Here is a 69,123-nt window from a genome sequence, read left to right as displayed (position 1 = left end):
ACGACAGACAGGTACATGGTCCGGCTTTCTGTAGTCCCCACCATGTGAGGCGCTCGACGCCCCGACAGACATGTAGGTACATTCTCCGTGCTATCTGTGGTTCCCCTGACATCATCTGGAGCGCTTGACGCCCCGGACAAACAGGTACATGGTCCGGGTTTTCTGGTAGTCCCCATTGACCATGTGAGGCGCCTAACGCCCCGACAGACATGTAGGTACATTCTCCGTAGCATTCGTGTTCCTCACATCACCCGGAGCGCTCGACGCCCCGACAGACAGGCGCGCGGGGTGGGAGGTGGGGGTAAGGGTGTCAGCACTCTTGTACATAAATATATTAAAGTATTATGTTTGTAAATTTGCATAAAAGGGTGTCCATTGATTTTTCGTAATACTTTATTACGCAGGGGAGGGGTCCATACTTCTGTTAACATCATCATCACCCACCACCCGCTGGGATCAGTGGGCTTCTACTGGCTGGGAGGGACAGCCAGCCCCTCAATGCTTTTCAGGTCTCAGTGTAACATCTTTACCCTTAACACCCTCCAGATGAACAATATCACGGAATAGAAACACATGGACAACATATATTTGTGAGTCAAAGGGTGTTATTATCCCTCATGAGAGGTGTTTAACATATTTAAGCCAGAGAGAAACTTGTGGGCAAATGTGCGGCCAACCCTATAAGTCAGAGGGTGTTCACGACAAGTCGTTCAGCCTTTGCGTAAGATACAACATATATTATAAGTTGTAGCATTGTGACGAGGGGTATCCCGTGTTAGGTTTTATCCACCGAGGCGGGAACATGGTGCTGACTGAAATCGATCCGAACCACTGGTTCAATGACTGCCGTGAGTGCATGCTTTCTTCCATGGGGTGGGGTATAAATGATTTATTCTCCCTCGCAAAGATTTGATTCCTTTGGCGGTGTGCGGCCGTGCACTGGGGTGTGTCCTCCCATTACTCATACGTCCCACTGCAGGGTCATACGGGTTAAAACAACGTATGGTATGGTTGGGCTGGCACCAACAACTGCCTTTGTAATACCTTTGTAAAAAGAAAGTGGAATGGTCCAAGAAACAAAAATACAGCTTCACATCAGTGAACTTTAATAATCTGTCTTCAGCATGATATACTAATGGGCGTCTGACAAATGGGACAGGACCGCACCGGGCATAGATAGTAATTTGTTCTAGGTGACGTGAACCAATCAGAGATATGGACATTCTTACATGAGATAGTATAAGCTCATTTAGGTGAATTTTGCAACCCGCCAACTGTAATCGAATTGTTATTTCGAGGTAAATTTCTTAGTTGAGTGAGTGAGTTAAGATTTAAAGTCACATCGGCAATATTTCAGCCATATCGTGACTAAAACTAGATTCTAAATTTATAATACATGCATATAATATATAAAACCCTGTCAACGAAGGACAGTAAAAGTCCACTAGATTATCACAGATTGAGTTAAAACTAGCTAGCATATATCTTTAAAAGTAGAAAATTATTTCCGGACAATACAATGTAAAATTGGGTTTGCCAGATCGCCAACAACTGGAGTAAATTCCTTTAGCTTTGTAATGTATGATGATAAACAGTTCGAACTCCTAAAACAATGTCTTTCCATGGTAAGGTTTTACAAATAAATGTTTCTGCATTTGCACAGTTCCGTGATTGTAAAATGTTTTGCTTTGCCTAAAATAGTGTTGAATGTATTTGTTGTGTCCTAGTAGTTAAAGTGACTTTGTTAGATCCGTCTCTAAATCACTGACCAGTGAGTATGCAGGTTACTCTGTTTACTACAGGGTGGCAGCCTACACATCTATTTATTCCGGTAAATGTGAAAGCCAATCTCGTTGCTAGGGGTGGGTATTGCAGAGAATTGTCATATTGCGATATGTATTGCACTATATTGCAAGGTGTTTTTTAACCAAAAAACAAACAAACAAAAACCTACTTATGTTCGAGTTAATGCTTGATTTATAAAACAAAAAAAGCAGAAGAAAATCACTATCTTGATTAAGCAATTAAAAACTTTGAATCGTCCCTTGAGCATTTCACTTTACCATTGCATATTTTACATACCACTTCACTCTTTTCTTCTATCCATAGAACTTAGTTTTCCTTCACTTTACTCTTATCAGTAGTTCCATCTAACGTGAAGTTTTCACCCCAAAACGCTGCCATACTGAAGCCTTTGTATTTGGAACCACAATAAATTGTTCGCTGTTGGGGTAGCCTATTTACAACAAACGCATGACTTCCGGTGTGAAAAAAGTACGAAGTTTTCCGAATGCATGTCAAAATACCGGTTATCGCAATACGTATCGTTTTCATGTCTGAACCGGTAAATACCGATAAACCGTTATATTGCGCAGCCCTACTCGTTGCAAGTGTCGGTGCCAATATTTATGTGTTGTACTTCCCCAAGCTGATTATGACGTTTGTACACTAACCTGTTCCGCCATAGCTTGATGTGTCATATCATGTGGCATTTTCAGTTTTCGGAAAATGGAGTTTGACCCATGCAGTCTGTTTGCTGAGTCATGCGATAATCACGAAACCCCCGATGTTGCATAATGTGTTGAAAGTGGTCTTCAAAATTAATGAAATGACGTTTTGGTGAAAGAATATGAGTGAATATTTGTATGCTGTTGAGAAATAGTCGGGACTGGACCTCACAATCCAGTGATTATGAGTAAGGATCCGATATACGATGACACGTGATCATGGACGTCATCCAGCCGTCCACCCAATCCCGTAAGTTGCTTGTTCAACAAAGATAGGCTCCTGTTTGGACCTTGGTTGACCCGGACCCCATACCGTTATTTTCTGTACCGAGAACCAAACTTACCAATAACCTTGTGAAGAAAAGGTATTCATGAAACACAATGCTGCTGTACTATGGAGACACGTTTCCTGGAACAGTATTAATCATAGCAATACTTTGTCTGCTCCTGAAGTGTTACATGTGCTCATTTCGAGGCAATATTAACAAAATCTCAAGTAAACTGCGGTTGTATGTCACGGTTGTGTCTCACTGTCATCCCACTCTACCCCATTCAAACGAAGCATAACCATGTAGATATATATTAAGACATACGTATGACCCATATAATATCTCCAGCAGTACCGTAAAATGCACTTACTGATAAAATTCAACTTTTTCCACCAACTTTAGTTGCTAAGTAGTCACCTCCTTCAAGCTTGGGCTTTCTATAGTTAACTGGTGTAGAAATACAACATGCCGGCTGCGGGCCGAGGTTTAAATATAAGTTGCCATATGAAACACAATTAGGTTTTCCTGTTCAGATAAGTTTTTATAAAGTGAGTTCGTGTAGAATTGCTGTTTTAACTGAGATTCAGTGAAACCTCGGGAGGATTACGAATCGATAGACCACGTGTCAGCCGTGGCTATGCTGTTGTTGAGAATCACTCCACTGGGTATGAATTCCTAAGGCTGGAGACGGTGCATCATAGCTGATATGGGTGTTGTTGAGACTGCCGAGGAACATGATGTACATGGGTGCTGGCATCGACAATCCACGATGACAGTTTAAGGAAAAAAAAGATGAAATATATACAACTTCAATGGATGTTTGCTTTTTGCCGAGATCTATATGGTTTGTACTATAAAAATAACGCACTGACGATAATCTGGAAATTCATATATGTGGACAGTATACGAGGATCTATAGTCATTTCTCCTTTGCTGTCCTATTCATTTTTCATTTAGTTCTGTTTATGTTACTTTACATGATCCCGCCTTGTAGCAACTAGGGAAGCATATGATTTCAATTAAAACTCAATTTCTTCTCTTGACAGACAACCAATGGCCTTTATGAATCTGACGATGAAGCATCTTCTCCAGCAAACCAAATTTGCAGATGAAATACCCGAGGAAGACGCTTCTTGCTCTAACGCCACTAGATCAGCGCTGACTCAAGTTCAGGCTATGTTGGAGGGAAAGGAGTAACATTAATTTTGTCGTCTGCTCTGAGGAAAGTCATCTTTCTGGCACAAGGAGCGAAAACAGCAGGTCTGAATATTGTCCGCAGCGAGGGCTTTGATGAGGCAGATGATAACGCGACGCATGTCTTTGGGAAATCGTCTTCTTTTATCTATGGTAAGAGTACATTTCGGTCCGAACGGGATGTGGTCACCGGCAAAACATTCATTCTTCAGAAGTTCCCATCCGAGATAGCTGTAACACACCCGCGACCTGGAACTGTCGCCGCTCAGAGCAGTGGTTCCGAGACACGAGTCCCACCGTTATCAGAGATCTTCCCCTTCAGTGTCCTCAGCAAGATGGGGATACGCCAGGACCCGTACTTCGGGAGGAGGAAGAAGAATTGCAGACCTGTTCGTCAGCAACAGTCTCGAAAACGTCAAGCGGGAAATGTGTTCGCGTAATCCGATCTAGACACCACCAGACGCCGACTAGCAGTGCCAGGTGTGTTCAGAAGGTGGAGCAGACGGGCCACCCGGACATCTGTAAGGTATGGCGACTCGGGGCTGAGTTCCATGACCTGTACCACAGCAGATACGACACATATCACGGCATTGTCCATCCGAACACACCTGTTGTACTGTACCCTGGAGTCAGGAAGTAAATACATGCGTCTAAACATCCTTCATTGTTTTCTTTGACTTGTTAGGACAGTAGTGTGTGGCCGACAGAAAACACGCACATGTATTTTTCAAGACCAACGTTTATGATGCACTTTCAGGTATTCATCTTGAGGTAGGAACATGTCATAGATTTTGTGCACAAAAAACCTTGAATCTTATTAATGTGAGTGGGTTTAGTTTTATGCCATTTTAGCAATATTCCAGCAATCTCACGGCGATGGACGCCAGAAATGGGCAATGGGTTCATTTGATGTCGTGGGGACTAGATAGTGTATTGAACAGATCCAATCAGTGTAGAATGAATGAGTCAACAGTATTCTGAACTTTGATGTCGGGGACTAGATAGTGTATTGAACAGATCCAATCAGTGTAGAATGAATGAGTCAATAGAATTCTGAACTTTGATGGCGGGGACTAGATAGTGTATTGAACAGACCCAATCAGTGTAGAATGAATGAGTCAATAGTATTCTGAACTTTGATGTCGGGGACTAGATAGTGTATTGAACAGATCCAATCAGTGTAGAATGAATGAGTCAATAGAATTCTGAACTTTGATGTCGGGGACTAGATAGTGTATTGAACAGATCCAATCAGTGTAGAATGAATGAGTCAACAGTATTCTGAACTTTGATGTCAGGGACTAGATAGTGTATTGAACAGATCCAATCAGTGTAGAATGAATGAGTCAATAGTATTCTGAACTTTGATGGCGGGTACTAGATAGTGTATTGAACAGATCCAATCAGTGTAGAATGAATGAGTCAATAGAATTCTGAACTTTGATGTCGGGGACTAGATAGTGTATTGAACAGATCCAATCAGTGTAGAATGAATGAGTCAATAGTATTCTGAACTTTGATGTCGGGGACTAGATAGTGTATTGAACAGATCCAATCAGTGTAGAATGAATGAGTCAACAGTATTCTGAACTTTGATGTCAGGGACTAGATAGTGTATTGAACAGATCCAATCAGTGTAGAATGAATGAGTCAATAGAATTCTGAACTTTGATGGCGGGTACTAGATAGTGTATTGAACAGATCCAATCAGTGTAGAATGAATGAGTCAATAGTATTCTGAACTTTGATGTCGGGGACTAGATAGTGTATTGAACAGATCCAATCAGTGTAGAATGAATGAGTCAATAGTATTCTGAACTTTGATGGCGGGGACTAGATAGTGTATTGAACAGATCCAATCAGTGTAGAATGAATGAGTCAACAGTATTCTGAACTTTGATGTCAGGGACTAGATAGTGTATTGAACAGATCCAATCAGTGTAGAATGAATGAGTCAATAGAATTCTGAACTTTGATGGCGGGGACTAGATAGTGTATTGAACAGATCCAATCAGTGTAGAATGAATGAGTCAACAGTATTCTGAACTTTGATGTCAGGGACTAGATAGTGTATTGAACAGATCCAATCAGTGTAGAATGAATGAGTCAATAGAATTCTGAACTTTGATGTCGGGGACTAGATAGTGTATTGAACAGATCCAATCAGTGTAGAATGAATGAGTCAATAGTATTCTGAACTTTGATGTCGGGGACTAGATAGTGTATTGAACAGATCCAATCAGTGTAGAATGAATGAGTCAATAGAATTCTGAACTTTGATGTCGGGGACTAGATAGTGTATTGAACAGATCCAATCAGTGTAGAATGAATGAGTCAATAGAATTCTGAACTTTGATGTCGGGTACTAGATAGTGTATTGAACAGATCCAATCAGTGTAGAATGAATGAGTCAATAGTATTCTGAACTTTGATGTCGGGGACTAGATAGTGTATTGAACAGATCCAATCAGTGTAGAATGAATGAGTCAATAGTATTCTGAACTTTGATGTCGGGTACTAGATAGTGTATTGAACAGATCCAATCAGTGTAGAATGAATGAGTCAATAGTATTCTGAACTTTGATGTCAGGGACTAGATAGTGTATTGAACAGATCCAATCAGTGTAGAATGAATGAGTCAATAGAATTCTGAACTTTGATGGCGGGGACTAGATAGTGTATTGAACAGATCCAATCAGTGTAGAATGAATGAGTCAATAGTATTCTGAACTTTGATGTCAGGGACTAGATAGTGTATTGAACAGATCCAATCAGTGTAGAATGAATGAGTCAATAGAATTCTGAACTTTGATGGCGGGGACTAGATAGTGTATTGAACAGATCCAATCAGTGTAGAATGAATGAGTCAATAGTATTCTGAACTTTGATGTCGGGGACTAGATAGTGTATTGAACAGATCCAATCAGTGTAGAATGAATGAGTCAATAGTATTCTGAACTTTGATGTCAGGGACTAGATAGTGTATTGAACAGATCCAATCAGTGTAGAATGAATGAGTCAACAGTATTCTGAACTTTGATGTCAGGGGACTAGATAGTGTATTGAACAGATCCAATCAGTGTAGAATGAATGAGTCAATAGTATTCTGAACTTTGATGTCAGGGACTAGATAGTGTATTGAACAGATCCAATCAGTGTAGAATGAATGAGTCAATAGTATTCTGAACTTTGATGTCAGGGGACTAGATAGTGTATTGAACAGATCCAATCAGTGTAGAATGAATGAGTCAATAGTATTCTGAACTTTGATGTCGTGGACTAGATAGTGTATTGAACAGATCCAATCAGTGTAGAATGAATGAGTCAATAGTATTCTGAACTTTGATGTCGAGGGACTAGATAGTGTATTGAACAGATCCAATCAGTGTAGAATGAATGAGTCAATAGTATTCTGAACTTTGATGGCGGGGACTAGATAGTGTATTGAACAGATCCAATCAGTGTAGAATGAATGAGTCAATAGTATTCTGAACTTTGATGGCGGGGACTAGATAGTGTATTGAACAGATCCAATCAGTGTAGAATGAATGAGTCAATAGTATTCTGAACTTTGATGTCAGGTACTAGATAGTGTATTGAACAGATCCAATCAGTGTAGAATGAATGAGTCAATAGTATTCTGAACTTTGATGTCGGGGACTAGATAGTGTATTGAACAGATCCAATCAGTGTAGAATGAATGAGTCAATAGTATTCTGAACTTTGATGTCAGGGACTAGATAGTGTATTGAACAGATCCAATCAGTGTAGAATGAATGAGTCAATAGTATTCTGAACTTTGATGTCGGGACTAGATAGTGTATTGAACAGATCCAATCAGTGTAGAATGAATGAGTCAATAGAATTCTGAACTTTGATGTCGGGGACTAGATAGTGTATTGAACAGATCCAATCAGTGTAGAATAAATGAGTCAATAGAATTCTGAACTCTAATGGCGGGGCTAGATAGTGTATTGAACAGATCCAATCAGTGTAGAATGAATGAGTCAACAGTATTCTGAACTTTGATGTCGGGGACTAGATAGTGTATTGAACAGATCCAATCAGTGTAGAATGAATGAGTCAATAGTATTCTGAACTTTGATGTCGGGGACTAGATAGTGTATTGAACAGATCCAATCAGTGTAGAATGAATGAGTCAACAGTATTCTGAACTTTGATGTCAGGGACTAGATAGTGTATTGAACAGATCCAATCAGTGTAGAATGAATGAGTCAATAGAATTCTGAACTTTGATGGCGGGGACTAGATAGTGTATTGAACAGATCCAATCAGTGTAGAATGAATGAGTCAACAGTATTCTGAACTTTGATGTCAGGGACTAGATAGTGTATTGAACAGATCCAATCAGTGTAGAATGAATGAGTCAATAGAATTCTGAACTTTGATGTCGGGGACTAGATAGTGTATTGAACAGATCCAATCAGTGTAGAATGAATGAGTCAATAGAATTCTGAACTTTGATGTCGGGTACTAGATAGTGTATTGAACAGATCCAATCAGTGTAGAATGAATGAGTCAATAGTATTCTGAACTTTGATGTCGGGTACTAGATAGTGTATTGAACAGATCCAATCAGTGTAGAATGAATGAGTCAATAGTATTCTGAACTTTGATGTCGGGTACTAGATAGTGTATTGAACAGATCCAATCAGTGTAGAATGAATGAGTCAACAGTATTCTGAACTTTGATGTCAGGGACTAGATAGTGTATTGAACAGATCCAATCAGTGTAGAATGAATGAGTCAATAGTATTCTGAACTTTGATGGCGGGGACTAGATAGTGTATTGAACAGATCCAATCAGTGTAGAATGAATGAGTCAATAGTATTCTGAACTTTGATGTCGGGGACTAGATAGTGTATTGAACAGATCCAATCAGTGTAGAATGAATGAGTCAATAGTATTCTGAACTTTGATGGCGGGACTAGATAGTGTATTGAACAGATCCAATCAGTGTAGAAATGAATGAGTCAACAGTATTCTGAACTTTGATGTCAGGACTAGATAGTGTATTGAACAGATCCAATCAGTGTAGAATGAATGAGTCAATAGAATTCTGAACTTTGATGTCGGGGACTAGATAGTGTATTGAACAGATCCAATCAGTGTAGAATGAATGAGTCAACAGTATTCTGAACTTTGATGTCAGGGACTAGATAGTGTATTGAACAGATCCAATCAGTGTAGAATGAATGAGTCAATAGAATTCTGAACTTTGATGATGTCGGGGACTAGATAGTGTATTGAACAGATCCAATCAGTGTAGAATGAATGAGTCAACAGTATTCTGAACTTTGATGTCGTGGACTAGATAGTGTATTGAACAGATCCAATCAGTGTAGAATGAATGAGTCAATAGAATTCTGAACTTTGATGTCGGGGACTAGATAGTGTATTGAACAGATCCAATCAGTGTAGAATGAATGAGTCAACAGTATTCTGAACTTTGATGTCGGGGACTAGATAGTGTATTGAACAGATCCAATCAGTGTAGAATGAATGAGTCAATAGAATTCTGAACTTTGATGTCGGGGACTAGATAGTGTATTGAACAGATCCAATCAGTGTAGAATGAATGAGTCAATAGTATTCTGAACTTTGATGTCAGGGACTAGATAGTGTATTGAACAGATCCAATCAGTGTAGAATGAATGAGTCAATAGTATTCTGAACTTTGATGTCGGGGACTAGATAGTGTATTGAACAGATCCAATCAGTGTAGAATGAATGAGTCAATAGTATTCTGAACTTTGATGGCGGGGACTAGATAGTGTATTGAACAGATCCAATCAGTGTAGAATGAATGAGTCAATAGTATTCTGAACTTTGATGGCGGGACTAGATAGTGTATTGAACAGATCCAATCAGTGTAGAATGAATGAGTCAATAGAATTCAGTGATTCTGAACTTTGATGGCGGGACTAGATAGTGTATTGAACAGATCCAATCAGTGTAGAATGAATGAGTCAATAGTATTCTGAACTTTGATGTCAGGGACTAGATAGTGTATTGAACAGATCCAATCAGTGTAGAATGAATGAGTCAATAGTATTCTGAACTTTGATGGCGGGGACTAGATAGTGTATTGAACAGATCCAATCAGTGTAGAATGAATGAGTCAACAGTATTCTGAACTTTGATGTCAGGGACTAGATAGTGTATTGAACAGATCCAATCAGTGTAGAATGAATGAGTCAATAGTATTCTGAACTTTGATGTCGGGGACTAGATAGTGTATTGAACAGATCCAATCAGTGTAGAATGAATGAGTCAACAGTATTCTGAACTTTGATGTCAGGGACTAGATAGTGTATTGAACAGATCCAATCAGTGTAGAATGAATGAGTCAATAGAATTCTGAACTTTGATGGCGGGGACTAGATAGTGTATTGAACAGATCCAATCAGTGTAGAATGAATGAGTCAACAGTATTCTGAACTTTGATGTCAGGGACTAGATAGTGTATTGAACAGATCCAATCAGTGTAGAATGAATGAGTCAATAGTATTCTGAACTTTGATGTCGGGGACTAGATAGTGTATTGAACAGATCCAATCAGTGTAGAATGAATGAGTCAATAGTATTCTGAACTTTGATGGCGGGTACTAGATAGTGTATTGAACAGATCCAATCAGTGTAGAATGAATGAGTCAATAGTATTCTGAACTTTGATGTCGGGTACTAGATAGTGTATTGAACAGATCCAATCAGTGTAGAATGAATGAGTCAATAGTATTCTGAACTTTGATGTCGGGGACTAGATAGTGTATTGAACAGATCCAATCAGTGTAGAATGAATGAGTCAACAGTATTCTGAACTTTGATGTCAGGGACTAGATAGTGTATTGAACAGAACCAATCAGTGTAGAATGAATGAGTCAATAGTATTCTGAACTTTGATGTCGGGGACTAGATAGTGTATTGAACAGATCCAATCAGTGTAGAATGAATGAGTCAATAGTATTCTGAACTTTGATGTCAGGGACTAGATAGTGTATTGAACAGATCCAATCAGTGTAGAATGAATGAGTCAATAGTATTCTTGAACTTTGATGTCAGGGACTAGATAGTGTATTGAACAGATCCAATCAGTGTAGAAATGAATGAGTCAATAGAATTCTGAACTTTGATGGCGGGACTAGATAGTGTATTGAACAGATCCAATCAGTGTAGAATGAATGAGTCAATAGTATTCTGAACTTTGATGTCAGGGACTAGACAGTGTATTGAACAGATCCAATCAGTGTAGAATGAATGAGTCAATAGTATTCTGAACTTTGATGTCGGGGACTAGACAGTGTATTGAACAGATCCAATCAGTGTAGAATGAATGAGTCAACAGTATTCTGAACTTTGATGTCAGGGACTAGATAGTGTATTGAACAGATCCAATCAGTGTAGAATGAATGAGTCAATAGTATTCTGAACTTTGATGTCGGGGACTAGATAGTGTATTGAACAGATCCAATCAGTGTAGAATGAATGAGTCAATAGTATTCTGAACTTTGATGTCGGGGACTAGATAGTGTATTGAACAGATCCAATCAGTGTAGAATGAATGAGTCAATAGTATTCTGAACTTTGATGTCGGGGACTAGATAGTGTATTGAACAGATCCAATCAGTGTAGAATGAATGAGTCAATAGTATTCTGAACTTTGATGGCGGGGACTAGATAGTGTATTGAACAGATCCAATCAGTGTAGAATGAATGAGTCAATAGTATTCTGAACTTTGATGTCAGGGACTAGATAGTGTATTGAACAGATCCAATCAGTGTAGAATGAATGAGTCAATAGTATTCTGAACTTTGATGTCAGGGACTAGATAGTGTATTGAACAGATCCAATCAGTGTAGAATGAATGAGTCAACAGTATTCTGAACTTTGATGTCAGGGACTAGACAGTGTATTGAACAGAACCAATCAGTGTAGAATGAATGAGTCAATAGTATTCTGAACTTTGATGTCAGGGACTAGATAGTGTATTGAACAGATCCAATCAGTGTAGAATGAATGAGTCAACAGTATTCTGAACTTTGATGTCAGGGACTAGATAGTGTATTGAACAGATCCAATCAGTGTAGAATGAATGAGTCAATAGTATTCTGAACTTTGATGTCGGGGACTAGATAGTGTATTGAACAGATCCAATCAGTGTAGAATGAATGAGTCAACAGTATTCTGAACTTTGATGTCAGGGACTAGATAGTGTATTGAACAGATCCAATCAGTGTAGAATGAATGAGTCAACAGTATTCTGAACTTTGATGTCGGGGACTAGATAGTGTATTGAACAGATCCAATCAGTGTAGAATGAATGAGTCAATAGTATTCTGAACTTTGATGGCGGGGACTAGATAGTGTATTGAACAGATCCAATCAGTGTAGAATGAATGAGTCAACAGTATTCTGAACTTTGATGTCAGGGACTAGACAGTGTATTGAACAGAACCAATCAGTGTAGAATGAATGAGTCAATAGTATTCTGAACTTTGATGTCAGGGACTAGATAGTGTATTGAACAGAACCAATCAGTGTAGAATGAATGAGTCAACAGTATTCTGAACTTTGATGTCGGGGACTAGATAGTGTATTGAACAGATCCAATCAGTGTAGAATGAATGAGTCAATAGATAGTGTTCTGAACTTTGATGTCGGGGACTAGATAGTGTATTGAACAGATCCAATCAGTGTAGAATGAATGAGTCAATAGTATTCTGAACTTTGATGTCGTGGACTAGATAGTGTATTGAACAGATCCAATCAGTGTAGAATGAATGAGTCAATAGTATTCTGAACTTTGATGGCGGGTACTAGATAGTGTATTGAACAGATCCAATCAGTGTAGAATGAATGAGTCAACAGTATTCTGAACTTTGATGTCAGGGACTAGATAGTGTATTGAACAGAACCAATCAGTGTAGAATGAATGAGTCAATAGTATTCTGAACTTTGATGTCGGGGACTAGATAGTGTATTGAACAGATCCAATCAGTGTAGAATGAATGAGTCAATAGAATTCTGAACTTTGATGGCGGGGACTAGATAGTGTATTGAACAGATCCAATCAGTGTAGAATGAATGAGTCAATAGTATTCTGAACTTTGATGTCAGGGACTAGATAGTGTATTGAACAGATCCAATCAGTGTAGAATGAATGAGTCAATAGTATTCTGAACTTTGATGTCGGGGACTAGATAGTGTATTGAACAGATCCAATCAGTGTAGAATGAATGAGTCAACAGTACTCTGAATTAAGATGTCAGGGACTAGACAGTGTATTGAAGTGACCCAATCAGTGTAGAATAAATGAGTCAACAGTATTCTGAACTTTGATGGCGGGGACTAGACAATGTATTGAACAGATCCAATCAGTGTAGAATGAATGAGTCTATAGTATTCTGAATTAAGATGTCAGGGACAAGACACTGTATTGAACAGACCCAATCAGTGTAGAATGAATGAGTCAATAGAATTCTGAAATTTGATGTCGGGGACTAGAGAGTGTATTGAACAGATCCAATCAGTGTAGAATGAATGAGTCAATAGTATTCAGAACTTTGATGTCAGGGACTAGATAGTGTATTGAACAGATCCAATCAGTGTAGAATGAATGAGTCAACAGTATTCTGAACTTTGATGTCAGGGACTAGACAGTGTATTGAACAGAACCAATCAGTGTAGAATAAATGAGTCAATAGTATTCTGAACTTTGATGTCGCGGACTAGATAGTGTATTGAACTGTTCCAATCAGTGTAGAATGAATGAGTCAACAGCATTCTGAACTATGATGTCAGGGACTAGATAGTGTATTGAACAGATCCAATCAGTGTAGAATAAATGAATCAACAGTATTCTGAACTTTGATGGCGGGGACTAGGCAGTGTATTGAACAGATCCAATCAGTGTAGAATGAATGAGTCAACAGTATTCTGAATTAAGATGTCAGGGACTAGACAGTGTATTGAATTGATCCAATCAGTGTAGAATGAATGAGTCTACAGTATTCTGAATTTTGATGTCAGGGATGTCCCTGACTTCCCGGTAACTCACCGTAACTCTGTCACCAAATAAAAACTACACCATTTTCAAGTCAGCATCAGTATTTGGTATGTAAGTTTAATATTTTTCGGTATTCATTGTCACAATGAAATATTTTAACACCATAAAATATAACGGCCATATAGTTTAAACCACCATTGATTTCAGGGGTGATCTTTTAAATTAGAAAAATATTGGAGATCGTCACAATGTGATTTACAATTCGTTTGTTACTCCAACTATAAATTGCTGTACTATGTGTGAGTATAGTGAGGGAATGTCAGGAGGAAACGTGACCATGTGAACTAGAACACGAACAGTGAGAGGTGGTTGGGTTAGTGTTCCGGTAACATCTTGTATTGAGATGTGTTTCTGTCAGTTACAAATGAAGGTCTTTTCTTCACTGCATGTGCAGTTTTCGAACTTCTCTGAAAAGTGCAAATTGTGGCATTGAATTTCCATGTGACTGTAAAGGCGTTTAACATGTGAAAGGTTTTCATCATTTACAAGACAGCAGAATCTGACCATCTCAGTTTCCAGCTGACGAAAGGTCGTCTTCTTCTGTGTCAGTAGTTGCCATTGTTTTCACTTTGAACTGTAGCTGTAGTTGTAACCGTGTGGCCGCAGATGAAGACGTTCGCGTTAGACACTGCCGGAGGAGATAACGCTATGATCAGCCTCATCAACAGTCTCGTCATAGTCTCACTCAGTGACACAACTGTAGACACTCTCTGTACATTCAATATAGGACTCGTGAGCCAATGTCTGCCGCCCAGTTACTTTGATCTTAGTTTGATTTGTTAATCTTGTAAACCACAGTGGAAATTCTAATTTTAAAGATCGACAGTGCGCACTGATGAAGTTTCAGATACAACTGCAGGAACATTCGGGCTAGAACATCGTTCATTGCTAGACACTATCGGTTGGTATAATGTTTGTTAGAATACCTTGAACACGATCAACCATGTTAGATTCTCTGTTTGGGGTTCGAATCCCAGTTCCGCCCTACGTGTAAGTGTTAGTCTGTCAGCGCTGTACCTGTGCTGGGAAATGTTTGCCTGCGGCATGGGAGTTTTGTCCCAAATCATTTTGTCACATGTCCTGTGAAACGGCAGTACTATATGAATTAGAGGTCACTTACCCGTCACTTCGTCTCACTCACTCACTCAAACTTGGGCAAAGTTATCTCTAGTCAGTACGGGTCAACAAATCTTGTCATGCAAAAAAAGGTTCCTGCTTTGCCTATTTCGTTCAGTTTCGGAAATAAATTGTGTGAATACAATAACAAATCAGAACAAACTGCGATATGAGCAAGTGTATAACAATCTAGACACCTATCGTGAAGAAGATAAAGAACACACTTTGTTTGGAGACTTGTTAAACTATTAACGACGACATACTGAACTTCAAATATAAAACGAAAATAATACAAAAAGGGGAAAGTATGACACACATGTGGCAAGTAAATGTCATTTTCGTTTTCACTACGAAAAATGATAAACGACCCTTTAGAGAAAAGCATATAAGATTTATCACCTGAGTCAAGTCCCACACAGAGAAAGGCATCAGGCAACCTTTCACGAGCCGTCAAACTGATCATGCTAGTGTATCAGGTATGTCTGAATCATGAAACATTCCAACTCGTATTGTACACATGATCTTGCTTAAGGAAACTATGGAATGCAGCTACAGAAGTATCTGTGTCACGTCACAACTGCTAATGCAGTAGCAGATTTGTAGTACAGGTTGTGATTAGAGCGCGTCACAGACACTCTAACCTGGTCTACTATAACACGTGGGGTAGACATGTAGTCGAAGCGTCAGCACGTCAGTCCGGACATACCGCGTTAATTTCTCCTCAAGAGAACAGGCCACAAACACCTATTCTCCAGCCAGGCTAACCCTGGATCATTACGCCATTATATGCATATCGACTTCATGCTTCTTGGTGCACACCACCCAATGTCTTATGTTTGTTTTCATGTGCATGTAGCATTGTAGAGATGTACTGTAGTTGACGTGTTTCTTCATTTACTGATCACAATTTCAATGTCCTGATATGACTACAAATTTATGCTAATCAATATTCTTTTAAAATGCCCTACAATGTGTTATATCTGAACGTGCACAGGCTATAAAACCATCTGAATGTTGCCATCTACGCCCAGCGCACTGCCGTCAACGAATCTATATGTTAGATGGTTAAAACACAGTGATTTGTGTAATAGCTTTATTTCAAACAGAAACTTGGAAACGATATTTGATTGTCTCATAACATAAAGTAATTTCTATCTCCTGAGGGGTCAGTCGAAGATATTTGTTGGAAAATAAGATCAAATTACAAGTCATCACAATATACACATCATCATGATTATGGAAACAAAATCCGGCACATTGTAAATTTTATACAAGGAGGCAGATGTGATCTGTACAGCTTGTGTCTGGTCAACAGAAAGTACTCGGGATGGTACCAAGAAGGTTTTCGAGATGGTACCAAGAAGGTAGTCGGGATGGTACCAAGAAGGTAGTCGGGATGGTACCAAGAAGGTAGTCGAGATGGTACCAAGAAGGTAGTCGGGATGGTACCAAGAAGGTAGTCGGGATGGTACCAAGAAAGTAGTCGGGATGGTACCAAGAAGGTAGTCGGGATGGTACCAAGAAGTAACGTTGTACACAACATAAAATAGTCATGTGGGATTCAAGAAAAAGAACTGCGAAAACAGAACAGGGTTAAATATAACTTTTATCTTCTCATGAGTTTCACGTTTGGAGAATACAACCCGTCATCGGGCCTGAGACGATCAGTCGCTCAGATCCACATGATCAACATCTCGTCCAAAACGACCTCCACCAAAACCATATTCTCCGTAATTGCGCTTCCCGAACCTCCCCCCGCCCAGGCCGTAATCGTAGCTCCAAGCGCCCTGCCGCTTCCTCATGTCCGGCACATCCTCAGGTAAAACGTCCTCGGGGTCTTCCGCCACATCGCTTGTTGAGTCTGCCAAGTCCGACGACTGTGGTTTGTCGTCATTTCCTGAGGTAGATTTGAAATGTCCCCAGCTGTGAGAGTCAAGCCTCTTTCTGTGAAGTGATCTGAGCTTGCCTAGTAAGTTGGCTAGGTTGGATACATCGTCGCCTTCATTTACCGGAAGTGACGTCACACACACGAAGGCGAGAATAACAGCCGTCACTGTCGTCATAAAATTATCCATTTCCTGAAATACAAAACACAGATGTAAGATAAGCATCAAATACCTGAACAAATGCTACTTCCTTTCCTCGCTGAAAGAAATAACAATACGATTCCCTAACAAAATCCAGACCTACTGAGGAATCTTTAAAAGGTAGTTTGGAAGAATGTGTGTGTGTGTGTGTGTGTGTGTGTGTGTGTGTGTGTGTGTGATGATGATGATGATGATGATTTTGAGGGGGAGGGGAGCACCCATTTTTCTGGGGAGCTGGGGGTCAGCAATTTTGCACATAAAAGTATGTTTAAAATTATGCTTAGAATTATGGGAAGGAGAAGGGGGGCATTGATTTTGTACATGACATGGGGGGGGGGTCCACTTATTTTGTACGTAAATTTTAGGTGGGGCCATTCACATTGTACATTCTTCTCCATAAAATTCATCATCACCCCCCTTGCCATTAATTATGTACGGTCCCTTAATATCCTTGAAGTACACATTCATCACCAAGTCAAATGTCTACATGACAAGGGAAATGTCTTTATACACTCTGGGTGTCTGGGTAGATTTCCTTAAACAAAATCTAACTGGTCAAGATATATAAGATGCATATACCACTTCATAAGATCAGTTCAGTCTCCTTGTTGGTATAGAGAGACCACATGTCACGCTGGATACGTGAAACGACTGTAACTTGGTACTCAACACGAAGGTCATTTAAATTGAGTTGAGTTGAGTTGGGATTTACGTCACATCGGCATTATTCCAGCCATATAGTGACAAGATCAAGTTTCGATTCATTATCATTTCGTTTAAAAGCTCGACAATATACGCAAAGACGTTTTGCTACAGGAGCTTCTGCTCTCAACCTGTATAATATCACGATGTTGGGTTCCACTCCTACATTACAGACGGGGAGCCAACATAACCCAACCGTATAGCTTCGTGAGTCCTGTGATAGATTGTGGACATATACAAATAAAATATGTCAGTTTGTCTCAATATCGAGCTGGTTCTTTGTGAAAACAGAAGTGTCTTTCAGGCTTGTGCTTTACGTCGTATATTTCATGTAAACTATATTCTCCACAAACAAGTAGGCTTGTGCTTTACGTCGTATACTTCATGTAAACTATATTCTCCACAAACAAGTAGGCTTGTGCTTTACGTCGTATACTTCATGTAAACTATATTCACCACAAACAAGCAGGCTTGTGCTTTATGTCGTATATTTCATGTAAACTATATTCTCCACAAACAAGTAGGCTTGTGCTTTACGTCGTATACTTCATGTAAACTATATTCTCCACAAACAAGTAGGCTTGTGCTTTACGTCGTATACTTCATGTAAACTATATTCACCACAAACAAGTAGGCTTGTGCTTTACGTCGTATACTTCATGTAAACTATATTCTCCACAAACAAGTAGGCTTGTGCTCTACGTCGTATATTTCATGTAAACTATATTCTCCACAAACAAGTAGGCTTGTGCTTTACGTCGTATATTTCATGTCAACTATATTCACCAAAAACAAGTAGGCTTGTGCTTTACGTCGTATATTTCATGTAAACTATATTCTCCACAAACAAGTAGGCTTGTGCTTTACGTCGTATATTTCATGTAAACTATATTCTCCACAAACAAGTAGGCTTGTGCTTTACGTCGTATACTTCATGTAAACTATATTCTCCACAAACAAGTAGGCTTGTGCTTTACGTCGTATACTTCATGTAAACTATATTCACCACAAACAAGCAGGCTTGTGCTTTATGTCGTATATTTCATGTAAACTATATTCTCCACAAACAAGTAGGCTTGTGCTTTACGTCGTATACTTCATGTAAACTATATTCTCCACAAACAAGTAGGCTTGTGCTTTACGTCGTATACTTCATGTAAACTATATTCACCACAAACAAGTAGGCTTGTGCTTTACGTCGTATATTTCATGTAAACTATATTCTCCACAAACAAGTAGGCTTGTGCTCTACGTCGTATATTTCATGTAAACTATATTCTCCACAAACAAGTAGGCTTGTGCTTTACGTCGTATATTTCATGTCAACTATATTCACCAAAAACAAGTAGGCTTGTGCTTTACGTCGTATATTTCATGTAAACTATATTCTCCACAAACAAGTAGGCTTGTGCTTTACGTCGTATATTTCATGTAAACTATATTCTCCACAAACAAGTAGGCTTGTGCTTTACGTCGTATATTTCACGTAAACTATATTCTCCACAAACAAGTAGGCTTGTGCTTTACGTCGTATATTTCACGTAAACTATATTCTCCACAAACAAGTAGGCTTGTGCTTTACGTCGTATATTTCACGTAAACTATATTCTCCACAAACAAGTAGGCTTGTGCTTAACGTCGTATATTTCACGTAAACTATATTCTCCACAAACAAGTAGGCTTGTGCTTAACGTCGTATATTTCATGTAAACTTTATTCTCCACAAATAAGTAGGCTTGTGCTTTACGTCGTATATTTCACGTAAACTATATTCTCCACAAACAAGTAGGCTTGTGCTTTACGTCGTATATTTCATGTCAACTATATTCTCCACAAACAAGTAGGCTTGTGCTTTACGTCGTATATTTCATGTAAACTATATTCTCCACAAACAAGTAGGCTTGTGCTTTACGTCGTATATTTCACGTAAACTATATTCTCCACAAACAAGTAGGCTTGTGCGTAACGTCGTATATTTCATGTAAACTATATTCTCCACAAACAAGGAGGCTAGTGCGTAACGTCGGATTCACCACAAGGACGACTGCTCGTGTGTTTAATGTCACCTGGATTTACTACATTTACGTGGAAGGTTTGTGGATAACGTCGATTATGTCGTATAAACTAGATCTACCACATCACCATAGGTGCATACCACAGGCGTGTTGGTAACATCGATTCACTGTAATCAGAAACATCACGGCGGAGTTCTCAAACTAGCCAGTGCTGACTATCTAAATGGCAGTGTGTATTCACAGCCAATGTTTGTGACCAAATAGTACATTGATTTGTCCCGATAATTCCCCACTTGTTAGAAATGCCATGCCACAGTTGTAGAGGAATTGTGATGAATGGGAATACTTGCATAATTTAACAGGCAACCTAATAATTCAACAAGGTATAATGCATTACAGCCTCGCGGAATGTCATTTACCTATTTGGAAAATACAATATTTAGGTCACGAAATGTGTACATAATGAAATTTGTGATATATTCACCTACTTGTGTCTTGTTTGTATTTGGTACATAGCCCACCCCTGTATTAGGAAACTTTAAATAGCCAGAGTGGAATGAGAAGGAATTTTGAAACTAATTGTAACTAAATAAAATATATGTGGAAATGCCATATGGTGTTGATTTCTCATGGTATGCACAGTTTTTGTAATAGTACATCGAGCAAACTCGACTTCTTGAAACTGCTGATTTTCTTTTTCTAAACGTATATTAACGTTGTAAATGCCATATCAAAAACACGTTTGACAGCATGTGCAAAACTTGCCGCCTTTGGTCGAATCACTGGCTCTTTATCATTGTGGAGTGATGTTGAAAGTGTACTTCGGGTGGGCTTCTGTAACGTAACTAAGTCCACTTTCTGCAAAGCTCCCATACTTGTGCTAATTTCAGACTTTAACTGACAATATATACACACTTTAGTCAAACATGTAAATCGAGCTCTTAAGAGAATTCTCAAAACAACAGGGATGAGAATTGTATGTACATGTACTTCAGATTCTGTTATTCTTAAGAATATTCTCAAACCTTCATTTCGTGTTTCTCATAATACAGAAATTGAAATCCATAAATGTGTATCACTTCTAAATACCATTCAAAGACCATACCAATTTAAGTTGTTCTCATGATCATATATTTCACGAGTTAACTATATATGGATAGAAACTAAACAATATGTAATCTATGTTTTTTGTGTTTGAGTAGATCAGGTATTTTATCCATTGACTTCGTAATTTATATGATCATAATCACATTTATTGTTAAGTGTGGCAGGACTGGTCCATAGTCACAACAAATAAATAGCTGTTTTGACAAGCGCCAGCACACACACGGACGTATGCGTCTATTTGGGAATAATAGCTTTTCTGTATCATTTTCATTGTTTCTATTCCCATTAGATTATGTTCATATTTTCTTCACACATACATTTTTTTCTGTTTAGTGGTGATTTATGTACTAATATCACATACGTATTTTAAAATATAGATGAATACATTGCATTTACGACTTCGCATGCAGTGTGTCACTTCCTGACGGAAAACACCACATTAAGTCTCAAGTCACGAGGATGGCACTCTGCCAAGCGAATTGCAGGATCTTAACCCAATGTAGCACGTGGGCCACATTGATGGACTTTCTTATCTTTAGAACTTCCTTTATATTGGTGTTTTAAGTATACAATGACTCCAGAACGCGTCACTGCCTAATGTATCTTACATATAGAGTATATGTCAATTGGAATATTTATCCGATGTCTGCTTTCGGAATATTGCCATAAAGTAGCCATGAAACCAAAATTTGCGGCAGAAGATTCATTTTCATCTAATGTCGTAAAAACCACAAGAACCGATTTGCGGTGATCAGACATTAGCTAGTCGTAAACTGAGCATCCATTGTCACCTAATAGCCAATCTGTTTGTTTACCCCGGAGTTACATTCATCATAATTGTAAAACACAAAGTGAGTTTCGCCAAGTGATCAATTGCCCTTCTAAACCGATGACACGACTTAAATCTATTGCCGAAATTGGTGTTTGCTAATTTCAGTATGTCAATAGCATTTGTGCGCAAGGATGACTGATTTGAAAGCCGTATTTTATAACGAATAGCGATATTTACTCTAGATCGATCGTTTAAGCCAGTTGGGTTGTAGCTGCATGCCTACTTGAAGCTGGTGATTCAGCGATGACAAGAGCGGTAATGCTACATTACACAGGTTTAACGCTTAACCGGACATATCTTCAGTCTGTTCGCGATCTCCACGACCCATGTTACCCCAGTTTTCTATTTACGGTGTGAAATAGAGACTTGTGATGGCATTATGACATACCTTAAACTAACACAAATTGTTCACCGTCTTAGTACATTCAAATCATAACGATAAAAGTGTCGCTCTTGTCAGAGGGCGCTTGAGAAATTAAAGAAAGCTAGTCTGGAAATTGATTAGGTTTTAGTCTGTATCAGTCAATCAAGTCTTCATCTGGTTCTCGCCCTCTCAAATGATCATCCTTATCAAAGCAGGGGTGTTAATAAGGCTAACGCCGCCCGTCAGGCCTGTTGTCGGTGTCGTCATGGGATCATCTATGTAGGCGTAACTTTTGTTTACACGTACAAGTAGAATAATATTTCATTATGGCAATAGAAATATGCACTATTTTAAACACACGATCTGTGTTTCCGTACTGAAAAGACCCAACCACTATCTAAAGAAGAAAATACAATGATACATATATAGACAGTTCAAACAGTGCGGGGCGATTGGGTAGTCCAGTGGTTAAAGCGTTCGCTCGTCACGCCGAAGACCCAGGTTCGATTCCCCACATTGGTACAATGTGTGAAGCCTATTTCTGGTGATATTGCTGGAATATTGCTAAAACGGCGTAAATCCATACTCACTCAAACAGTGCACTGATTGCTGTGTACACCATATGGTGTGATAGGCACAGGGGCTTGTAACGCTAAAAAATGCCATCAAGGTATATACTGTCACTGACGGGGTCTTAGTACTATATAAAAGGAAAGGGATGTAACGAGGTCAACACACCAGGTTCGTTTCAGGGCGAATTCAACAATACTCACTGTATTTATCCTATTTAAAGTTGCACACATTTCAAGCCAATAGAAATACCTACAAAATGAGACATACAGCACAAACATCGAAGCAGTACTTTGGGAGCTAGGGTCTTCGGAAGCTCGAACAATTGTGATTTCTCGATTCCGAGCCAAAATCCCTGCTCAGAATTTGTAGCGGTAGCTCACCCATTTTCTTATTTATTTCACAGTATACACAAATGACATGCACCAAAACATGTTGAACTGATGGCGCCTGTCAGCGCGCTAGTCGTCATTCTTTCGGAGACACTTACATCTCACTGTCATAACGAGTTTACGTACATTTATTCATCGCAAATAGAATTGTGTCGTGCCCGTTCGCCATTGACGACCTTGGCCTTAACCTGTCAGTGACAGTATATACCTTGATGGCATTTTTTAGCGTTACAAGCCCCTGTGGTAATAGGTTCATATGCTTGACTTGGCATCAAACCGACGCGACTCCGAGACATCGACAGTCGGAACGTTGATACTACCAGTCACATAATCATATAATCTGCAATGTTTTGCTTCAACAATGGCGTTTTTCTGCCGATATTGATAACGAATTTAAAAGGAGCCACATGACTTGAAGCTTTCGATTGTGAAATTTGCCCTACGTGACGGTACAAATGCCACCGATAGAGGCCAAACCGATATAAAGAGACACAATATTTATTATGTGCCAAGACCAGTCTTCAGTATCAAACACCATATCCCGGGGTATGTGTAACTGCTGCTCATGCGCTCTAAACCATCTTAAGTAAATGTCGTGCATTATTTTCTTTCACCTTAATTGTTACTTGATCTTCGTTCGGGCGACACCATGTGTGTTTATCGACTCCATATATAACGCGTTGAAACCTGAGCACCAGCTCTGTATGTACAGATATGCACATTTGTCAGCTCTTCTCCCGGCCTTGGTATTTTGCCCATGACAGGCGTGAATTGATTATATTATGGACGAGACAGCTTTAACTGCAGTCTATCATAAAATTTAAAAGATTTTTTTGTGTGTTAGGCGATAAATATGTTCTTAAACGTGTTTGTCATGCCGAAATACCAGAACTGTCAGATATTTCATTTGTGTGATTTAACTGCATTGGCAGCACGCGCGGTGTGTAGTAATATAATTCTCCACTGTATGCAAATAGAATGCAACTTGTGACGACGTGTTTATGCACCACTTGACGCTGGATGGTCAAAATGCAGTAGAGTGTTCTCGCTGATTCCATGTCACCAGTTGTCACTTGTAGAAACTCAACAAGCTGAAAATTGCTTCCATTACTGCTTGTGCCGTCTTGAAAGGTCAGCGTGTGTGATTGTAAGAGATTTAAGTTAGGAAATGAAAGAAACTGAAAAGACTGAATAAAACAGGTTGTATTTCTACCCTCCCCCTCGAAGCCGCAGTAATAACACGGGAACCCGTATCATCTACTGACGTTAAACACCGAGGGGGCATGATGATTACTATTATCATTATGTTGGTGCAGATTTTATCGACATTGTTATGTCTTTCACTACACTGTTTTAATGGTTTTACTATGAATATGGCGATTCTGAGCAGGGATTTTGGCTCGGAATCGAGAATGGTCATTATCGGCATGTCGACTACTGTCGATACTTTTATCATTTTTGTAGTGCTTTTACTTGTCATTTTGACTGTACTTATATTTATGGTTATTGTGAAATATTTGTGAGCTGTCGTTAGCATATATGTTGTGAGCTGTCGTTAGCATATATGTTTGTAAGCTGTCGTTAGCATATATGTTTGTGAGCTGTCGTTAGCATATATGTTTGTGATCTGTCGTTAGCATATATGTTTGTATTTTGAACCAAACTGAATACTGACCACATGTTTGGGTGGTGTTAAGTCCTGATATTATTATCTTGGCACTATTTAGTCCATTGATTCCAAACGTTATGCTACAAGCTTTCAAGAGGGAACGAAGACGTGACGACTTCACCTACAACGAACATGTGTCGCGCATGCTGAGGAAGTTACTTCAACGTTACTGACTACAACAAACACGCACGGGTCAATATTTGTCCTTGACCTATTCGGCCCCTGACATGATGTATTTGCGGGACATGTTCATTCAATACGGTTCTAACACCGCTGGTCCTATTGGCAGTACTGTGGACTCTCGCACTGTCAACTACATCTATAGGGGTGTAACAGACCAATACCAATGTTCATTTTAATATTGGCATTTCAAAAGAGTAAAGCTGTAAATCGCTCTAACATTAATCACAGTGTCTCTATGAGAGGGTGACTGACACTGTGCTGACACGGAGCAGGTTGTATCATCCTCATCAGCAGCGCCGAGGACGAACACACCATATCCAGTTCAAGGTTCCCGAGTCACAGAGTTATCTGAAAGGTAATTGTCTGTCCAGTGTTGACCCCACATGTCCTACAACTAACACTGATATGTTCTCAGTTCTACGGGATGTTGTAGACCATCCATTGGGTTCATCTGCCAAGTGGAGGTCATTACACTTCATCAGATTTATAACAGTTATATTTAATTGCAAGGATTTGCTTTTCTGTGTATTTGATGAGCTGCATGCTCTTCGACATATACATCTAAAAGCACCCTCCAGAGAGAGTGCAATACGATTACGCTAATATGTCCGTGGATGTATTCAGTTCTCAGGGTATAGACAAAGGTTACTCTTTTAAACAAACACCAAGGAAACAGGTCGTTTTTAGGTTGTACTTGTAGTTCAATGAAATAATTGAAAATCCCGTTTACTGTATATGCGACTGATGTTGCAGCATATGATGACACTTATCTGTCGCCATCTACTGCCGTGCAACTCTGTGCTGGAACACAGATGCCAGCACTCCCCCTCTGGTGGTCGACATCAGACGCCCCCCTGCACGAGCTACTTCTATTTAAGTTTCGAGGTCCATGTATTAAAAGCTTTCCACATTTGATTACCACGCCGATGTACGGTGAGTTCCAGACGAATCCAAAAATATTGTTGGTATTTTTGAACCCTGCTCCTATAGACCACATCCAAGGGGGGTAACTGAAGGGGGCAAGATTGTCTGAGAAGCTACTTCAAAGTCTCGCGATAGCTGAACATCAACGAGAGTAGTTTGTGGGTTGCCTCTTGCAGCATCTTGAAGTAATTGGCCAATTGAACACCACAAGTTACAGAATCAATCCAGCGAATTTAGGGCATAGACTGGCGACAAGGGAGGGCACATATTAGCATGTTTGACACACCAGGGAAATGACGTTCCGGGGTCGGACGAGCGGAGATAATGCATCAAAATAAACAAATCTTGTGTCAGCGTCCCTTTTGTCTGTGCTTGAAGAAATAGTTGTTCATCGTTGTACAGTCGGTCAGTGAAACGATCACCGCGTTGATATATAGACCAAATACCGTGGACGTTGTGGTGTTTTTGGTGATGAAACCAATACTTACATTCGTCGTTGAGGGCCAATGTTTTATGAATCATTTTGTCTGTCTGTATAAGCATACCAATTATATATTCCAACAACGTCTAAAACTTGTTCATGTCCCATATTTCAGCCACATAACATCAGGAAGTCGACTTGAGAGCCGGTTGTCGAGAACACTCGGCACTAAACTGTTATACGTCTTGCAGTAGTATTTACTTGGCATTCGTAAATATGATATTAAAATATTAAAATGTAATTATAGGAAGAATCAACCGGTGCCGTATATGTTGATTTACCGTTACCATCCACGGAGTCCTTCACCCGAATAATGTGATGACATGATATTACAATTAGCGCACCACTAACTAGCTGATCCATCGATACCTCGCCATTATAACTGCAATAATATTTGATCGCCATGAACACAAATTGACTAAGTTTATTGACTAAGTATGTACTGTATATTAGAGACTATGAGCACGATCAAACCCAAATTATTAAATGTTCCGCAGATTTGTATTTGTGTTTAACTTGTATCAATAAAATATTTATCTGATGCTCAATTACTAGTAAATGTTTTTGTGATTGAAATCGACTATTTCAATATTTGGGATCAATGTTTTGGTGAACAAATAATTCTTACCCGGAAAGTACATATGTAAATACAATGGGAGGCTGACAGATTTCAGCATTTACACAAAGTGAAGAATATTTCATGGGATCGTTTCGGTCGAGGATCCTTTTTACATTCAGCTGATGAAGGAACGATACTCAAGTTGGTCATAACATAGAGCTGATGAAGGAACGATACTCGAGATGGCCCTAACATAAAGGTGATGAAGGAACGATACTCGAGTTGTCATAACGTACAGCTGATGAAGGAACGATACTCGAGTTGGTCATAACATAGAGCTGATGAAGGAACGATACACGAGTTGGTCATAACACAGAGCTGATGAAGGAACGATACTCGAGTTGGTCATAACACAGAGCTGATGAAGGAACGATACACTAGTTGGTCATAACACACAGCTGATGAAGGAACGATACTCGAGTTGGTCATAACATAGAGCTGATGAAGGAACGATACTCGAGTTGGTCCTAACGTACAGTTGATGAAGGAACGATACACGAGTTGGTCATAACACAGAGCTGATGAAGGAACGATACCCGAGTTGGTCATAACATAGAGCTGATGAAGGAACGATACTCGAGTTGTCATAACACAGAGCTGATGAAGGAACGATACTCGAGATGGTCCTAACATAGAGCTGATGAAGGAACGATACTCGAGTTGGTCCTAACATTCAGCTGATGAAGGAACGATACTCGAGTTGGTCCTAACATACAGCTGATGAAGGAACGATACTCGAGTTGGTCCTAACATAGAGCTGATGAAGGAACGATACTCGAGTTGGTCATAACATTCAGCTGATGAAGGAACGATACTCGAGTTGGTCCTAACATAGAGCTGATGAAGGAACGATACTCGAGTTGGTCCTAACATACAGCTGATGAAGGAACGATACTCGAGTTGGTCCTAACATTCAGCTGATGAAGGAACGATACTCGAGTTGGTCCTAACATAGAGCTGATGAAGGAACGATACTCGAGTTGGTCCTAACATACAGCTGATGAAGGAACGATACTCGAGTTGGTCCTAACATAGAGCTGATGAAGGAACGATACTCGAGTTGGTCCTAACATTCAGCTGATGAAGGAACGATACTCGAGTTGGTCCTAACATAGAGCTGATGAAGGAACGATACTCGAGTTGTGCATGACATTCAGCTGATGAAGGAACGATACTCGAGTTGTGCATGACATTCAGCTGATGAAGGAACGATATTCGAGATGTGTATAAATTCACCTAATGAAGGAACGATACTGTTTTGTTTGGAAATGAATTGCGTCCAGTGATCTGGCCGTGAACTACACACGGTATGAATCACTTCATCTCTCTGTTCGTTGCCAGTTTTGTGATTGAATAAAGGGCCTGTAGTTAGTTGAGAATATGTTGGGGTTCGCCTTGTGGGACCCTTCACTGTAAACCATATGTTTTACCTCATATCTCCACCGCCCATCACAATCAACAGTCACTTACAGTGTGCCCGAGTCTCTGAGCTGCAAAATCAGTTTACACTGTGTTTTCGGTTGCCAATTGTCTTCTTGCATATTCAGATGGAGAAATACTTCGTACTGGCGTGAAACAAGTATGTCCTATATTCGCTGCACTTAAACCGGTTCAGTGAGCTGTTATTGCGTTGTGTCACCGTTATACCGTTTAGAGACGGTTTCCTCTTTCTATTAACCTAGTTCAGCCGACAACCTTCTTTTGATTCCAATTTATTCCAGTTTGACTCCCACGTTTCATTTTGTTGTCAGAAGTCTCGCTGCCCCTACAAAACTGCCCGACTTAGCCAATCAGTGATGCTAACGAGCAGGTATCTGTAGATATAAGAGAACCGATATGGGCAATGTAACCCTGGCTGTTGCTACTGTGACAGTCCTGGGAGGAATGTGGTAACAACAACGACCCCTACTACCCCGTCTTACCACGTCAGCACATTTCTTTGTAAGAGTCCAACATCGAAGAAAGAAGTGATTACCTTTGTACTAACACTTACCATCATTATCAATTATGAATAAACCGTAGTTAATACGAAATACTGTTGTTAATATTTAGTTAGATTCATGTAATTATGCCTCCCACGTTAACAAACACAACAAAAAGTAATCAATAAATGAAAAACCGGTTGCTAGGTTCGAAGAACCTAACGCTGATCCAATGAGAAATATAGAATGAATATTGAATACATGAAACAACAGCTAGTTGTATCCCTTCTCACTCTCCTGCAGACTACTTATCATCGACGACGTTTCACGACATCATTGCCCAATACTGATTTAGTGCTGTAAAGTCGTCCACGGCGGTATTTGCTATGCCACGATACGTTTAAAGGCTTTTAAAGCTGCTAGCGTCTAACTTTGGCGCCGTGTACGGTTTCAATGGCCGTTTGCCTGTTGATGAATGACTTGGATGTTTGAACTTTGACCACAAGGGCCGCTTTACTACTTCGCAGAGAGCTACGCGCAGGGGAAGTAGATTTACAAATTATGGAAATTCGTCGTTTGTGTTGATGTGGCCGTAGGCTGCCTATAAACCCGGATTCCAACGTCGGGAATTTTCGTCAATGAGCGTAAATAAACCCGGAGTCACATTATCCAGTAACGCGACGCATATTGAAAATCTATAGTTCATACGAGCAGTAATTAATATTCTCAATGCTACTAACGAAGAAGAGAAGGCGAGACGTTGCCACCTAATTCTTTGTCCACTCCACGCACTCTTGACCATATCCGATTTACACACGCGTAATGATTTCATCCTGCTGTGATGCAAACATGTCTTACCCAATCACAGTCATAAACATACAGGAAAAGAGTGCGCGGCGGAAAATAGATCAAGGCTCTGTGATCTTCGGCTTCATATCGGAGTTAGCAAGACACAGACAATCGCCCCAGGCGTCAAGTGGTGTATATTTCCCCGGATTTAGGGACATCTTGCCAATATTAACCATTACAGAGCTAAATTAGTTCATGTCAGCTTATTTCGGAATAATTTCTTACAAATATGGACCAACACATTCCAAGTGATCATGCAAATGATCCAATTTTCCCGTTCCTTTAAACTAGACGCCCACTCTCATGATCTCCGTAATTTAAATTCTTTAGGAAGTTATTTCTTTGTTTTATGACATTTTCAACACGGAAAAGGTTAACGTTGTTTAATGCCTCCATTGTGACCTCAACATCACATAGAATTACGATACATTTCCCCCACTAACTTTCTGACTTCACTCTTACGGTAATTATCCCCTGTAAATAGCCAGCTGTCCAGAAGCATTATGTCTTGGAAAACAGAATAAAAAAGACAGGTAAGTAAAACAACACAAGCATCGTTTGACTGAAATCAGAATCTTCGGTCAGTGTATCAACTATCATACAAACTCGAGAATGCGTAAATAACAAGTAACTTTTACTGAACCCTTGAAATGTTGTCACCCGTAGAAACACGTGTCCACACCGGGTGATGAGATGACGACCCCACCCGTTAACTGGGTGGAAGACCCATCACCCACTCGTTAACTACGTGGAGGACCCACCACAGACTCGTTAACTGCGTGGAAGATCCAACTCAGACTCGTTAACTACGTGGAGGATCCATCACCCGCTCGTTAACTGGGTGGAAGATCCACCACAGACTCGTTAACTGCGTGGAAGATCCACCTCAGATTCGTTAACTGCGTGGAGGATCCATCACCCACTCGTTAACTGGGTGGAAGATCCACCACATACTCGTTAACTACGTGGAGGACCCACCACAGACTCGTTAACTGGGCGGAAGATCCACCACCCACTCGTTAACTGCGTGGAGGGTCCATCACCCACTCGTTAACTGCGTGGAAGATCCACCACAGACTCGTTAACTACGTGGAGGATCCATCACCCACTCGTTAACTGCGTGGAAGATCCACCACAGACTCGTTAACTACGTGGAGGATCCATCACCCACTCGTTAACTACGTGGAAGATCCACCACCCACTCGTTAACTGCGTGGAGGATCCATCACCCACTCGTTAACTGCGTGGAAGATCCACCACAGACTCGTTAACTACGTGGAGGATCCATCACCCACTTGTTAACTGCGTGGAAGATCCAACTCAGACTCGTTAACTACGTGGAGGATCCATCGCCCACTCATTAACTGCGTGGAAGATCCACCACAGACTCGTTAACTACGTGGAGGATCCATCACCCACTCGTTAACTGCGTGGAAGATCCACCTCAGACTCGTTAACTGCGTGGAGGATCCATCACCCGCTCGTTAACTGGATGGAGGATCCATCACCCATTCGTTAACTGCGTGGAAGATCCACCTCAGACTCGTTAACTGCGTGGAAGATCCACCTCAGATTCGTTAACTGGGCGGAAGATCCACCACCCACTCGTTAACTGCGTGGAAGATCCATCACCCACTCGTTAACTGCGTGGAAGATCCACCTCAGACTCGTTAACTGCGTGGAAGATCCACCTCAGACTCGTTAACTGCGTGGAAGATCCACCTCAGATTCGTTAACTGGGTGGAAGATCCACCACAGACTCGTTAACTGCGTGAAAGATACATCCCAGACTCGTTAACTACGTGGAGGATCCATCACCCACTCGTTAACTGCGTGGAAGATCCACCAAACGCCTGTTAAGTGCGTGGATAACACACCAAAGACTCATTAACTGCGTGGAAGATCTGTCATCCCCTCGTTAACTGCGAGGAAGATCCACCAAAGACTCGTTAACTGCGAGGAAGATCCACCAAAGACTCGTTAACTGCGAGGAAGATCCACCAAAGACTCGTTAACTGCGTAGAAGATCCACCTCAGACTCGTTAACTGCGTAGAAGATCCACCACAGACTCGTTTACTGCGTAGAAGATCCACCACAGACTCGTTAACTGCGTAGAAGATCCACCACAGACTCGTTAACTGCGTAGAAGATCCATCGTGATTTTACCGAGGAAACCTTAGTGGTGAAGATTGCTTTGCTAACTGCCTCAGCCATGATTGATGTGAGGGTCTAACTATCAAAACAGATGTGCAAATACTTGCAATACTTGAAGAACACGGTCTGTTTTGGACCAAGGTGAGGTGATACAAATGTTTAAAAATCCCGATGCGGGAGTTCATATTAAAAACAGTATGATTACAGAGAAACTGTTCAAGAAGAGTGTAACATTACAAGTTCTGGATGACGTTCTAACCGTCCGTGCAGTATGGGTATTTTGTAATGTAATTACCTGTTGCTGTGGAACCTCCAGTTCTCATGTCTGGGAAGAGTTAAGGATCTCAGAAGTAGCGAAGTTTCCTAAAGGTGTCAATGTTTCTCAAGCGAAAGTAGCACATCCTGACTGCATCCCTGCCCCGTTTATGTTTATATTATTTTTTTTAAAAACGCACTAAGATGCAAATTAAAATATTTAATACGTTTTCCCACAAAATACAGAAATCCTACTCTGCAAGGATGTGTCTCCCCAATCATTCAGAATAGTTACAATTGATAAGTTCAGGAGCGTAGGAAGCCAGTTTTTTCGTGTAAGCCCGATAGGTTGCAACGATTTATATTTAGATAGTATTGAGGGCTTGCCCAATATGTTTGACAAAAATCATGTGTAAGCCCGGGCTTTTTAAAATAATTGTAGCTACGCCTCTGGAATGGGACTTTCACATATCCAAGTTTTAACTTGTGATAAATTACGAATAATGCTTCCTGGGCACATAAAACAACGAATAGTGAGAGTACTGAAATCCTCCACCTCCCCCCGATGCAAAACGTTCTCTATCTAACCGTAATTAGATTTGGCAAATTATGTCTGCTTCTTGTAAATTTCAAATTTGGCCTTCGTGTAGATATTGTATACTGTATCCAAGTAGGTAGTTATCAAAATTGTGTGTTTCCTTGAAATATTGATAACATCGCCCTTTCCAAACAATTGCTATATTTTAACCCCTTTCTACGAAAACTGACCCTTGAACCTTGTAAACATGGTACGTTACTGCTTACATTACATCTCTCTGGGAGTATGCAACTCAGGCATCCTTATGAGGCGCAGTCAAATTGTCATCCCGTTCTACCGGGTACCCATTCTACTGGGTGAAGTGACGCACATTTCGGACAAAGTCAATTGCTAATGGAGAAACTAGTTCATGTATTTCTGTCCGCAAGCAACGTTCCCCAACTTTCCCTGATTTGGTATATACCGTTGTCATGAACACATTCAGTCACACATGCTCTTTGAACCTCGACGCAACCGTCAAGTCATCTCTGAAACATAACAGGTAACATGACTTGTGATCTGGGCTCTATGATTTTTCTTACAACAAAACAGACTGTTCCGTAACTCTTGGATTAACTTTTCGCCGATCTCATCCTTCCATACACCTTCATCCTAGGCGCTCCTTCCAGCACCTGGATAAAACAATCACTCCGTTGCCAGGGACGTCTCAGCGTTCCATCAGTGCTACAGGTGCGACTTCAAGATGGCATTTCACAAGCTACAGGAGCTGATTAACAAGTCTTTCTTGTATCCCGTAATAACTCCTGTACAAAGGTTGGAAAGTTGCCTTGATGAGAATTGTCTCGCAACTTATCGCAGGCGTTTCCCGAAGGAATATTGGTAAAGACATAATAGCTTCAACTATAATGTATTTCTGGCCCTAATCATTTTCCCCTGACCAGGACTATCTGACGTGTGTCACAAGGTAACTGTAATACAATGTAGAGGCGGGCGCGGTGGTAAGACACCTGGCTGTGAGTGGCCGAGCGGTCACACCTGACAAGAAGGCTGAAGGTGCGCTGTTGGTTGATCATGCCGCAATGTGTGAGTGAGTTTTATCATTTCAAGGATTGTTAGACCGAAGTGGAAGAAAATATTAAAGAGGTGTAGGTCTGAAACGTTCACCCCATTTGGTGAAGCTCACGTGGACGGACGCCGTAGCCGTTGAAGATACTGTAGCTAAGAGAAGAAAGCACTAGTATAACACCCCGTTAAATGACCCACATGCTTATAACAAGGTTGATCAGATACATGACTGACACCTGCAAACAGCAGAGTGCTGTAACGAACAGTGGTTACTGTTGGCTGTAGTTGTTCAGACATTGTCACCAAGACAGGTTGTCATCCGGAACCCGACCCGATCTGTTCACAGGACAGATACTTGGCTTGATCTGGGTGATTTGCATAGCAAACCTCACGGTGCGTCTTTCTTCCTCTCACATAATATGTACTGATCTAAAGACAGTGAGGGTAAACATGACTGATTTTTATTTTATTTTATAGGCAATAAAGATGATGTATTTTTCAAAGGTGCCCAAACATTGACGAGATAGTTACGAATATTGTTGACAAGAACAATGACAGCCCATATCAATTTTCATCTCCAGCAACACAGAACAGGATCAGCATTCTGGTCGGCTCGAGGTGACTTTCATTGAAGTCAGTGCGCATGCGTAGGCTTGGAGATTTATAGATTGTAAATAAGGCGTGTATTCGTGTCGCGGATCAGTGATGAGAAACGGACTTCTCATCACGATCTCATGTTGATTTCTGCGCGGAACCGTCGCCATCTTGCCATTTTAACCGATAATCTATCAAAGGTCAATTCAGCTTTTAATGGACAATGTTTGTTGGACTGCAGTTCCTGGCCTATAGTTCTGGATGCACCAAGCCAGCACCGCTATGTGCATGCCAATGACATTTAGGAAAACAATAGATGCCAGGGAGGTTATCAGGATTGTCCATAAACTTTGTCATATTTGTTGCAACATCACACAATATATTTAGACAGTTTGTGTTCCAACAAACCCATCGGTATTAAAACGGCAATGGTAAACTGAAGATCTTAACCGATATTCGTTTTGCAAATTTGGTTGATGCTTCACATTATTGGTAACCAACTGTAAGTGATGTTTCCGCCAATTTCCCAGACACCTGTTGCCATCGTAGCCGTGATTCCGTCACATTATGTACGTTGTATGGATGGGTTTGAGAAGTATCTATGATTTATCATACGTATCAAGTATCTTTGGGATACACAGTGATCAACTTTGGCTAACAAATCATGTTGATACTTGAACTTAATGAACAACCAATGGAGCCAAGAGCGGAATGCAGGAAACGTCTGTTGAATCACTACATATGGCTAGTATTACATTTGTGTTATGATAATTTCTTCTATAGTGTAGGTGGAAGTGGGTACTTGTGGTTGTGGTAACAAATACCAGCATAAGGACTGGATAGCTACAGCTATTAGGCTGTGGAATAGGTAACATAGGAAACATCAGAGCACATGGTCTGTATGACATATCATGTGGGCAGCCATTTAATCATAAGCAAAACATATAAAACAAGGATTGGAATGTCGAATCATCAATTGAAATTATGCTTATTACAAAAAATTGGATTGCAGAATCAGATCATTAAATGGTAAATAAAACAACAATAGGGAGCATTTAGGGTCTGCAAACACTTTGTTACATATAGTATTTCAAGTATTAAAAAGCGACGTCACGTCGTAGCAGTGATCGAGTATTTTACCGTTCAACCATGTTACCATTTACTCAAATGTCCCCCAAACAAATTGCTATTCTGATAAACATGAACAAACTGTAAACTAGCCGTGAAAATCCTGAAAATCAGGTTTTGCACATAGAGTGGATTGAAGAACCATTAAAACTGCCTTCTTCTCATCTTACACACAAATTCATTTTAGTGACTTCCTACGTGAAATTGTAAAACACCAACCATTTACAAAACCAGTGTGTCCCAGCAACACCTCTCAGATGGCACCAACTACGTCATGCTGGTGTATCAGTAGACTTGTTTCCGACTTAACTCATGTGACTTCCAAACATGTGTTTATACTAGCATAGTTTGCAGCAAATTGACAATGTTGTATTTCCAACCTTTCTTTTCTCTCCTAGTAAGTAAAAATGCACAATGTATGCGGTACTTCGTCTTTGTCGGCAATGAAATCGGTTCAAAATCCTCTTTGTTTGCTCATCTATTCAGGTGGTAGCTCTCGTGGCAGGGGGGTGTGGAAACACCGCTTGTATCTCAGTTGCTGCTGACGTCGACCAGAGCGACCTCGAAGACAGATCCTGCTGCCGTGCATACCGCCTTAATAATAGCACATACAGTATTATGTGAATACGTTCTTTAAAGCTGGTTATTGCCAAGAATGTACTGCATAATGGATCTACCTTGGACAAGTAACATGCCTGAAAGATGATTTCTTGGAACGCCAGCCGGACAAATACACGCCGGAGGGGATTGGCGGTACTACATCGTCAGATGGAATCATGTGAAGACGTTACTTGTCATAATCAAGACCTAACTGTTTATACACGTGACTCACCTTTGCCATGTACAGCCTCACAGGTCGAGCCAAGCACAAGCTTGACGCACTGTTGATATGAGGGTTGACTGAATCGTGAAATCTTTTGTTACGGATTACAACATGATGTTCGATTTCTGTATTTCCGTACTGAAGAGGCCACATGGCTCTAGTACATTTATAATTAGCACATGCAAATATGTATGTATAGGCAATTATAGAAATCAGCAGTTCGAGGTGTTTAAGTGATATGAAAATTAAAAGAAATAGGTATTAGATTTTAATATTAAGGGATATACTTTATTCCTAATAGTGAATATAATGGACATGTAGGGAAAGAGTGAGCTCTATCTTCAATGTTGTTCTTGGCATGCAACTGACAAATGCGTTTTCTCCTATGTAGCGTCCAGGTTCAATATATAGATCATGTGAACTGCATCGATATCCTGCTGAGAAAACCTGGAGTTTCTGAACATTTAAGATACGATAAATACCGTTCTGGATATGATTGTTTTCACTATCTTGTAATACATACATTTGTTTCACTTAATGTACTGACTGAGGCCAGTTTTGTTTATATCCATATTTAACTGTGAGTGTCAGTGATCAAATGAAATAAGAATGACAATGTACATTTCTTTCCACAGTGGTGGAGGGGATTGCTGAATGTGTTATTTTATAGATACAGACAACATGTTATGATATGTTGTTACTTTTTAATAAAAATAGAGAAGGATATTTATACGGCTATAAAACACCTGCTATATTTCGTAGTCTATTACATTGATGTATTGACCATAACACCAAGAAATGTCTTGCTATACATGTACCTCTTCTCGTCAACGGCTTATGGAATCCCCAGTCTGTGCTGAATGTACCAGCATCAGACTCATCATTTCAGATCCAATATCTTGAAGAACGAGTTGTAAGTAATATTGCATCGGTTATAGTGTTTCCCCTTTAGAGCAGGTTTCCCAAGATTTTTCATCTTTGTTTACGTTAATCTATATTCCTCACTGTTCTCATTCATTGAGACCATAGTAGACCAATTTAACCTTGTACGAAGGTTTGTAGTAAAAAACATGTATAATAACTGATTGTATTCGGTCAATCCAGCTTGTTCTTTACTTATATTGTGCACGGTATTAGCCGAGAACACCAGCCTCTTGCTACTGATAGGATCTGAATCTCTAACTAACACGCTCAGTAATCATATACAATGTGTTATCATTTATATCCCCGTGTTTAAGGATTGGGACGATACTACCATAGAGGAATATCCTTAAAATCCCCAACTTCAAACTTAAGGAATGTGCGTTCTCGAAGAGAATAATGATGGCGATGAAGGATCGGGGCAAGAGCGTGGTATTTCTTGTTCAGTAGGCATTTCCTCCGAAGAGAAACTTTGGCATAGACGAAAGAATAAACTCGTTGAGTTCCAAAGCTTCTTACTTCAGGCCCAAAGCGCACAACATGTTTCGGTATATTGTATCACCCCCACCAAAGAAGGCAGATACTATCCTATCAGATGGAACTTTGGCCTCCATGGTTCTTAGATGTATAGGGCGTGGTCAAGTAGGAGGAAGATGATTCAACAGACTAGACAATAAACGGATCATACCATGCTGCAGTTTGAGGCAAATACCGGATAAAATGCAGCACGTGGGAATCTGAGGAAAAGTGTGCTCTTCCACCAGCACATTGCGCAAGCACACAAATCAGTCACTGCCGTGGCTACAATCAATGATTGTGGCTTTGAACCCTTTTATCACCCATCTTAACCTTCTCGTGATCTAGATCAGTCAAATTTCCACCTGTTCCCAAACATGATGAAAAATCTAGTTTCTCGGCCCCGCCCCTCCATGATTCGTTCAACCGGGAATGTGTTAATTCGAACGATTATTCTTTGAAAAGTTTTGTTCATAATAAGGGAGTTTCACTATATTCATTCGTGGACAGGAAGACATCCCCACCCCCATCCCCCACATATTCTGTTTTGCACTATTAGGGACAGAGATTAAGGTTACTATAACAGCTGACTAGCCTATAGCAAGATCAGCAAAGGAAACAATTAAGCTCTTCTGTGTATATCTAATTATATTTACATACTATTTTTGCTCGAGATTATAACTTTCCGTGGCACCACAAGAACATCGAGGTAAAGAAAACTGCGAAAATAGCACCTTGAAGAAGGCAATTGTTTACTCAAAATGCCATGACAATTGATCTTCGCGGATTTCCAAGTGTTGTGTCGATGGCAGATTCTCAGATCCCTCCACTACTGATCTCACAGACATATAAGTGTTATGTCGTTGACTGCTTACACATCGCAGCATCAGATTCTATTAATTAAATATCAGCGAATTATTGTGATTGATCTGAGTTTGAGCTCGTATCATTTATCTTAAACAATGGTCACTATGACAACTGCGAGAGTTGCTCCAGAAAATGTGCAGTATCAACACGGTAGAGAAGTAGACAAACAATCATCGGATATGTTGCTGTATGTTAGGTATATTCCAGATAACATCATCAACAGGTTCTTACATAACTGAATATTCAAATATACTAGTCCCCGAACCTGTCTTACTTTCTCTGCTGTAACCAAATATTGCACGACCATGTACGATGATGTAACATTATACTAAGATTTAACATAATAATTATTGTTGATTGTACTTAAATAACGGATTATTTGTAGAAATGAAAACCAGATGGGTTTCAAACTTGGATATACAAGATATAGGTATCTTTGAATAGAACATATTTTATTCTTCGAAACAAAGAATATTTTTTAAAATCAAAGGAAATCATCAACATTCGAAAAAAAAATGAAACGGTTGAATTTTGGGATGCCAGTATACGAGAAGTTTATTGCACGAGAGTTTGTCACAATTTAGTCCTCATATATATATTAACTTACTTCGTGCAGAAGGAACCTGATATCCTGGTATCCTTTTGTAAGAAGTGGGTCTTGACAGTTAACCTCAACAAAACTGAAAACCATATACATTTGTATTAGGAAATGGTCGTAAACTGGGAATGCTGAAAAGTGGAAGTATAATGCTCATTAATTCTCAAATAAAAGCAAATCATTTTCTGTTGCTCGGATATTTGGGGTTAGCACAAGAGGGATGCAATAGAGAATTTTCACACAATTTTTGTAAATTTCTATTGGGAGTTTGAAAGTCATCGACAAACGCAGCTGTTTCGGGTGTTCTTGGACTCTTCTTAATAGTTATTCTGTAATTTCTAAAAATGTGTTAAATTTTGGTTACTTTTTTATATATGCCCGATGATTGGTACTATAAAAGAATGTTAACAGTAAGCATTAAGAGATAGTAAGTCCTATACATTGAGCACAAATATAAGTCCTAAAAAGAGAGCCTTGTTAGTACTCCTGAGTTTAAACAGAGCACTAAGGTTATAGTAAGTCCTATACTTTAACACAGAGCACTAAGGTGATAGTAAGTCCTATACTTTAACACAGAGCACTAAGGTGATAGTAAGTCCTATACTATAACACAGAGCACTAAGGTGAAAGTAGGTCCTATACTTTAACACAGATCACTGAAGTGATCGTAAGTCCTATACTATAACACAGAGCACTAAGGTGATAGTAAGTCCTATACTTTAACACAGAGCACTAAGATGATAGTAAGTCCTATACTATAACACAGAGCACTAAGGTGATAGTAAGTCCTATACTTTAACACAGAGCACTAAGGTGATAGTAAGTCCTATACTTTAACACAGAGCACTAAGGTGATAGTAAGTCCTATACTATAACACAGAGCACTAAGGTGAAAGTAGGTCCTATACTTTAACACAGATCACTGAAGTGATCGTAAGTCCTATACTATAACACAGAGCACTAAGGTGATAGTAAGTCCTATACTATAACACAGAGCACTAAGGTGATAGTAAGTCCTATACTATAACACAGAGCACTAAGATGATAGTAAGTCCTATACTTTTACATAGATCACTGAAGTGATCGTAAGTCCTATACTTTAACATAGAGCACTAAGATGATAGTAAGTCTTATACCATAAAACAGAGCACTAAGGTGATAGTAAGTCCTATACTTTAACATAGAGCACTAAGGTGATAGTAAGTCCTATACTTTAACACAGAGCACTAAGGTGATAGTAAGTCCTATACTTTAACATAGATCACTGAAGTGATCGTAAGTCCTATACTTTAACATAGATTACTAAGGTGATAGTAAGTCCTATACTTTAACATAGAGCACTAAGGTGATAGTAAGCCCTATACTATAACACAGAGCACTAAGGTGATAGTAAGTCCTATACTATAACACAGAGCACTAAGGTGATAGTAAGTCCTATACTATAACACAGAGCACTAAGGTGATAGTAAGTCCTATACTTTAACACAGAGCACTAAGATGATAGTAAGTCCTATACTATAACACAGAGCACTAAGGTGATAGTAAGTCCTATACTATAACACAGAGCACTAAGGTGATAGTAAGTCCTATACTATAACATAGAGCACTAAGGTGATAGTAAGCCCTATACTTTAACATAGAGCACTAAGGTGATAGTAAGTCCTATACTTTAACATAGAGCACTAAGGTGATAGTAAGTCCTATACTTTAACATAGAGCAGTAAGGTGATTGTAAGTCCCCTTCTTCATCTCTGCGCCATAAGGCAATTGTAAGTCCTTTATTTCACAAAGACCACCAAAGCGATCGAAACTCTTCTATACGGAGAGCTAAGACGATCTTAACTGATTAGTTTTGATACAGAGCTCTAAGGTCACTTTGTGAAAGTGTTCCATGGTACGGCGGTACTAGCCTAAAGGTAGTATCGCGCACGCCAGTGTGATCCCTTGCTGCACCTTGGGCTATATTGCAAACGGGGCCTTTATTCTTCCTTTATTCCCTATGGTGGCTTGGACTATACCCTCTATCATAACAGAAATGAGTAGTTCACATACCTGAAAACAACGTCGTTAACTGAACAAAGGTATAGATCATCGCTCACAAGACGTCATCGGCTAATTGCGGAACGACATATGTTGGGCGATCCCTTTATGTGGATGGTTTGTAATACCTTGGTGAAATCGCGCAAATACTGTGAGACCTATAGTGTAGTCAATAGTGGATACCTGTTATGTAGTTGGTTGCGTCTTTCAACTTTTTCAATTAGTTCAGCAAGCCTATTGTTTATCAAAGTGCAAATTGGCCCCAGTCCCCTAGTCGCTAATGTTCTATCTCACGATGCCGGCACTGGTGTGAGACAGGGCGCCATCACACAAGCTCACCTGTATAATGATATCATGGTTAAATCTCATTGTCTTAAAGTAGTTTATAATATCGAACGCCTATAGCGGTATTGACATAATGTCCTGCAACCCGAGATTGTCTAATTCCCGCGCGTTATTGCCCTTGTCACATAATATCGTGTTTAATTATGTGGGAAATACCGCTGGCTGTCACAACACAGTCTGAGACTTCAGCATGTGGGAACTGGAGATCGATAATGAGCGAGGACCATGCAGGATAGACGGCTTCATAGTACACTAGTGCTGAAGCACATACACTGAGACACCGAAAACGTCTATTAGTACATGTATATCATATGATATACCAGATGCACAGACACTGGCTAAACTTGTAACTTTGATATACTAGCTGAACCAGTCCTTATGATAGATGTACAAGTACGACTCTATGTACATGCCTGTGCTTAAGATACACTGGATGTACCTCCACTTACGATACACCAGCTGTACTGTATTTATTACATACGAGCTGTATCTGTATTTATTACAAACTAGCTGGGCCTGTATTTATGACACACTAGCTGGGCCTGTATTTATTACACACTAGCTGGAACTGTATTTATAACACACTAGCTGTAACTGTATTTATTACACACTAGCTGGGCCTGTATTTATTAAACAGTAGCTGTAACTGTATTTATTACACACTAGCTGGGCCTTTATTTATGACACACTAGCTGGGCCTGTATTTATGAAACACTAGCTGTAACTGTATTTATTACACACTAGCTGGGCCTGTATTTATTACACACTGGTTGGGCCTGTATTTATTACACACTAGCTGGGCCTGTATTTTTTACACTCTAGCTGGGCCAGTATTTATGACACACTAGCTGGGCCTGTATTTATTACACACTAGCTGGGCCTGTATTTATTACGCTCTAGCTGGGACTGTATTTATTACACACTAGCTGGGTCTGTATTTACGAAACACTAGCTGGGCCTGTATTTATTACTCTCTAGCTGGGCCTGTATCTATTACACACTAGCTGGGCCTGTATCTATTACACACTAGCTGGGCCCGTATTTATTACACACTAGCTGGGCCTGTATTTATTACACACTAGCTAGGCCTGTATTTATTACACACTAGCTGTAACTGTATTTATTACACACTAGCTGGGTCTGTATCTATTACACACTAGCTGGATCTGTATCTATTACACACTAGCTGGGCCTGTATTTATTACTCACTAGCTGGGCCTGTATCTATTACACACTAGCTGGGCCTGTATTTATTACGCACTAGCTGGGTCTGTATCTATTAGACACTAGCTGGGACTGTATCTATTACACACTAGCTGGGTCTGTATCTATTACACACTAGCTGGGCCTGTATTTATTACACACTAGCTGGGCCTGTATTTATTACACACTGGTTGGGCCTGTATTTATTACACACTAGCTGGGCCTGTATTTTTTACACTCTAGCTGGGCCAGTATTTATGACACACTAGCTGGGCCTGTATTTATTACACACTAGCTGGGCCTGTATTTATTACGCTCTAGCTGGGACTGTATTTATTACACACTAGCTGGGTCTGTATTTACAAAACACTAGCTGGGCCTGTATTTATTACTCTCTAGCTGGGCCTGTATCTATTACACACTAGCTGGGCCTGTATCTATTACACACTAGCTGGGCCCGTATTTATTACACACTAGCTGGGCCTGTATTTATTACACACTAGCTAGGCCTGTATTTATTACGCACTAGCTGGGTCTGTATCTATTACACACTAGCTGGATCTGTATCTATTACACACTAGCTGGGCCTGTATTTATTACTCACTAGCTGGGCCTGTATCTATTACACACTAGCTGGGCCTGTATTTATTACGCACTAGCTGGGTCTGTATCTATTAGACACTAGCTGGGACTGTATCTATTACACACTAGCTGGGTCTGTATCTATTACACACTAGCTGGGCCTGTATTTATTACACACTAGCTGGGCCTGTATTTATTACACACTAGCTGGACCTGTATTTATGACACACTAGCTGTAACTGTATTTATTACACACTAGCTGGGCCTGTATCTATTACACTCTAGCTGGGTCTGTATCTATTACACACTAGCTGGGCCTGAATTTATTACACACTAGCTGTAATTGTATTTATTACACACTAGCTGGGTCTGTATTTATTACACACTAGCTCGGCCTGTATTTATTACATTCTAGCTGGGCCAGTATTTATTACACACTAGCTGGGCCTGTATTTATTACACACTAGCTGGGCCTGTATCTATTACACTCTAGCTGGGTCTGTATTTATTACTCACTAGCTGGGTCTGTATTTATTACACACTAGCTGGACCTGTATTTATGACACACTAGCTGTAACTGTATTTATTACACACTAGCTGGGCCTGTATCTATTACACTCTAGCTGGGTCTGTATCTATTACACACTAGCTGGGCCTGTATTTATTACATTCTAGCTGTAACTGTATTTATTACACACTAGCTGGGTCTGTATTTATTACACACTAGCTGGGCCTGCATTTTTTACATTCTAGCTGGGCCAGTATTTATTACACACTAGCTGGGCCTGTATGTATTACCCACTAGCTGGGCCTGTATCTATTACACTCTAGCTGGGCCTGTATCTATTACACACTAGCTGGGTCTGTATCTATTACACACTAGCTGGGTCTGTATTTATTACACACTAGCTGGGCCTGTATCTATTACACACTAGCTGGGCCTGTATTTATGGCACACTAGCTGTAACTGTATTTATTATACACTAGCTGGGTCTGTATCTATTACACACTAGCTGGGTCTGTATCTATTACACACTAGCTGGGACTGTATCTATTACACACTAGCTGGGTCTGTATCTATTACACACTAGCTGGGCCTGTATTTATTACACACTAGCTGTAACTGTATTTATTACACACTAGCTGGGCCTGTATTTATTACACGCTAGCTGGGCCTGTACTTATTACACACTAGCTGGGCCTGTATTTATTACACACTAGCTGGGTCTGTACTTATTACACACTAGCTGGGTCTGTATTTATTACACACTAGTTGGGCCTGTATTTATGAAACACTAGCTGGGTCTGTATTTATCACACACTAGCTGGGCTTGTATTTATGAAACACTAGCTGGGTCTTTATTTATGAAACACTAGCTGTAACTGTATTTATTACACACTAGCTCTAACTGTCTTTATGGAACACTAGCTGGGACTGTATTTATGAAACACTAGCTGGGTCTGTATCTATTACACACTAGCTGGGCCTGTATTTATTACACATTAGCTGGGCCTGTATTTATGAAACACTAGCTGGGCCTGTATTTATGAAACACTAGCTGTAACTGTATTGATCATACACTAGCTATACTTGTATTTATGATACGCTAACTGGGCCTGTATTTTTGATACACTAGCCCCAACTGCACTTCATGATGCACTAACTTTTTTTCAGTCAGCAAATGAACAAACTGCTACGCATGACACTGGTCACATTGCTTAAAATGTGTTTAAAGTTAAATAAACCTCCACACTCACAGAAGCAATATTCTGCTTCCCAACTGTAATCTTTGACTGCACGATTCAATAAAGTAATCAAATAGACAAATGTTGCCTAAGACGCGAGTCTTCCCTCCTGGGTCGACTAGAAGACAATCCAGGCATTGTGCCCCGCTGCTTCATGGTGGATGGTTCTGGTTTGTAGGCAGGCTGTTATTTCCCTCGTGTACATAACCACTGAACCACCTACGCTTACAGAATTGAATTAAACATTTCACGAATTCAAGTCACAGGGTTATTACTAGATTATCCATCCTTAGTTATGATTAAGAAGATATTGATTAGTAGTTTTCAAGGTATTGGTTTGAAATTGTAAAGACTTTGCATCCCCTAGAAACAGGAACTTCACCCAGCGTAGTCTGACTACATTCTATCATGTGTGTAATATTCCCCTTCATTCATCTTCATTCCACTACTGTTCGGATACTATGTAATCATGTGGCAATTTAATCTTCCAACTAAGACGCCTCCCCCGATGTGTTTACCTGGCTGTACACGTGAGTGCATGTGTCGCCCAGGACATACCATTTTGGAGACGTGAAGTAATGAGCTCGTTACGTGAGGGCTGACTATCGAGCTACCTTGCACTAGCCACTCGAGGGCTGGTCAGTAATTATAGAGACAGCGCTGTCTTGATAGTGGCTAATCAGAATGACGGTGGACATGATGAAACTAATTCCTCGCCAAGATAGTACCGGAACACACTCATGTCGGACGTCCACATGGAACTGCGGCTCGGACCCCAGTACATGGCACAGTTGTTTACCTGATCAAAGGACAGTGGATGCAGTTATGCCGCTAATATTATAGGTCTCATTATTTTCAGAAAGATACCACAGAAAGGAGAAATGATATTGTTCGTGTTTATATCTATTTTCTGCCATCCTTTTATGCTTCCAAAGAACAAGATACACGGACACTTAAATCTTTATTTAGTTTTTCTTATATTGTTCTCTATTTGATAGATATACAATACACTGACATATGACACACACACTTAGACCTTCAACAGCTTGCTGCTTCGGTTAAGAAGTCACCCTAACCTTCTGCTTCCTACATCAACTGACAACCATATAATGATTGTATCCACAGGTAACCAATACATACGCTATGACGAGGCCTCACTTGTTTCCATCCTTCATCAACAAATAACCAATATATACACTGTGATGGAGTCTCACTTGTTTCCATCCTTCATCAACAAATAACCAATATATACACTGTGATGGAGTCTCACTTGTTTCCATCCTTCATCAACAAATAACCAATATATACACTGTGATGGAGTCTCACTTGTTTCCATCCTTCATCAACAAATTACCAATATATACACTGTGATGGAGTTCACTTGTTTCCATCCTTCATCAACAAATTACTAATATATACGCTGTGATGGAGCCTCCAAAGACAGATAGATAGATATTCTTTATTGCCTCCATAGAATGAAGATTACATTGTGTGATAAACAACAGTACAGAAAAGGTTCTAACTATTAGTACTTAAATTATACAGTAATATCCAATTGTGAAAGAACTGAAGGTATGTATGAACATTGTCGGAGTATTCTCTCCCAACTGCGAACTGAGAAACTGATGATTACCATCAGATCTGACCAAACATTATAATCCAATACATCTTTACAGTGGTCAGGTATACCTCCGGGGAGGAATGACAGGAATACATCATCGTCTTCCATCCACATTTTAACAAAAATGTCTGTCAAGAATATCACAGATTGTTTCAAATAAAGAATTCCTTTCTACTGGCTTATAGTGGCATGGCATAAAAACATGTTTCATAATGTCTCGAGCAACTGTTCCGCATAGACATTCCTTTGATTCTATTGGGGTTGCATCAAGCCTTATAATTCTCGCAATGTCATTGAATGTCTGAGGTCGTTCTAAAGCGAGTATCCATAGTCTATGTTCTCGTCCTGATCTTATTGTTAGATATCTGGAGAGAGACTACCTTGTCTGCAGTACATTTACCAACAGCATATGTAGTTACCTTATCTTTGACTAGTTGCGACCAAGCATTTTTCTTCATAAACTTAGAATCACAAATGTAGTTACGGATTTCACTAAGCAGACTGTATTTGGAAAAAAGCCGCAACATGTTAAAAACAGGTGATTTCATAAGTTTCAAACTTATTCTTGTATATCAGTGATTCTTTACAGTGGTATTGGCTAAGGCGGGCTAAAACATTTGCTTAAAGCTGTATCTTGTGTTGGCATTACAGAGTTACCAAGGAGTAAGAGGCTTTGTTGATCTATATATCCTTGTAGGGATGTTATCCCGACTGTATCTCTTACAATATCATTTGACATGTACTTATTAAAGCCTTGGACTGTCTTACAGAAGTAGTACTGGATGATTTCAAGCATTTCATATTCTTTGATGGACAATTTGCCCCTAACTGTACATCCATACAAACCACAAGGTAGAATGTGATGAAGTCTCCAACATTCTCCAACTCTATATCAACATGTAAACAATACATACACTGTGATCGCGCCTTAGCAAATCTGGGTATTAAATTGTTTTAATTCCCCCCAAAATAATCATTTAATATAGAAGTCATAAAACGTTTGCTTTTGATGATGTTGAAATGAGATTCAATTACTTTCAGTGCCAGTGGTTTTATCACATTATGTCATCTATCCCAACTGACAGCTAGAACGAGAATGAATATGATTTGATCAGTTTCTAGTTCCGTTTTTAACGCAACGACACCATACCATATTAGATATGGATATTGAAACGTAACTTTAGTATCTAAATCAAAATCTTCTTCATTTACTTTTCTAAAAAGCTCAGCATTCATGTCATAAACTACATGGACAGAGAAAGAACCTTCCAGTGATATTATAAAGGGTCCTTGATATGTTCCCTGTGGGAGCTCTTAAACGTGTGGTTGTCCCCTTGGGATATTTTAGTGTAGGGAATCAATACAGTATTGTCTTATTCATGCAACTTGTGACAATACGGGATGAAATATGTTATTGAAGATGTTATGAAACCTGTAATGCATCTAGTGCCATTAATATTGTGCCTTTACTCCTTGGAGAGAAATCGTCTTGTCGCGATTATTCATGTTTCGCGTCGCGGAACTCCTATGATTCCATCCAATTATTGGCTTAAATACGCCTTACCTGAAGAAGTACCTGACGCTAGATCAGTGGGTGGGACCAGCTTCCATCCAATCATTCGGCATGGTAAGAGTGATCCCCAACTCGTGCAAAGTCATATCAGAGATTACAGAACAATGGCTCCCAGGTCATGAGACATTCACTATATTTCAATTGCACAGTAAATGAACAGTATACCTTGTCAACTACAAGATCTCCAAGATCATTTGATAATTGGCAAGACATTTTGTGTACTTCAAGTTTCTCATCAGAACTGTGTGAAAATAAATAACTTAAGGTTTGAAGCAACAAGTGACACTAACCCGTAATAGATTTCTGATTGTTCTGGTTTGAGTAAGAATGTATTGATGATGTTATGCTGCGTCAATCTATATCGTTATGAAACTGATTCATTAAACAAACAAAACACGTCACAAAATCTACATACATTGCAGAGATGAAATAAGATGAATAAGGAAATACCAAAAATATCGTAATGATGTTTATGTATACTTAACAAATTAATATGTCCGCACTGTTCAAAGCTACTGAATGATAACAATGATTTTTTAAAGAAGAAGATGAAACATGTAGTAATAGTAAAACATACGTGTCACGATCATGTTCAAGCTAAACAGGGTAAACAATGTTTTCAGTGAAAATTGCTGAGTTTGAATTAACCAGCTTTTAGTGGGAAAATGACAAACATATTTGCACCGGGGTTGTGGGATGGAGAGCGGGGTTGTGGGATGGAGAGCGGGATTGTGGGATGGAGAGCGGGGTTGTGGGATGGAGAGCGGGGTTGTGGGATGGAGAGCGGGGTTGTGGGATGGAGAGCAGGGTTGTGGGATGGAGGGGATGGATGGAGAGCAGGGTTGTGGGATGGAGAGCGGAGTTGTGGGATGGAGAGCGGGGTTGTGGGATGGAGAGCGGGGTCGTTGTGGGATGGAGAGCAGGGTTGTGGGATGGAGAGCGGGGTTGTGGGATGGAGAGCAGGGTGGAAGCAGGATGTGGGATGGAGAGCGGGGTTGTGGGATGGAGAGCGGGGTCGTGGGATGGAGAGCGGGGTCGTGGGATGGAGAGCAGGGTCGTGGGATGGAGAGCGGGGTCGTGGGATGGAGAGCGGGGAGAGCAGGGTGTGGGATGGAGAGCAGGGTTGTGGGAGAGCAGGGTCAGGGGATGGAGAGCAGGGATTGTGGGATGGAGAGCAGGGTTGTGGGATGGAGAGCAGGGGTTGTGGGATGGAGAGCGGGGTTGTGGGATGGAGAGCGGGGTTGTGGGATGGAGAGCGGGGGGTGGGATGGAGAGAGGGGTTGTGGGATGGAGAGAGCGGGGGATGTGGGATGGAGAGCGGGTTGTGGGATGGAGAGCAGGGTCGTGGAGAGCGGGAGTGGGATGGAGAGCAGGATCGTGGGATGGAGAGCGGGGTTGTGGGGTGGAGAGCGTGGGATGGAGAGCGGGGTTGTGGGGTGGAGAGCTGGGTTGTAGGATGCAAGTGGGATTCTGGGTATACGGTAGAAGTTCATTCATTTCTTCAGTTGGAATGGATACCTATTTCGATATTTTATACACATGTTATTGGTTTCAGACACAAATCGAGTGTGGTAGGCCCCTACCCTTAGCCTCTCCGTGTTCAGTAGTCGAATTAAATCGCAGTGGATAAGGTGAAGGTGATCGAATATACCTTTACATGTTCTATGACAGCTCAAGTTATAAGGGCTGAATATATTCTCTCTCGGGTGCAGCAGTTTAAACTATTAACAAATTGTATCTTACATTTTCTGTTTTTCTGTTTAAATATTTCTTTGTATTTGATCGATCCTAATTACACACGGTATACTTCAGCAACTGTTTCTGCGGGAAACTCCTTGATACACACCATGTTATATGCAATTGATCTGGCCCCACCCTGCCTGCCAGCACCCAGTGAGGGTAAGTGACACGTGTGAGTTCACCCTGAGGCCAATGTACCACGCAATAGACTGAGTAACAAATCGGTCAGGAGTTTCAATTTAGTTTCAAATATTGCCTCACGACCTTGTCTATACACATGTCTAGACCTATCCACAGAACCAGGGAGTTGGAGTGACTAGACACACATCCAGTTGATCGCATGATTCATGGCCACCATAATAACAGCATTGATTTATGAACCTAATCGCCCGCGTCTATGATGAATGGCCTGGTACTATGACACCATATGTACTATTTGATTGTGGACATTCGATTTAAGGGCACATTTCCAAATATACTGGAACCTTTTGGCATGCACCCTTTACAATGTGCAATATGAGTCTTGATGCATTACCAGCACAAGATCTGATGTCATATAATGTCAGATGTTCATGTGGCCCCGGTCTCTTGCATTAGACATGTGAACAAGATCACATGAGCTATTAGTCTTTTTCACTGGTTTCAAATGCTAAAATACACAACTTCAAGTCTTCTTTTCAATGTATTTAGTCAATCAAGGTGTTGGAAAAGGGAGGGTTATATCCTCTTGTTTTTTCTCAGTTTTAATTACCTAATTAAATCTTTAAGAGACGTTAACTGTAGTATCCGTGTCTTTGGTACGTTCCACCTGTCTTGCTTGCTGACGATACAACACTGGTAAGCGCATCCCCTAATGGCCAACAGGTATCACTTGATGTAGTGTCTTCATGCGCCTCTAAATGACGTTTAACATATAACCCATCAACGAGTACCATCTTCGTTTTTTAGCAAAAGAAAAGGCTATGATAGCTTCCACTGTAGCCTTGGTAACACCCCAATCCCCTTATCAGAATCTACCGTATACGGAGGTGTACGCTTTACCAGTAGCCTCTCAACAAAAACTAGAAGTGAAAAGTATTGTCAGAAAGTAAAGTCACTCAGAACTGTTGAATTGAATTATTCTGGCCTACATCCAATCATTTGTGTTAAAATATGGCTCAGAATGATTCCTAAAACTGGTCTCCATGGCTGTGAAGTATTAGCAAACATCAAAGGCCAGCAGGCTGACACCTTTGGAAAAACACAAAGGTACTTTGCTCGTCTTGTGCAAGGTCTTGATAAGGGATCATCATCAATATCTACCATTGCAAATTTGGGATTATGGTCACTAACTGGGTATATCGACAAGTGTAAATTCTATTTCTTGGGCGACTATGTCACACTGTGTGTAACAACTTGGCAAAACATATCTTATGTGCTGCTATTATAAAACTTTAGTAAAATCTAACAACATCTGTGATGATGTGTTGTCAGTATCTGAAAAGTATGATCTAAATACATACGTTGACAAATATATTGCTCAAGGCATATTTCCTTCAAAACGGGTATGGAGAAGAATTGTAAATACTACTGTATATAGTTATGAAGAACAATTATGGCGATCATAAACTTTCTATCGTTCAAACACGTCATTTTACTCAACAATTCATACTACACTCTCTTATCATACTCTCTGGCAACTGGCATATAAACACCCTAATTATAAATCTTTCTTGCAATTTTGTGTCAAAATATAACCAAGAGGAATAATATCAAGAGACTCTTTGTAATAAACACACATTTGATTATGATTTCCGTACGCTTCTCCACTGTGAAAACTTAATACAACAACGAAATGGTTTCTTTGCATACTTAATTAATAAACTTGATGTTCAAACTTAGGTAGTATTTGAAATGCAAGATGGACAAGAATCAATAGTTTCAATACTATGAGGAAATATTCTGTTACGCCTTCCTTTATATGAGCTGAAACCTCACCTTGTGAACTGTTATAGTAACTGATTCTCTTCATGTTATATATTTCTGTATATATGCCTGTCAATATCCAACTGTTAATATCCACCCACAACTTGCAACATGTTGTTTTGTTTGTAATCTTATACACACGCCTCCATAGTGACAGCGGGACAAATGTGAATTTGGGTGACTGTTTGGTTTAAGTGACACCTCGTTTTTTTGTGGCAGAGAAACAAATGTGTATTGGGTGACTGTTTGGTTTTAGTGACGCCTCCATAGTGACAGAAGAGTAAGTGTGTATTGGGTGACTGTTTGGCTTTAGTGGAACGTCCATAGTGACAGAAGGACACGTGTGTATTGGGTGACTGTTTGGTTTCAGTGGCACGTCCATAGTGACAGAGGGACAAGTGTGTATTGGGTGACTGTTTGGTTTTAGTGGCACGTCCATAGTGACAGAGGGATAAGTGTGTATTGGGTGACTGTTTGTTTTCAGTGGCACGTCCATAGCGACAGAGGGATAAGTGTGTATTGGGTGATTGTGTGGTTTAAGTGACGCCTCCATAGTGACAGAGGGATTGAGGGAGTGTGTATTGAAACTGTTAAATTCACTTCAACGGAAAATCAGGGTTCATCTGAGGTTGTGAAATAAGTGTATGGCACTGCGTCTATGTGCTACTCCTTGAGTGACCTGCCAGTGCCCACATCACACTCACATCCGACATACTCCGAGGGTGTTGCCTGAGCAGCCCCCACACCCATCAATAGCAAGCGTCTACAGATGTCGTTATCGCAGCACAAGTAATGAATATATATGGTTATTATTCGTCTCTATCTATTCACAAGAGATCTGTAGCAGCGATGTCTAATTAATGATGACAAGGATGTAATTCTTTTGATCGATCACATGGCAGTGTTACATGAAACTCTGTGGGCTTGAACTATGTATATTTCACCACTGGGTTGTCGATATCAGTTTCCACTGGGCGAGGTCCGCGGCAGTGGTGACGTGTATTTCTCCATTCCCTAGCTGGACATATAGATGGAAATCTTAAGTGCTTCGCTCAGTAACGGCGTTTTGACAGCCGATGTGGGGCATTAAGTCAATTACGATATTTTAACAGGGGAGTCTGAACTTGGATGAAGTCTTTTGGCTTCAGAAGGAAAATCTGTGTCTTGGCATCCAGTCCGTCACAGAATTCATGGCTCAAGTCCCAGATCGTTAAGAGCGACAATCTTAACAAAACGGCTAAAAGGATTGCAGCAAGGTCGATAGTGGTCACAGAATTCACGCTTACTGCGTTGAACGTTACTATGACAGACCGTTAAGCTCAATAATAACAACATTGTTTTGCTTATTATATGTCTTCCATGGATGTGCTTGATACCTTAAGTCCATATAATGGCAACAATGATAATAATTATTGCACATCAGCACTTGCGTTGAACTCTTGTCCTTTATTAAAATAACTGTTTCCCCATAGAGGGATCTGAAAAAAGCCTCGTAGAATAAAAATAATTCATTAGATGTATATACTCTTTACTTTTGTACGCCTTGAAAGATAATGTATTAACGGCAGCTGCAGCCAAGCGCACACGGCCTTTGTGGTTGCTGTATTTCAATACTAATTGTGTATAGAGTCATCGGTGTTAATCACATTGGGGAAGTATTACCGAAAAATCTAATTTCAGACTTATCCTGGAGTCATATATTAATAAGGACTAGACCATGGAAGCGTTACCGCTGAGCCCGCTATGACCGTCAACGCGTCACCAGAGGTTACTCTTCTAATGAAGCTCCTTTCACAGCCATCCCAACAGACTTACTGATATTATTTGTGACGCCGCTTTGGGACGGACGAGGAATATCGAGAAACAAATGCAACACCTCCACATAAAGGATCGCCAAATTGATAGAAGAGAGATAGATGTGAATTTGAATTATCTTACATTTGTGGCATGGGACGAGCCGTTAGACAGGACCAAGGGTTTTTAGTGTGCAGGTGAAAACACCAAACAGTTCCGTGAGCCATAACAGTTTTGTTGAAACCCTTTTGTCAAGATAAATGAAAACTGTTTATATAGTTTATTGTATATTGGGTTATAAATAAGCAAGAGGGTCTTCATTCCTGCAGTAATTGATTTATACATCAGAATGTACACAGACATGTCTACAATCACTGAAAATGTGTGACTCTGTATTCCTGGGACACAGATTGCAATCATGTATTTTCATAACGAAGAAAAACAACCTTTCTGAAATAGCTTTATGTGTTATATATATTTCCGTTCGTCTCAGTGTTCATAATTATAGTGGTTTGATAAATAAATCGAAAATAGAACACATACCTAGTTGTTATTTAATGTTTCCATTAGGAAAGTCCCTCCCCGACAACTGTCAAACATCTCATCAAGCGTGAATACGTGAGTTTGACTTTAATATAGCATGTGCCATTGTTCCCCCTAAATAACTCAGGACAAGTTGCGCACTTACAACACACTACCATTTTATCCATAAAACATAAGTTATCTGTAAAAGCAATGTATTAAATTTGTTTTGGAATCGTAATAATCTATCTTGTAGAGACGTGCTTTCACTGGCTGTCCATATCTTCTTCTCTCAAAGAATTGTTTAGCAATTCGTTGACGGAAATCTCTTAGTTCTTCAGATACAATCGGTGAGATTGTTGGAGCCGACTAGCATGAGAACGTCCACTCAAAATATCCACAAAACTGTAAGCTATATAATCGTCTGCTATCAAAAGTAGGAATTAAAACCAGTTTCCATATTATAACACACATGAAGCAGAGCGAGATTAGTAAAGTGACACAGATTCAGTTCAGGGCGAAGGCCATTGATGTCGTTACACACCAGTGACGTCAGGTATTGTGATGTGCTGTATGTTGTTATGTAGCTGCTGCAGCCGCTGGCAGTGGAAACAGGAAACACTCGCAACAACGGTTCACTAACGTATATATGATAAGTGTCCGTATTTGTGGTCAAGAATAGCTCTAAGGAGCAGTTTTAGGAATATCTGTACAAATCTTTGCTCTTCCGGTATTTGGTGGCAATTTATTCTCAATCTCAGTCAAACATTGATTTCTTGCAAAACAAAATAAGAAAAAAAAATGAAGAAAAATGAAGATATTGTTGACGTTGTGGAAACAGAATCTCACAGCTTTATACATTTGATATCCTGTAATGCGGAATATTGCTGTAAACAACTTTAACTTCATTCGTTGGAACCCACGATCGGCAAAATAACATAACGCAGCTCACTGCAGCGTTCTTGACAGCTTGGCCACCCTCCTGTACATGTGAATTCGCTTTGACTGATAGAAGTGAACAGAAGAAGTGCGGCTATAAAGGGGGACAACTGATTTCATGTAGTGTATGTACATGTCTGCTGGGTCGACAAACAATGACTTACCGTTATGCTGCTGCAATACAGAATATTTTCATACCAGTTTAATTGCAATGATTATATTCCAAACATATGTAAGTTAACCTTCAGATGATATAACAGTAATAACACCTAACAATGCAAACTTTAATGTGTAAGATAAATATAATATAACGTAGATAAACATGTCCTAATATAGCATCCAGTTGTATAATACCATGGAGACGTTAACACTATAAGAAACCTACCAAACCGATTCCATTGTCGAAATAGCGATGAACAATAACTGAAGACACAACATGTTAAGCACGTCAAAGCTAAGCATGCACTGATTCGGACATAGAAATAGATGGTAAATTGAATAATCTGCAAGCGGCGCCACAAGAGCAGGATGGGGTATTTGAAATCATTCTTTCAACCTTTTGTGAATTGAGATCACCACAACCTCTTCGAGACTGTATCCGATCGACTCTGTTTCCAAACTATATCAAATCCAAATGTGTTTCCCACTTGAACTATAGATTTAAGATGCTACACTTATGATTACATGCAATGAATGAGGATATCTTAAGTATATGGGTTGGCATCTGAGTCAGAAACATGGTCAAACGTGTGAGAGAGTGTGACAGTTTAACTTCACACCAACAATGTCCACTTTAGTCATTTCACTTAATAGCCATTGTTCACTTATAATACATTTTTAAAATGACAAATCGACACGCGCCATCGAAAGAAATGTTAGACGTGACTAATCCGTCATCCGTTGCTATCTGGAGACCTTATCACAAACGCCATAATTAGCCGGCAACCGAGACGCCATCGCAGTGCACAGTGGGTAGAGTCGCGAGGCTACATTCAGAAGAAACTGTACACACGTCCAAATGCTGCTGAGTGACAGTTAAAGCATCATAGATGAGTGAGGTTAAGTAATCTTCTCCAGCCAACGTCAGTTACATCATGTCGTGTCAGCCGACGCTCATAGACACAGGTGGAAGGCCGAGTTTGCTGCTGTCAAGCCAAGGGTCAATATGCCGGCGAATGTATCACCTTCCATCCCAAAGTCAGAGGATGGGGAGAATGCACCATACACAACGGGGGAATATATACACCCGGAAGCCAGCTAACTAGGAAGTACTCCCCGGGGTCGTGCTATACCATATGGGGGCTTCCAACCCTCGTAATATATTCAATGCTAAAATTCTCCAATTGTATCTAAATTGTCGGTCTACATAAACTCTCTCAAGCATACATTTCCCCCAACTTTCGACACACACCAGTCATACAACATAAACCGATGTAACTATCGTTCTACCTTCAGCCGATATATTTTCGTTTATCTACACTGAATATATCACAAAACTGTGAAAACATTTATGTACAGTACAGGTCTAAACTGGTATAGGAAAAGGTCCTCTTTGTAGCAGTTTTAGTATCGTGTATTGAAGTGTTTCCTATGCAGGCAGAAGTTCTATTTACTTTACATTTTGTTTTCAACAGTCTGCAGAATAAAGTTGTTTCGGTGAAAAATTCATTTTCTGGTTGACAAAACAGAAGCCTCCCGCCCCACTCTCCAAATAGAGGTGAGGTGAAATGGGGTTTAACATCGTTCTTAAGGATATTTCGCTCATATGACGACGTGCATGCGTGTGTATGTGTGGCTGCTTGTACACGCCCAGACTTAAGCTGGTTTTATAGTGCTAGCTCACTGAGATACCATGACGCAGTTATCATGAATACCCCACTCAGACACATTATACTGACTCCGAGCCGACCAATCCTTGTGTTAGTACAGTGTTACCCATTATTTCCGAGCGCCAGGCAGGGACCAACAAGTACCATATTTTAACGTCTTTTGGTATGACGCGGTCGGGATCGAACCCGCCACCTTCCGTTCTCCGGGCGGACGCTCTAACCACTACATCACGGAGGCGGTCTCCAAATAGAAAATAAACCGAACAAATAATTGAATATTAATTAATGGTGAGTCCCTTGAGGGAAATTTTGAAATGCTGAAGGCAACTGGGATGTTACTGTCTTTCAGTTGCATGTCTGAGTGCTACACAACATTCAGTACAGTATACTAGCGCTTACCTGCCTAAAACATCTTCGTTAAGTTTAGAGTCCAAAACTAACTTACGTATGTGTAATAATTCATAAAGAAGGCGAGGAAGATGACTCAATATCAGGTCGAAGTAAGGTCTTGTTTACAAGCCTTTTCATGTTCTACTTAACATGGATGCAAGGTACATGTATAAGGAAGTCTGCGACGAGCGTTCCGTACAGGTTGGATCTAAAACTTTATACCCAGGTTGGATCTAAGACTTTATCAGCGCTTCCTATAAACTCTAACCTCTCCTACTGGGTGTTGTATTATACATATAAATGGTGAACTGTTTGATGACTACCATAACTGTTTATTTAACGTTTTGCTTGTTTGTACATACCACAACCTCAGTAAACATCATCCTGTTAGTAATGAATCTGACATGCAGCTTTATGCCACTATATCGTGGGAAGAGTACAAATAGTGGCAACAATTCCTTCGTGTGACGTTTGGCGGAGACATGGTTTCAGTAGTGTATACCTTTGTAAGGGTTGCGGAAAATATAACCAGAGCGATTTAAACTTATTTCCCCATCTGAACATTCCTGATTTCAAACAAGTGAAGGAGAAAATACTAAACCTAGGAAACTAAAGCAACATTGGGACGTATTGAAGCCGGAGTATGCACTGCAGCACACTCCCTCCCTCCCCTACTTGACTGCGGTCATACCACATCCCCGTTCCTCTCTGAAACAACCAGATGTCTGAATAGGAAAATGCATGTCCCTTAAATGTCGGGTACAGTGAACGCCACTCAAGAAAACCCTAAATGAACTGCTGCACGCGATTGATGTGAGGGTGATATCCGGGATATGTGCCTGATTCCTGATTGGGTGGGGGGCAGGTTCTCCTAAACATCAACCCTGCCTCGCCATACGGTCACATGACGTGGAGTGTTCCGTTGAGCAACTATACCTGTGATTCACACACACGATGATATACACAGCTGGGTATTGAGATAACCTTGTAGATTTCAGTTAATCAGCTCCTTCTCAAGTATGATTCTGTCCTTCGCTGATCATTATGTCGGAAACTGACACGTGGCTGTTGTCAGCTCGGGCAGCTGATCATGCTTATAACATATGTGGGCCTGTCACTCAAACGCTGCATTACAACGTCGGAAGGAACTGTCCCCGGGAATAGATGATCCCTGTCACCACGGTGTCATAGATCGCCTCCATGTACGTCGACTTGTACATTAACTTGGTGTAAGTAGATTCACTATATCTGTCCTGACAACGCGACCTACGGAACAAGGTGAAGATAACTTCCTGCCAGATTTACATGTTCGTGTATCACCGGATGTGACCACAACTTAATTCACATGGGGCTCACACCACTTTTGATCGCATCGAAAATATACCACATCTTCATATGTGTACTACGGATAACATAGGAATATTACCTGCAGCGCCAAGGATAGCAGGAAACTATTTTCAGTCGTTTTCACACAGAAATTCAATCGTTATTTGACGCTAAAGATAATTGAGCAGCGCGATCTCACGTATATCTGAAAAGGGTGCTGGACTGGCTGAACAAGAATTCCTGCATGAAATGTTTTCAGCAGTATACAATACCACTATGATTTGTGTATCATTATTTCGGAAAAAAATACGCCCACCCTTTCTGGGCGATTTGAAATAGAATCAAATGATTATTGGACAACCGTTGTCTGACAACATTCAAAGTCTCCGAAAAGCTTAATAAATATCGCGTTGTTAGACACATGGAGGACAGGGCAAGGAAAAACATAAATGAGTTCCATGCATTGTCAAGTGTTATCTGTAGTGTGATATGTTGTAGGGGCGATGTAAGTGTTATCTATAGTGTGATGTGTTGTAGGGGCGATGTAAGTGTTATCCATAGTGTGGTGTGTTGTAGGGGCGATGTAAGTGTTATCTATAGTGTGATGTGTTGAAGGGGCGATGTAAGAGTTATCTATAGTGTGATGTGTTGTAGGGGCGACATAAGTGTTATCTATAGTGTGATGTGTTGTAGGGGCGATGTAAGAGTTATCTATAGTGTGATGTGTTGTAGGGGCGATGTAAGTGTTATCTATAGTGTGATGTGTTGTAGGGGCGATGTAAGTGTTATCTATAGTGTGATGTGTTGTAGGGGCGATGTAAGTGTTATCTATAGTGTGATATGTTGTAGGGGCGATGTAAGTGTTATCTATAGTGTGATGTGTTGTAGGGGCGATGTAAGTGTTATCTTTGGTGTGATGTGTTGTAAGGGCGATGTAAGAGTTATCTATAGTGTGATATGTTGTAGGGGCGATGTAAGTGTTATCTATAGTGTGATGTGTTGTAGGGGCGATGTAAGAGTTATCTATAGTGTGTGATGTGTTGTAGGGGGATGTGATGTAAGTGTTATCTATAGTGTGATATGTTGTAGGGGCGATGTAAGTGTTATCTATAGTGTGATGTGTTGTAGGGGCGATGTAAGTGTTATCTATAGTGTGATGTGTTGTAGGGGCGATGTAAGTATTATCTATAGTGTGATATGTTGTAGGGGCGATATAAGTATTATCTATAGTGTGATGTGTTGTAGGGGCGATGTAAATGTTATCTATAGTGTGAAGTGTTGTAGGGGCGATGTAAGTGTTATCTATAGTGTGATGTGTTGTAGGGGCGATGTAAGTGTTATCAATAGTGTGAAGTGTTGTAGGGGCGATGTAAGTGTTATCTATAGTGTGAAGTGTTGTAGGGGCGATGTAAGTGTTATCTACAGTGTGATATGTTGTAGGGGCGATGAAAGTGTAAACTATAGTGTGATGTGTTGTAAGGGCGATGTAAGTGTTATCTGTAGTGTGATGTGTTGTAGGGGCGATGAAAGTGTTATCTATAGTGTGAAGTGTTGTAGGGGCGATGTAAGTGTTATCTATAGTGTTAAGTGTTGTAGGGGCGATGTAAGTGTTATCAATAGTGTGAAGTGTTGTAGGGGCGATGTAAGTGTTATCTATAGTGTGAAGTGTTGTAGGGGCGATGTAAGTGTTATCTATAGTGTGAAGTGTTGTAGGGGCGATGTAAGTGTTATCTATAGTGTGATGAGTTGAGGGGGCGATGCAAGTGTTTTCTATAGTGTGATATGTAGTAGGGGCGATGTAAGTGTTATCTATAGTGTGATGTGTTGTAGGGGCGATGTAAGTGTTATCTGTAGTGTGAAGTGTTGTAGGGGCGATGTAAGTGTTATCTATAGTGTGATGTGTTGTAGGGGCGATGTAAGTGATATCTATAGTGTGAAGTGTTGTAGGGGCGATGTAAGTGATATCTGTAGTGTGATGTGTTGTAGGGGCGATGAAAGTGTTATCTATAGTGTGAAGTGTTGTAGGGGCGATGTAAGTGTTATCTATAGTGTGAAGTGTTGTAGGGGCGATATAAGTGTTATCAATAGTGTGATGAGTTGAGGGGGCGATGCAAGTGTTTTCTATAGTGTGATATGTAGTAGGGGCGATGTAAGTGTTATCTATAGTGTGATATGTTGTAGGGGCGATGTAAGTGTTTTCTATAGTGTGAAGTGTTGTAGGGGCGATGTAAGTGTTATCTATAGTGTGATGTGTTGTAGGGGCGATGTAAGAGTTATCTATAGTGTGATGTGTTGTAGGGGCGATGTAAGTGTTATCTATAGTGTGATATGCTGTAGGGGCGATGCAAGTCTTGTCTATAGTGTGATTCTGAGGTATTACGACATATTTTGAAGAAGAAATATTTGAGAAACCCAAAGTTATTAACATGTTACGTGGCATGAAACATGGCTACTACCATCGGGGGCAATTGTATCACTGTTTTACAATTGCCCCTATGTATTTTTCCTTGATGTTACATGAAATTGTCAATCAATGATTATGAAGGTTTAATGTTTGTTTATTACAGGGTTTATCAAGTTGAAAATCTTCCTTTTGATACAGATTTATAATGTTGTTCATATAGAATTTGGGATTAGCAAAATAAGAATTTGCTGCTTATGAAATTGACAATCAAATTATGATGAATGTTTAATGTTAGTTCTTTACTAGCTTTATCAAATTTTCACCAGTTTCAATGTTACAGTTTTGCAAAAATTATCCCTCGGGTGAAAGTTTTTGGTATTTTTATTATATTTTGGGCATACCAAAACACGAATTTTATAGCAATAACATTATAAATGTCGATGATGACAACGGTTTAATGCTAATGTATTTCCATCTCAATTGATCAAGATGACATCTTTCCACATTTTATTTTGATTGTATTTGGAAAATAAACAGATTGTTACATTTGAACCTTCATTGTTACAATTGCCCCATCCACCTGCTGCCATTGCCCTGTGCTTGGGGTCAATTGTAACACTTGCAGTCATTGCATTTGACACATAAAAACTTTGTAACGACATGGTGGTGAACCTCAAATGACACTATGTTTTAAAGCCAAGATGCCAGTGTAGATTAACTTTGTGATAGGTCGACTAGTATCGAATTACAAGTTAAGTAAAAAATGTTAGGTCTCCCCTATTCCAAGTGTAAACTACAGGGTTAGGTAGAGTGCCTTAGGAGAGGTCCTCCCTTGCATATTACAAGAGTAGATTGAAACGTGAAAATTACAGAAATCTTTCCAATCGGCGGCTCTGGAGTGAAGTGACGTATTCAGAGTCAGATTATATGACTAGGTAAATCGGGGTCTTGACATGCAGTGACCACGACCAAGACATACAAAGCAAGGAATAACATAAACACATTAGTGTTTTCTGGTAAGTTTTTAACATCTGTGACAACTGACCTCACGTGCAAACAAACATTATTCGAAAGAACCTATTATTTTCTACGTTTTGACTGATAAGGTCTTCTTCATAGCTTGGATGCATGAGAAACAAGGGTGAGATTTTAAATACAATTTAGAGCTATTATGATTTCGTTTTATACATCTGATTTTCCAACACAGTATGTTTATCTCCCAAATACACAACAGATAAAAGCTCAAGGTATTCTTCGAACACAGAACTTTAATAACCTGTAACCGACGTATAAGTGGTAAATAGCTGACGTTTATAACCCTAAAACAGCATTATGAATTAATAAAAATAATCCCAAGACACGAATTTAGCTATCTCTATTAGAGAAGTCTTTACTATACTTCTCCATGACCTAAAAGGTCAAGTGAAGTGAGAAGTTCAGAGAGAAGTAAAGTAAATACTTCCTGAAAATAATAATAAAACATGTAGAAGGACAGCCCGAGTCTTGTGAATATTCTTTGTTCTTTACCTAATATGTTTTCTTTTGTGTACACATTTCAGTTAGATCGTGTTAGTTAATACAGCGTTATATATTGTGTAAGTCAATATTACAACTATATAACTGTGACTTTCTACCCATCAAGACGGACAAATCAAAGACCCACCCAGTACAGTGTCTACCGAGTCCCCGGTCGCCTTACCTGCCGCTAAATATAAAGGGTGCTGGGAGCCACTTACTGGAATACCTACAGGTAACTTCAGATTATACTTTTATATGAGGGTGGAGCATGGTAAACATATCAGGATTGACTGGAATATGTCCCTGAAAGTCTTTTAACTGCAAACTGAATACCAAAGAATTTTGAAGTGAGTAGCTCGACAACTGTTGTCAGAAATTACAGTTTATTCTCCACATGCCGGAATTACTCAATGCAGACTTTGTTATCGGACAGTCTACAGAAACACAGTTTGTCATGAAACACCACCTTCAAGCGCCATAATTGTCAGAAGTGTTGATTGCATATTTTGCTGTCATACATGCAGTGTTTGCAAGTATCGATCTGAAGTGACGACAAAATTTAACAGCCATGTATTGAAACTATAGTGGTATGTTAACAACATGTTCACGGTAATGTTTGTATCTGTTGAGGTAAAACAAATACACGAAAGGAATATTTCACGAATGCAAAGTTAATGAGTTCTTCTATTGAATATTTGTAAATTTAGATATGTAACAAAGGACACGCTGTACCATACATTTTAAAAGTCTAATTACGTCGCATTTTAAGCATGATAGCAGTTGTGTTTGTGGACGTTTTCAGTTGATTTCTTTGAGACTCGGGTATCATATGTTTAAATTATCATTTGATATTACATACAACGCGTATTTAATCTAAAATATCGTTTTGAGATTTTTGTCCTTTTCATCTAATTAATTGCTGGAGGGCGGTATGTAATCCTGTCAGGTAAGTGTGCCTGTGCGACATAACTCCTGCTACTACACGTTTAAATCGATTAAAACCTACACAAGCAATGGTGCCTGGAACACTTGACAGAAGCATTCCAACTGTACACATGTCCCTCATCACACATAGCATTGCCTTGAACACCCCGGAGCAACTCACCTTCCGGAACACCCCGGAGCAACTCACCTTCCGTAACACCCCGGAGCAACTCACCTTCCGGAACACCCCGGAGCCACTCACCTTCCAGAACACCTCTGGAGCACCACCAAACATATAAATACTTCGTGGATATATCATTTATATTTTTCAGTATCACTAGTTAGTTTCACGCCATAATGTTGAAGACTATCCCCGAGACTTGGAGTGTTTCTTCACCACGCCGGTATTGCCTATTTCATCGGACGGACGAGTATGAAGTAGTTATTGACATCTGATTGTATTTCGCTGGAACATCCCAGTCAATGCAAATCATACTGGCAGTTTTATATCTTAGCGCAAGGAACATACGCGAATAATTCATATTCCGCATAAAATGCTTAGCCAAAAACTGAGGGTATTTTTTTGCATAAGAATTATGAATCGGAAGCAACTGACGCCAATAACTGCAGCTGACAGATATATACCCACCAAGTTTGGTGACGGCTTAATAAACAGGCACCGTGTTTCAGTTCGTCGTGTCTTAGTCAACATACAGTAACTAATTAACTGTTTAAAATATTAACCTGATTTCTAACAAAATTGATGCAACCCAAAGTGACATATTTCATTTAGAAGTCAGACACATTCATGTCTCGGTGCCAGTGAGCTGTGTCATAGGCCTGTTTTAATCTGTATGGAGTGCTCCTTGGAATATCCGGTGTTTAGAGATAATCCTATACATGTATTTAATAGCGATCCAGTTATTTGAAACACAGTGGACGGGATGAGCGGGTTCCACTTTTAGGTGACTTACAACCAATTGGTAGGCCATTGCACTTTTTGTTAATTAGTGGAGACAGCACGCGGTGCTTTTTTCACGGATAGAAAAAATCCTTAACATGATTATTGATCACGAAGATATCCATAGCATAAACTCTATCAACTGATTAATTCTATAATGACATGACGAAGACACCTTATATAACGTCACCGCACGGCCTACTTTGTAGACCGCGTTAACACCACAGGAAAAGCAACAGAATAACAAAAAGCAACATTGAAATTAACAATAAAAGCACAAAAATGCACACTTCAATCTTGTATCAGGTGAACAAATTTGTTAAGCTTCAAGAAGTTTAAAATGAAGTAGATGACATTTAGAGAGTCCTCTGTAAACTCCATTGATAAACAATGAGAGAGTTCTCTGTTCTCAATAACAATGCCACTTCCCAGAAGTTTAAGATGCACCTACCTTATCCGTTATGTGTCTGCCTATAACTTTAATCACGGGATCGTACGACTTGATAAAGGACCGACGCTAGAAATTGTGATGTCTTTATAGTCAACCTCATCGGGGTCGCCTGCCTACGCCTACACAGTCGTACACTCAAATGAAACGGGGTAGGTAACGATAGCTCTGACGTCACATCACGTGACCGCGTCAGCGCGTGCAATCGATGATTATCGTCCCACGATGCTGGTCGTCAGGAACGCGGCGGTCCCTGAAAACATAACGAATTAGATGCCACTCTGACCGAGGTTGGAACTGGGCGGATGAACGTGCTCCCTGGATAAGCAAATCAGGCTGCAAAATAAATGTGTTCCACAGCATTAGGCTTCTAAATGAAGCTGGATCATAGGGGCAGGCGGGATCGGAAGGGTTTAGTAGCAGATTAGGGTGTCCAATAAGGAGCCCCATCTCCTACACGGGATAACACTATATGGACTCAATATTACCCTTGCATTTTCTTGGCACGGAAAGAGTTTAAGTTAAAAACCCGCCCAGCCTGTCAATTATCTACGGGTGAAAATGTCGAAGAAATGTTAACTGACGCACATTGATTAATGAAGGCAGCACCACATAGGATTATCTTAATAAGTGAAATAAAAGCGCTTCTATAGAGTGCAAACATACAACTTCCCCAAAAGTGAATATCTAATGTGATCATGTAAGCTATTTTAGTCCTGAAGTAACCATTATACACTGAAATAGTCTCTTTATTTAATACATACATGTACAGTTGTCCATCGCTTGTAGGTGAGTCGTTCTTCTTGCACCGTGTTTAAGTTGAGCCTGAACAGTGTTGAGTCTCCAGTCCCCTGTTATAGCAGGTAACCTGATTCTCAAACCAGACCTCTCAGATGGAAGGGTACCTGATCTGGTGGTTAAACATAAAGGATTAATAGTTGCTGTCCGGAAGCGCTGGTTTACAGGGTCGTACACAATGTCGTGAAGTAAACACTGAGTGACCTTTTCTAGTAGGAAATGGGAAAACCTGCTGCGAACAAAGCTAGAAAATTATTGGGGGAATGTCACAGGGTGGAAAGGCTATGTTGGCCATGTGAAGTGAAAAAACCCCGTTTTCTGTAGTAATTGATTTTTTTTTCAGAATTAAATATTAAGTTGACAATAATTATCCTGCGAATCCTGTGCGTGATATTGTTGGATTACTCACTGATGACATCACTGATGTACAGAGGATATATCATTTCATATTGTTTTGGGATGATAAACATATCTTGTATTATAGATATTGACCGAGCCGTGACGAGCTGAATGCATTCTGGTAATCTCAATGATAGAACTTTGTAAAACCAGTATGTCAATGCAGCATATGCAACATATCAGGCCAGTATGTTCGATAAAGTAGGGACGTTCTTTATTTTCTTTACATTTTCAAAATGTTTGACACAAGTAGAATTAATACCGTTCTCAAAAACGTGATTTGCTTGAAGTTTTGCAATCTCTAAAAAGTTTCATAATTATACAGAATTAATTACACCATCACACCAACAATAATGAATTGATCCATGGGTATTTGTCACTGCTCAAATGTTCCGGTCAATATTGTCTATATTGAAAGCAAATATCATATATGTGATTAAAAAAACACATGCATGTGCTACTGTGAGAATCATACTATTGACTCTGTTGGTAATAGGCCTGAAGACAGTATTTAGTTGGCGTTTCATCTGTATGCCATTAGAGATAAAGTTAAACACGAGAGACAAGGACCTATGAAGACTATGAAGACTGAAGTAAAACACTCATCGTGGACCAGATGAGCCCATGTGTAAGTGTTGAATATGTTCTCTCTCACCTGTAGCACCAGGCGTTTCATCTGTATGACATTAGAGATAAAGTCGAACACGAGAGACAAAGGACCTATGAAGACTATGAAGACTGAAGTAAAACACTCATCGTGGACCAGATGAGCCCATGTGTAAGTGTTGAATATGTTCTCTCTCACCTGTAGCACCAGGCGTTTCATCTGTATGACATTAGAGATAAAGGTAAACACGAGAGACAAAGGAACTATGAAGACTGAAGTAAAACACTCATCGTGGACCAGATGAGCCCATGTGTAAGTGTTGAATATGTTCTCTCTCACCTGTAGCACCAGCCCTCGCCTTTCCGCACATACATTTAATTTGTCTCATGTTTCTATACTCATCCGTCAGAACCTGACTCAAACTGACACCCTTCTACATTAGGGGAGAGGAAATACTGTTTAAAGATAAAACAAACAACAGCATGTCATGTTTCACCGCTCATCTTGACAAAGACACATACCACACGGCTATTCTCAGGATCCTGATGGACAGTTTAGAGATATCGATTGCTCTTCCCTTTTGATTACCTAAAATTACATTCATCTATATCGGTGTTCACTCCAGTTTTTGAAATAGCTTGTCAACTTCACTGCCTCACTTATGTCACGTCTCAGCAGAACATTTCTTTGACGCGTGTCAGGCGATTCATAACACCCAGCGTCGGTGTGAGGACAAGGAATTCTTCATCAATCTTGGATGACTGAATTGATATTCCTGGTATTCCTTATACGTACATGTATGGTCCACTTATATATATCAACACGCGGCAGGCCGGGATTCTTCCTATATTGTACAATGGTCCGCGTTGTCTAGTGCCTATGATAGAGGAAGAATGTTCACTGCCTGATACATGAATGCTAACTGGCATCTCACTATGTTAGCTAGCAGTCAACAGTGTAAGCTAGCTGTATGTAGTGTTACTTAGCGACCTGTAATGTTACATATCATGTTATGGTAGCTAGTAGTTCCGTATGTCAGTTAGCAGTCAGTAGTGTAAGCTAGCTGTATGTAGTGTTACTAAGCGACCTGTAATGTTACATACCATGTTATGGTAGCTAGTAGTTCCGTATGTCAGTTAGCAGTCAGTAGTGTAAGCTAGCTTTATGTAGTGTTACTTAGCGACCTGTAATATTACATACCATGTTATGGTAGCTAGTAGTTCCGTATGTCAGTTAGCAGTCAACAGTGTAAGCTAGCTGTATGTAGTGTTACTTAGCGACCTGTAATATTACATACCATGTTATGGTAGCTAGTAGTTCCGTATGTCAGTTAGCAGTCAATAGTGTAAGCTAGCTGTATGTAGTGTTACTAAGCAATCTGTAATATTACATACCATGTTATGGTAGCTAGTAGTTCCGTCTGCCAGTAAGCAGTCAGTAGTGTAAGCTAGCTGTATGTAGTGTTACTAAGCAATCTGTAATATTACATACCATGTTATGGTAGCTAGTAGTTCCGTATGTCAGTTAGCAGTCAGTAGTGTAAGCTAGCTGTATGTAGTGTTACTAAGCAATCTGTAATATTACACACCATGTTATGGTAGCTAGTAGTTCCGTATGTCAGTTAGCAGTCCACATTTCCAGTTACCATTTCCTTTAGTACTAATATATGGACATATAGATACATACCCTTGGTATCCGGGGAGATGCATTACTTTCTTAGGCAGGAAACATTTGAAAAATTACATACTTAAAAATGTTCCTCCACCAAAGGAAATATTGATTTTTCCAACACAAGTAAACTTGGAAAACATTAGAAATTTATACGCCTGTTACCATTAAAGGAATATATTGTAAAATGTGTAGTATGATCAAGCATTTGTTGAGGTATCAACTTTGGAATTCATGCTTGGAAATGTCTGCAAATCCGGTCATAGTAAATGTGCGCACAAAGATAGGAAACGGACGCAAATCATGTACATTTGACTGTTTTTACGTTTTATTTTATTCAATGGTATACTATATAGATTTTGGTCCTGTGACAGCGAGACGTGTATGCTTGTATACTAGAGTCAAACTAGAAACTAGAAAAAACGGTTCC

At 39.9% G+C, this 69,123-nt stretch overlaps 2 protein-coding genes and 1 long non-coding RNA gene across 4 annotated transcripts; 2 read left to right on the top strand and 1 right to left on the bottom strand.

Moving 5' to 3' along the window:
• The first annotated feature begins 16,257 nt into the window (after positions 1 to 16,257).
• Positions 16,258 to 16,670, top strand: LOC124269022. The gene is made up of 2 exons (XR_006896400.1): positions 16,258 to 16,493; positions 16,540 to 16,670. It is a non-coding gene; the product is annotated as an uncharacterized LOC124269022 (long non-coding RNA).
• Positions 16,671 to 16,763: 93 nt separating this feature from the next.
• LOC124269021 lies at positions 16,764 to 65,364 on the bottom strand. Of its 2 annotated transcripts, none has more exons than XM_046704050.1 (2): positions 65,225 to 65,364; positions 16,764 to 17,253 (listed from the first exon to the last, which is right to left on the bottom strand). In XM_046704050.1, the coding sequence occupies exon 2, from the start codon at positions 17,248 to 17,250 to the stop codon at positions 16,840 to 16,842; it is 411 nt and encodes a 136-aa protein (XP_046560006.1). In that variant the 5' UTR covers positions 17,251 to 17,253; positions 65,225 to 65,364; the 3' UTR covers positions 16,764 to 16,839. The 2 variants fall into 2 exon arrangements, with proteins under 2 accessions (XP_046560006.1, XP_046560007.1); XM_046704051.1 differs by lacking the exon at positions 65,225 to 65,364 and adding an exon at positions 37,532 to 37,640.
• LOC124269020 (protein argonaute 18-like) lies at positions 49,127 to 52,678 on the top strand. The gene is made up of 2 exons (XM_046704049.1): positions 49,127 to 49,923; positions 52,651 to 52,678. The coding sequence occupies exons 1-2, from the start codon at positions 49,127 to 49,129 to the stop codon at positions 52,676 to 52,678; spliced, it is 825 nt and encodes a 274-aa protein (XP_046560005.1).
• Positions 65,365 to 69,123: the final 3,759 nt, after the last annotated feature.

This window comes from Haliotis rubra, unplaced genomic scaffold (genome assembly GCF_003918875.1).
Source record: "Haliotis rubra isolate DU_JTF1 unplaced genomic scaffold, ASM391887v1 Scf1410, whole genome shotgun sequence".
Classification (NCBI taxonomy): Eukaryota; Metazoa; Mollusca; class Gastropoda; order Lepetellida; family Haliotidae; genus Haliotis; species Haliotis rubra.
The sequence above is the reverse complement of the archived record's forward strand: the minus strand, read 5'-3'. Positions and strand labels throughout refer to the sequence as shown.

Excerpts from the sequence above, each read along its gene's own strand:
- LOC124269021 (XM_046704050.1), bottom strand. The coding sequence starts at position 17,250 with ATGGATAATTTTATGACGACAGTGACGGCTGTTATTCTCGCCTTCGTG.
- LOC124269020 (XM_046704049.1), top strand. The coding sequence starts at position 49,127 with ATGACAAACATATTTGCACCGGGGTTGTGGGATGGAGAGCGGGGTTGT. Across the intron at positions 49,924-52,650 it reads AGCTGGGTTGTAGGATGCAA|TGGCACGTCCATAGCGACAG; the intron begins GTGGGATTCTGG and ends GTTTGTTTTCAG.